Here is a 72,089-nt window from a genome sequence, read left to right as displayed (position 1 = left end):
ACCTTCCCGCTATCACAAATCTAAGTAAACTTCTCCCAGGCCCTGCTCTCTATCAGCACTGTTTCTCAGCCCCCAGACTAAGAAATACTCTAGCGTTCCCAATCTTTTCAGTATGAGGCGGTATGGTTTTCTAGGCTCTCTCCTAGAGTATGCTATTCCAGGATCCTGCCTCTTGTTGAATTTGTCTCATCTTGTATTATTTTCACTTTATCAATTAGAAAGTTAATTCGAAGGCCCATTTTTACTGCTTTCCCAAAGTCCCAAAATTTATTATATCTCTTCTTCCCTTCTTTTTCTTCCCTCCCCTGCCCCCTAATCATTAGGGAACAATTTCCATATCTGCTACGCCATAGCTTTACTTAGGATCAGAGATTTAAAGTTGTATGGGACCTTAGAGCCTATCTTAGCTCCTTCACTTACACAGATAAGGAACCAAGGCCCACAACCAAGATCACATCCATATGGCAGAATTCAAATACAACTCTTCTAACTTCTAATCTAATAAGCTTTTTACTGCCCCATGGGGGTCTTTCCAGATGAAAATCTAGCTAAAAGGGGCGTTAAGGTACTTAGAATGATAGAATCAGGAGCTCAAAACCATCCCAAGTTAGATCCAGTCTGACCTCATTGGCTGGATCATTGAGGGCCAGGTGACCAAGCTACTCACCAAAGGTCACTGGTAGTGGAGAGCTCCAGCTCTCTATACTTCTCCTGGGCTCCTCTCTCCCATGCCCCCAGTGCATCCCATTGCTCACTTGAAAACTTTTTGACTTTCTACACAAAACATATCATTTACAAGGAGACAATCTCACCCCTCTTAAAATATTATGGGGATGTTGATGGCCCAGAAATTCTAGAAAAAAAGTCAAAAATGCGAACTAGAAACTCTTTTAGAAGATAATCTTTTAACTAGAAGTGGCAAATAATAACCTTTACCACAAAAGTCAACTCCAGGCCTGCTCTGGTGTGCCTCCCTTAAAAGATCCCCCACATCAAAACGTCCCCCACTCTAAACAAACTCTACTTACGGCGGTGCAAGTGTGCAACGAAGGGCCGTTTAACGTGGGTGCTGAATGGTTGCTCCTCTGTGTTTTTATTCTAGCACGAGAGTAGGACGCTGAGCTTTGGGACTGATTTAATTTTGTCCAAATGGCATAAACAAGTCATTTCTCTTACCGAATGACAAGGGGGTCGGGGAAAGGAACAAATGGGAAAGTGGCCGAGGTCCCGGTGCCCCATTCTGCAGGCGGGGCCTCCCTGGTGGCCATGGTCCCCCAGCCCACCCTGTCGGTGCCAGGTCGTAGCCAGGCCTCCTCTACCACAGCTGTCCGTTTCCTTCCCCGGCCCCTCCCCCCTCGGCCTCCGGGACTGTCCCGGCCCCCCAGCTGCCAGGTGCCCCGTGCCCCCGGAGCCACGCCCCGCTGCCCAACTTACACCCCCCGGCTCGGCCCCAGCTCCCCGACTCTCTGCTCCCCTGCCCAGCCCCACACCTACCTCCTGGCCTTCCTCAACAGCTTCCCTTACCTGGAAACGGGTTTAAGAGCGGGTCACAGCGACCCCTGGCGTCCCGTTCCCCAACGACTCCTCTCTAACTCCTGAAGGCGCCTCAAACGGGAACGAAGCACTCCGCCACCGCCCAATAGGGAACCCTCCAGCCCCAGATCTAGAGCCCCTGCGCCTGCGCAGCCCGGGGTGAGGAAGGCACGCGCTGGCAAGGAAGTTAGGGGGCAGCACGTGCACACTTGGATACGTAGCGTGTGCGCCCAGTAGCGTGTGCCAAACCGCAAGGAGCTGCTGCGCATGTGCGCCAGAGCTGCTTTTAAAGCGAAGAAAGTAGTTCCTCTAGAAGGCCTCCAGCTTGGTAAGCTTTGGGACTTTGGAACCCGTCTGAGTTGAAAACATTACGAAAAAGAAGTCTAATAGTTTTTTTATGTATAAAATATATACTTTAAAATATTTCATTATGTTTTCCAGCTAGTCATTTTTTAAAAAATTACCTTTTATACACTATTCAGTATTTCTTTTGAATTGCTACTTTGTTTTCAAATGCAGCAAACTTCCATTACGTATCCCATTTGCCTTTGAAGACGGCTAGCCAAAGAGCTTCGGGTTGAATTTTACAGATGAGGAAACTGAGGCTAGGGGAGTGGGACGGATTCTACCAGTCACACAACTGAAAACTGTCTTTAATGGGATCCCAACCCACTGCGTTCCAAACAATGCTATGCCGTATTTCCCAAATTATTCATCTGCTTGCTTTCTAAACCTGAGCACATCCCTTTTTTTCTGTCCCGGTGCCCCTATTGTTGCTTTTACATTTTCTTCTACAAAAAATAACGAAGAAAAAAGAACCAACGTTTTTATTACCCTCAGATAAATGAAGTCAATAAAGCGTATTGCTTTGGAGTTAGTTTTTATATTCAAAGTCTTGGATTGATACTCTTCTAAATTAAGCCTTCACTTATATTCTGATGCAATTTATCACTCAAACACTACCGCCTCCACCACCCCGCCTCCGACCAAAAAGTCATCTTCGATTGCCAAACACTTTTGGCCCAGTTGTTTATTCAAGAGTGTGGAATTCCACTTCCATTCCAATGTCAGCCTGAATGAAAGGCGCTGATAGTTAAATGGACTGCTTGGAGGTATCCAGTAGAAGGGCGTTTGACTCGCCGTTCTTTTTCATTCCTTGATTATGCCCCAGGACTAAGATAAGGAGTTTACCTCCGGGAGGGAAGGCGATAAAATTCGAAGGTGATTTGCTTGGGCTTCCCCAGAGGCTGGCGGAGGGGAGGGAGGGGTAAATTGCCGCAGGTAACCCAAACTCCCCCGACCAATAGCTAGCAAAAACCGGACTAAACTCGCCGCCCCGTAACCAAGGTGACAGGGGCGGGGAGAGAAGCCTCCCGTGAGCCCGGCCCCCTGCAGACAGGTTGCTCCGCGGCTCCAGGTGCGCCTTTCGTCACGTCACCAGCGCCGCCCTGATTGGCTGTTCCAGCGGCCCCGCCCCTCCGTTTCAGGGCACGCTATTGGCCCCCTGCGCCGCATCCGGAGCTTTTTTGAGCTGTCAGCTCAGCTGGGGTTGGGGGGAATCCTGCGGCGGGGCAAGCGTTGTTCCTTGCCTGCGTCACCCCCTTGTCGGCCGCGTCAGGTTGTTCAGGAAGCCCTTCCTCCCAATAAGGGACAAAGAGGGGATGCCGTAGCCTTCCTGTCTCTGGAACCCGAGGGCGGCCGAGAGATTTAATGAGCTGGTGACCGCTCGGTGCATGAGACAGACCGATAAACTGAGGCCGGACAGGCAAGACCGGGGGAAGCCGCCTTCCCCACTTTACTCGACGGTAGAAAGAAAGCTCGCGGTCGCACTCCCGGACTGTGTCGAGGGGAGTGCTTTAGGTCCCGTGAGATGGGCACGATAGTTGTGTGTCAGTGTAGATGGCCCCCCGCATTCCGCACCATGTCCCCCCAATTCATTTCTCACCCCAAGCACACAGGAAGCCACTCATTCCTGCATGGAAGGGGTGCTTTGGTCCCAAGCAGGGAGCTGTTCACTCTGGTCAGTAGGAGAGCGTTTCGTTTGGTGAGATCCTGCTGCCTAGGAGTCAGTCCGCGCTCAGGTGTGCCGCGTGTGGGGCAGAGTACCTGGAGCTGTCTTGTTTAAGATCTTCAGCCGGCTTTTCTTTGGGGGAAATTAAAGTTCGGAAAACTTGGAGACTGAATGGGCAGCAGTCTGCCCTGTCGTGTGAAACGGCTGACCTGCTCTTTGCAGCTTTTCGTGACTTTCCTTCCGCACCTGCGGAAACGTTAGCCGTGGTAGTAAAACATTAGGAATAGCCATTTGCCAGGCTTTATTTTTCTGGGCATCGTCACATGGGTAAAATTCAAGTAAAGCAGATGGGAGACTGCAGGGGAGGGACCACCGAGTTGAATTCCAACTATAAAGGAGATAATTGTGGAATTTAATTCTTTTGATGGCATTGTTTTTAGGATGCCATCTCTAAATGAATGACTGCCGTGGGATCTTGGGAAAACCTGTATTAGTTTTATACAGTCTGCAGGCAGGCCCGGATTCCCATGGGACATTTCTGAATTTTGTTGATGCATCACGAGGAGAATGGCTGTAGCGGTTTAGAAACCTTTTTAACCTGTGGAGAGCGCCTCTGCAGTCTTTGACTTGTCAAACTCTATTGAGGGTTTGCTAACAGTTGAGCACGCGTGTAACAAACTGATTGGGTACCTACTCTTGCAAGAAATAGTGTGAAGGAGCAAGGAGAGGCATATGAAGATGCACAAAGCGTGATCTCCCTCAAGTTTTCATTTTGGTAGGGGAGAATAGTATATGCCAAGAACTGTACAATAAGATGGAATGTAATCACTGTTTAAAAGTGATAAAATGGAATGTAATTAATCAGCTTAAAAATGAATGCATGAAAATAAGCAATGATTTTAGGATAAAATATTAGATAAACAGCCACAGTTACGTATTGTACTATAGCATTTTTAAGTGATTCTGAGGTAGGATAAAGCAACTTTGTGTGAATGTTCGGAAATACCTGTTTTCCCTGGAAGTACAATCTACTAAAGTGCAAATATTTTCTAATTGATCTCAGGTCAGTTTGCTACAGTGAACATCCTTAGCCTGAGGCGGTTTTCCTCTCTTCCCCTGCCTTTTTTCGTTGTTTTTTTCTTTCGGAAGTGGGGGGAGAGGGGTAAACTACAGCCTGATTTCAGAATGCCATATGAACATGTGACTAGGCGTACTACTTTTATTTTATTATTTTACTCTGTCATCCACATTTTGGGAGACAGTGATACATACACATGGATACATAAATATGTATGTATATAGGGAGTCCCTATTATTTATCATGCATTGTGTTAGTTAAATTTGAGTAAGATAGTCCCTGCCCCTGGGGAGTGTAGGGTCTATTATTACAGGAATGAGAAAAATGCATGAATTACTGTAATGGGAGGAGAAATGCCTCATTCACCAATGAGAATGTGATTTATGGGAATACAGAATAAGCTACTCCCCCTAGGTGAGTCAGGAGTCTAGACTGACTTAATAAAAGGGTTTGTTATATGAAGTTTGGATTCAATCCAAGGGCCTCACTTGAGGACTTAGAGGGCCACATGTGGCCCTGGAGGATTTGTGTTCCCCACCCGTAGTCTAGAGAAACCATCTCTCCTTTAAGGCCCCTGAAGACAACAATAGCAGACTTGAGCAGCGGAAAATAAAGTGTACCATCTGTCTGAGGATGCCCTAGAAAGATATATTTTTTATGTGTAGTTTTCCTTGCTTGTTTACAACCTGTTCACTTTCTAGAAACAATACTATCTCAGGAATTATATCTCCAATAGTCTATCACCTCAGATATTATTCTGAGAAAAGACTCACAAGCTTCACCAAACTGCCACTGGGATACATGACAGTAAAAACCCCCTATGCCCCTGTCTTAGAGTTGCTTGGGGGCCTGAGAAGTTAAATGACTTGCTTAGGGTCTTGATAGAAGGACTTGATCCCACATCTTCCTGACTCTGAGATGTGCTCTCTAACTGTAAATTGGCCTTTCCCAACACATTTGATCACTTGCTAACAAATGGCAGCACCTGGGAGAGGTGAGGGTGGGTGGGAGAGAAGCGTCCGAACAATAATTGCCAAACTAAAATATTCTTAAAATTTAGTTGGTTATATTGTGGATTGATTGACCACTAATTGTATTCTCCCCTCTCCTACAAAAAGAAATCTTTCACAAAATGCTTAGCATAATGCCCAGCCCTTGGCTGATATTTAATATCTACCTGTTTAGAATTTTTCCCTATTCACTCATGTTCCAATTTTGAGTTTCTGTGTATATACTTTGAAGATTTCAGCCAAATTTAAAACATCAGCTAAAAAGCTTCAGCATAAGGAAAGCATGCAGATACCTGAGAATTTTTGTTCTTTTTGTTTTGTTTTTCTTTTGTTTTAAGACACCTTCTGAATTGAATCTGGTGATTGTAAATGCCAAAGTTGGGATTCTAGAACACAGAGTTGAAAAATACACGGTAAGAGAGGAAGTCTTATTTGTTCTCTAGTTTTACATAATTGAAGGAAATGCTAAATTTCAGTTAGAAGTGAGTGAAAATAAAGTTGTTTTTTTTTCACCATCCAAATTCACAGTCCCCCTCATATCTACTATCCACAGACCCTCTGTGGGGGTGGGGTGGAATGGATTAAGAACCCCTAGACCAGGTCTAAAGATCTTATGAACACTGAATTATCATAAGTTTTAGTGACTATTTTGAGGAAGGTATGATATCATATAATCAAGAGTTAAGCTTCAGGTGGGAGCTAGGTAACATAGTGGATAAAGTGCCAGGCCCGCAGTCAGGAAGACTCCCCTTCATGAGTTCATCTGGCCTCAGACACTAGCTCTATGATCCTAGCCAAGTCACTTAATCCTTTTTGCCTCTGTTGCTCATCTATAAAATGAGTTAAAGAAAGAAATGGCATACCACTCCAGTACCTATGCCAAGAAAACTCCAAAAGGAATCATGACAAGTCAGACACAACTGAAAAACAACTCAACAAAATGCTTCAGGATGATCAAGCTGCCGGCCAGGTGTGGAGTGGGTTGAAAAGAAGAGAAAGTAGATAGATCAATTCTAACAATCTAGGAAAGAGGTTAATTAGGACCAGAACTGGGGTGGTAGCAGTAAGGATAAAAAATAAATTGTAAAGGCATTGGCCAAATAACTAAATGGTGAAGTGGAGAGTGGGACTCTTCCTGAATTCAAATCTGGCCTCAAACATTTTACTTACTAGCTGTGTGAATCTGGGGAAGTCACTTAACCCTGTTTGTCTCAGTTTCCTCATCTATAAAATAAACTGGAGAAAGAAATGGCAAACCATTGCAGGATCTTTGCCAAGAAAACCCCAAATGAGGATATGAAGAGTTGGACACTCCTGAAACAACTGAAAAACAATAAGAAAATCACCTGAGTTAAGCTGATTGGATTAAGAAGCTTGAGAAGGTTAGGGTAGCACTGAGGGAAATTTAGAGCCCAACTGGAAGATTAATAAAAATAGGGCATTTAGAAAGAGGTTGGGAGCAAAATGAATTGATTTTGAGAAAGGTTAATTTTGACAGGCAGTGTAACATAGTGAATAGAAAGCTGACCTTAGGGGACCTGTGTTCAAATTCTACCTCTGATAAAACCTGACCTTGGGCAAGTCTCTTAACATCAATTGCCCAGATGACTTTCTAAGACTAAGTTTTAGAACAATCACTGATCTGCATTGTTTGTGACAGTTCTTTACTAGGATCTCCCTACAACCTCTGAAATTATGAGTCTGACTGAGGAAAAAGTAAGTACAGGGAACAACCTTGGATCACCAACAGAGCTATAGGAGGACCAAAGAAACCCAATAAAGAAAGAGAGAGACGCTTCCATAGAGTTAAGAAGAGGATGAGGAGAATGATAAATTGCAGAGAAGTCAAGGGAGGAGAGAAGAACAAGAAGGAATACCTTACCAGCAGTAAAATACTAATAGTAGTCAAAGCATGAGAGTAAAAGGGGGGGGGGGGGGGAATGCAAAGCTGTTGTATTTGCTGTTTGAGTTATTTGAATTTGGTGACTTTAACAAAATAGCAGCAAAGTCCTGAGGGCAGAAGCAGATTTCCACAGTATTAGGGGTAAATGAGCCATGCGTTATGTAGGGAAAATGAGTGTAGACTATTTTCAAGGAGTTTGTCTATTAAGGGAAAGGGATATTTGTAATCGGGTAGGAGGTTATATTTTTTTGATTTTAAGTATAGGAGACCTGAGTACATTTTGTAGCCAAAAGAAGGAGCCAGTAGAGAAGAAAGTTTGGAAAATACACAATCAGAAAGTGAGAATAATCTATGATTTGATTGGGGGGAATAGAAATAAGAGGAAGAATGAGGACATTTTTGTATGCCTTATCTCCCTGCTACTAGATTGCAAGCTGTTATAATATCTCACAGTTGTTTATTTGTATTACTAGAGTTCAAGCTTTCCTTCAAAAACATTTTATTTTGAAGGGGAAAGGAAGGAACTTAAGCAAACTCAACGTTTAATGGCTTGTCTTATTAATTAGGTGGTCACTTGTAAAGTAAAGGGGCTTGCTTGAGGAAGAGTAGAAGAGTAGCCCCCCTTTGGGAGTAATACAGAGCCCTAACTAAAGAGGAACAAAAATGATTATCCTCATTGAGCTCCAAGTACTTTTTAGCATCCAGCATCAAATGGTGATAGAGACAATTTGAGACTTGTTTGTTTTTTTCTCCAGCCTGGAATAGAAAAGTGAAATTTATCTAGGAACAAGATTTATGGATACATAGCTATAAAGGGTGAGGAATTCTAGGATATTAGCAAGAGTGTAAGCAGAAGAACGAAACCAGAAACAAGCTAATGGACTGAGAGACTAAGCAGAGACCAAAGAGGACTAGAGGTCACACTGACGTTGATGAGCGAATTCTACAAAAGTGAGATGGTGGGAGAGGTGGAAGAATGGTAAGGATTTGGTCCCATTGGGCAATCTCCAGTATTTGATATCTTGGAGGTGGAGCCACTCTTACTGATATGGTGTGTCTGCTTGTGTTTAGGTAAAATGGAGTAGAGATGAAGTAAATATAAGGTAAAACCATAATAGTAGAAGTTACCAACGTGAATGTTTGTCACCGAGGTTGATGGCAAACAGTGGAGTATGGTAGAAGATGGTGACCAGGTTGAGGAAGGAGATAATATAAGGGAATGCACTAGGTTTTAAAAGGAGAAACATTTAGATATTGGTGAAATAATAGGTGAGGAGCAAGAATTATATCAACTTTTCTGCCTTATCCTTTGAGGAGAGATGGAGGAAGTTGTATCCATTTGGAAAATTAATTGTTTAAGGTTTTCCTTGCGAAAGACAGATTTTATGTTGATTTTGCACAATCATTCATTTATAATGTAGTTTCTGAAAAAGGTGAATCAGACTATGCTTAAGAATAAAATTCTATAACTTTCTAAATATAACTCTACATAGTATTTGGATAACATTTTCGTGTTTATTGGCTAACAGTGCAGGATTAGTTTAAATGACAGAATAATGACACAACATAATACCAGATCTTTTGGGGGTTTACATTGGAAATTTCTGGTTCCTATAATGGGGTATCAATTTCCTGTGATAATGTTCGACATTATCAGTTCCAAGGTTACAATGTGCTTTATTTTTTGTTTGTAATTTCTTACGATCAGAATTCTTATTTAGAATAGTTCAGTTGACAGAGAAAAAAAGCTTATTAAAGAAATACTTTTTCACTTTTTTGACACTTTTATAGAAAACAATTGTTAGAAGTGAGATCTTATTTAGGTTTCAAGTGAATTTACTGGGAGGAACACCAAATCACTAAGAAATAATTACTGTGAGTTTTTTTTAGAGGTATGAAGAGTATTTTAAGATAATTTGAATAAACAGATAAACTTCACTGACCAGTTACCTACAGCTGATGAGCTCAAGTAAGAGTGGAACCACTTCTCACTGCACTGAAAAAATTTTGAGGTGTGAATTGGTCCTGTACTACTCTGTCATAAAACATACTGAAATGGAAAATAATGGAATTACAAGATTACATATGTTCATTGTCTTAAATATTTTACAACAGGGAAGCTATGTGGTGCAGTGGATAGAGCACCAGTGCAGGAGTCAGGAGGAACTGGGTTCAAATCTCACCTCAGACACTTGACATTCACTATCTGTGTGACTTTGGGCAAGTCACTTAACCCCAATTGCCTCATCCTGGGTCATCTCCAGTAAACCTGATGAATATCTGGTCGCTGGATTCAGATGGCTCTGGGGGAGAAGTGAGGCTGGTGACCTGCACAGCTGTCCCTCACTCAAAACACAGTCAAGTGCAAGTCATGTCATTACTTCTCTGATGGCATGGTCTTCTTTGGCAAGGAAGGACAAACACACACATTTTACAACATTTTTCCTACTCGTAAAAATTACCCTATGTTAGGCAAGTTCATTTGTTTTTATCTCATTGTTCAGCGTTGTGTGTGTGTGTCACTACTGTGGGGGTTTATAGACACTCCCCATATTCTGAATAAGTGACCTAAGAATCTGCTGAACCCAAGTTGCAAATTGCAGTCTAACTCCTCTGCTCACTTTGGACAATTGCCAGATCATTCTGCAGCTAAGATAGGGAGCTGTTTGACCTCAACACCTCTTCCCTACCTTCTTTTTTTCCTTTCCTAAGGATTATAGGTACACTATGCTCCTCTCATCTTATCTCTTTAATCCTTGCCCCTCCCCAACTAATTACAGTTAATGTCCATCTCCAGACATTTTAATTCAAACATTTGTTTAATACCTACTGTGTTCAAAACCCTATGCTCTACACTGAGGGAGCTGTAAGATTGGATTCCTCATTTTAAGGAGTTTAGAATCTAGTAGGGAAGATAAGGGATACATTATAATTATGTAATGCAAATAGAATATAGTAATTGCTGGAAAGGTATATAGTACTATAAGAGTTTGAGGAGTGTGATACCATTACCTCAGACTGATGGGGGAGAGAGATTAGGAAAAACTTCATGGAGCAAGTACATAGCATTTGAGTGAGATAGTCAATACTAAAAGCAGGGAAATGAAAAAGTATACGGTATTTGTGGAACGTTGGTGCATTTTGACTCTAGTGTGGTATTATGTGCCAAAGAGTAATATGAAAAAAAAATAGAAAAGGTAGACTGGAGTCAGATTGTGGAGAGCCTTGAATTCCAGGCTAAGGTATTTGAACTTTACTCAGTAATAGAAAGCCATTGAACAGTGGAATGACATAAGATCTATGCATTAGAAAAATTAGGCTGACAGGGGTATATAAGATAAATCAGAATGGAAAGATTTAAAGGACTAGGAAAGGTGGAGGGGAATGATCCTCCTAAGAGACAGTCAGAACTAGGGTGATGATAATGGTAATGGAAATAAAGAGAGGGATGTCACAGAGTTGTGAAAGTAGAATTAATCAAACATTTATTAGCACTTACTGTTTTGTTAGGTGCTAGGATCCAAATCTGAAGTGAGATAGTTCTTACCCTTGAGAAGCTTGCCTTCTGTAGTTGTGAAGGGAGACAGAATGCTAATACATAGATCCGTAGGTATATACACAACACAAAACTTGTACAAGGTAATCTTGGGGTGGAAGGTAGGCCAAGAGAATGATTCTTGAGCAGAATCTTGAAGAACATCATGGATTTCAAGAGGTAGAAGTAACAGGATGGGGAACAACTGCTAAGCTAGTACAGAGGCATAGAGATGGAAAGATAATGTTTTGTGTTAAAGACCCAGTAGGCCAGGATGACTGGGGTGAGGAGAGTGTGAGATGTAAAAGGTTGTGAAAAGCTTTAAGTGCCAAATCTGAGTTTATATTTGATCCTAGAAGAAGCAGGGCACCAGTGAATTTTATTGAGTGGAAGGGGCAGCATGGTCAACTGCATTTTGGGAAAATATGTTGACAACTGGGTGTAGAGGGTGGGTTAAAGAAGGAAGAGGCCTGAGTCAGGAATGCTAATTAGAAGGCTCTTGAAGGAGTCCTTGTGAGGTGACAAAGGCTGGAACTAGGACTGCAGAACCCATTACATGTGGAATGAAAGGAGAGAGTCCTCATGTCGTGGTTTAAATCATATGATAGGGAGTATAAATAAGGAAATTAGAAGGGCAGGTTTTAGAGGAGAGATAACGAGTTTGGTTTGGGATAAGTTACTTTTTAGGTCTACCTTTGACTTCCAAAGGGAGTTTAGGCATTTGGAAATGCAGTTCAGCAACTCTGAAGAGAATTTAGAACTGGATTGGGAGATTGGGACTAGATTGTTGCCTAGAGGTGACTACTGGTTGTCTTTGAAATTTTAGGGAGTAGATTCCAATCCAGAGGTTGGAAGTGACCTGAGGGCAGTGCTTTGAATATGTTCTGTTCATTAGGGTGTAGAAAGAAGAGCCCACAGAAGCAAAGGAGCCAAGAGTGTGTTGCCATAATAACTGAAATTTATCTGTCTTTCAAAGTGCAAGTGCTTTTGCAAAGCACTTTATGTACACTATTTCATTTGAATCATGAAAACCTGGAGGGAAGAGAATGCTTGGGGTTCACCATTGTGAAATGCCTTGAGAAATTCCTTGGTCAAAGAAGAAATAAACTGAAAAAAAGCTATGAGATTTGGTGATTAGAAGGCTAATTGGTGACCTTAGAATAAGAGGCAAATTGAAAAGGAATAGAGAGTTGGGAATGAGGGTGTAGAGGCATCTAGATTCATTCCCATTTGTGTTCATGAACCTCTTGATGCTCCAAGGGATTTAAGTTAAAAATTCTTGAGTGGTTCCTTAAGCAGTAAATAATCTGGAATCAGCATATAAAAAGTACTTTTCCCTCAGGACTAAATGAATCAATTAAAAACTGGATATTTTCAAGAAGTTTGGGATTATTGTTTCAATTTTGAAGTGAAGGCTAAAGAGACTTCTGCAGCAAGTAGCCTATTGATTACTAATGCATAAGAAATGCTGTTGGATAGTAGTAATAGTAATGTCCTGGGAAGTCAGAGGCTCCGAGTTCAAATTCTACCTCTGACAGTATCTACATAAACTTGAGCAAATCACTTAACCTCCCTGGGCCTCAATGTCCTTATCTGTAAAATAGGGGTCTCTGGAGTTCCCTTTCATCCGAATATGTGATACTATGATTTAATGAAACAACAGATATATCATTAAAGGGAGATACATGAATAGAACTCAGGAGAGAAGCTAAGGTTTTGAAGAGATTTGTGAATTATATGCATAAAAGTGATCACTGAAGTGTATAAGATAACTGAAGACTGACCTTTGGGTAGTATTCATATTTGAGTGGGGAAGAAAGAAAAGGTAACATTGAGTTTACATTCCAGATTAACCTCAATTTCTTTTTAAATAGGCTTATTATTACCTAGATGAAGGGAATGGAAGTAATATGCCTAGATTTCTTACAGGGTTTTCACAGACTTTCAGATAGGTAGATTCAGATTTACTTAAGTAACAGACCCAAAGAGCAATGAATGAACTAAACAGATGTCTCCAAAGATCTGTCCTTGTTCAGTCATTTAGTTGTGTCGTGGACCATACTGTCCATTGAGTTTTCTTGGCAAACACACTGGAGTAGTTTGTCATTTCCTTCTCCAGTACTAAGGCAAACAGGTTAAGTGACTTGCCCAGGGTCACACAGCTAATATCTAAGGCCAGATTTGAACTCAGATCTTCCTAACTCCAGGCCTCATGCTGTATCCATTCAGCCATCTAGCTGCCCCTGATTTGAATACTTTCAGTCAATGTTTTTGAATGAAGTAGATGGCACTCTAATCAAGTTTACATGGTTGCATAAAGCTGGGGAGGATAGCTGATATATTAGGAGGCTAAATCAGGATGCAAAAATTTCATCCAGTCTGAAAGTTACAAACTTATAATAGGAGAACTCAGTTGTCGTAAATTCATGAATGGTAAATAACGAGTTGTTTAAGGCAAGTTAGGGAGGTTGAACATCTGTCCCATGTTCCATGATGACATCATGGAAGGCAAATTATGTCAGTGTCTATAAAATGTCCTTGGGGGCTACTGACAATATTCTAGGATATGTGGGTCATTCTTGCTCATTTTTGTTCTTGGATGGATTACAAAAAGATTCAGTGGCTTCTATGAGTTCAGACTCATAGAACGTTAGATCTGTGTCCAGTAGTGTCAGTCATGTCCAACTCTCCATGACCCCATTTGGAGTTTTCATGGCCATTCCTTCTCCAGCTCATTTTACAAATAAGGAATTGAGGCAAACAGGGTTAAGTGACTTACCCAGGATCATACAGCTAGGATGTGTCTGAGGCAGAATTTGAACTCGGGTCCTCCTGACTCTAGGGCAGGTGCTCTATCTACTGCAGCACCCTAGCTGCTCTGTTAGATCTGTAAAGAACTTTGAAATCTAATTTACCTCCTCCTTTTACAGAGGAGGAAATTAAAGCCAGGAAGATAAAGTGCCTGTTCTCAAGGGCATACAGATAATCATGGAGCTCTTCCTAATATATTTCAGGTACAACTATTTCATACTTTTTATACATTCATTTATTACCTTGACTGTAAGGCATGCCTGATACAGCTACACAGACACACAGAAAAATGCTGTACAAAACAGCAGCCTGATATCACATTCAGTTAGATTTCTTCACTGGTGTAGGGTAGTTTCCTACTACAATTGATGGGAATTAAATCTCTCAGTGGCAGCTCAGAGTGTCATGACTAAAACAAACTATATAAACTTCCTTTTCTCCTAATCTCTTCAGTAGTACACTACAAATCATATTTTAAAATTGAAGATTTCTGGAAGTGACTAATTCCATCCATCATATGGCGAATTGAATCTCATCCCTAAGAAAAGAAGTAATAATTATGAAGGATCATCATGGCCTCACCAATATCATGCCAGGCTAACATTACGTATTTTTTTGACAGTCACTAAACTTATAGATCAGAGAAATGTGTTGATATAGCTGACTTTAGCAAAGAATTTAATAAAAACTTCCTTTAGAATTCTTCAGCTCAAATCCCATGTTCTGTAGGAGGCTACCAGTCCCCTCTTCTCTCCTCCCTCCCCCAATGTCTCCCTTCTGAGATTACTTTTCCTTTACACTGTATATATCCTTTATAGACGTAGTTATTTGCATGTTGTCTCCCTCATTAGAATGTGAACTTCTTGAGGGTAGTAACTATGTTTTTGCCTTTCTTTGTCTCCTCAGCTTTCAGCACAGTGCTTGGCACATAGTAAATGCTTGCTAAGTGCTTGCTGACTGACTAAAGTCTCATGCTGTCTTTATGGAAAAGAGAGGTGATACGTGGATTGTCCATAATATGCTTAGGTAGCTAGGGAATTGGTTGACTGACTAGATTCAAAGAGTAGCCTGCCCCCTGGCGAAACACAACTCCACACTAGTTATTTTGTCTACTCTTCTCCCCCTCCCCTTCCATTCTCACTGAAGCCCCTCACCCCCTTGCTTTTTAGCCACATACCTGCTGTCTCGCTCCCTAAGACAACTCTACCTTGCGGCTGACTCCATGTTTGGTGAGTCCCTAACTGGAACCTCCATATCCTGAGAAGCCCCTGCCTGATTGATGGTTATTATTACTGACCTGCCCCACTTGCACACCTGGCCCCCTGGGGATGATGATAATCTACCTGAATTCATTCCTCAACCCCTGTGCCATGATGTCTTTGTCATATCAGTGATTCTGCACCAGGGCTATAATTATACAAATTCCATCCCCCTACATACTTCTGTCCCCATCAACCCAAACTCACCAATATCACACTACCCACTCCTACCCACTCCTTCCATTGTGGTCCCTGGAAAGCATGCTCCTTAAATAACAAACTTATCTTCATACTTAAATCTTTTCCTTTCTCCTTCCATTTTGTGCCCCCTGAGACTTCCTCATGATGATACAGCTTCCTAAGTACCCTTTTCAGCACAGTTTACACACTTTCATTCATAAGTTCCCCACCTCCAAGCTGTTGAAGGAGAATTGGAATATTCTTTGCTCTCTTTTGCTGTTTTCAGACTCTCCTTCTTTCATCATTCAGTGATTTCTCTTTTGAGATTAATTCAATCCATATTTCATCCAAATTTTTTTAGCTATTTATCTGCCCACTTCCAGGATGCTTACTTTCTCAATGAGTTAAATAGTTTATCTCACAGTCATTCTCTCCTCCCCAACTTTTGGCCTCATTCTAGGGTTCTTCAACATACATGTTGATAACTCCCTCAAACATCCTAACCTCCCAGTTCTTAAACCCTGTTCTTTGCCCATGACTTATCTACTCCTCCAGCCTACCTCATCTATACAAAGATGCTGATACCCTTGATGTTACCATCACTCACTAGGATTCCACTGCCATGTTCATGAACTCTGAAATTCCTTTATCTGGTCATAGTTTGTGGTTATTTTGCCTTTCCCTCTGCCTTGCAATCTTAACCCTATTCTTATACTGTGATTCCACTAATCCCTTCCCCCTCAGTTCTTTCTCAGGCCATCATTCCTGCACTCACTCTACTCTCCTACTTTCTTCACCTTGACTCCATGATGAACCAGTTCAATTCCACTCTATCTTCTGCATTCAAGTCCTTTGCCCCCTTGCTCCATATTGATCTTTCCCCAGCCTTGGATTACTCCACCATCTATTATCTTCACTCCAATTCATGTGTTACTGAAAGAGGCTGGAGGAAATCACAAAACTACACATTTGTTACGTAATCTTAACTGAGGCAAGGTAATCTTCTTATACTTCTCTAATGGATTCACTATCCAATGTGTCACAGTAGCCTTTCTAATTGTTTTCATCCTTTCTCAAACATTCCATTGCTTGCCTTCCTGCTCTTCTGAAAAAAATTGAGGTCTTTGTCAAGACTTCCCTTTTGTCCCTTCCTTCTCATCTCACATCACTCAGATTCCTTCCCCACAATCTCCTCCTTCACCTGCCTCCCATGAAGGTGGCCCTTCTCCTTGCCAAGGCTTACCCCTCTTCATATATAAGTGGTTACATTCCATCCCACCACTTTCTCAGTAATCTTCACTCTCTCCCTTTCTACTAGTGGCTTCCTTGCTCCTATACACCTCTGTCTCTCCTGCACCCTCAAAAAACTCTCACTTGGTCAGTCCATCCCTGATAGCTATCTTGCTATCTCTTCTCCCTGTTGTAAAAAGCCACCTATAATCAGTGTCTCCACTTCCTTTCCTCTCACCATTTTTTTAATTCGATAGTCGACCTTCACACCTCATCATTCAACTCAAACTGCGATCTCCAAAGTTAACGATAATGTTTTTATTGAGGAAGATAATAGTCTTTTCTCAGTCCTCATGGTTTTCAACTTCTCTATAACATTTGATTGTCCTTTTCTCCCGGATACTCTTCTTGCTAGGATTTGGTAGCATTGGTGCCTCCCGGTTCTTCTGCCTGACTGCTGGTCTACACCATTTAAAAGTAACTTCTCAGGCTCTATTCTGTTCCCTTTGTCCTCTTCTTTTACACCATATCACTTGGTGATCTCAGTAGATGCATTGCATTCAGGTATTCTCTTGGTTCAGATGGTTCTCAAGTCTATTTGTTCAGCTCTTTTTCCAGTTTCACATTTCCAGTTGCCTATTAGACATTTCGAATTGGATGTCCCTTAGACATCTTAGACTCAGTATATCCAGGACAGAACTCATTATCTTTTTCCCAAAACCCTTTTCTCTTCCCACCTTCCATAGTCCTGTTGAGGATTTCACCATGCTGTCAGTCACCCAGATTTGCAATCTAAGTGTCATCCTCAACTCTTCACTCTCACCCTTTATCCACCGATGTGTTGCCAAGTCTTGTCTGTTCTGCCTCTTCAATTTCTCATAAACATTCCCATCTTCCCCAAACACTGCCACCTCCCTGGTTCAGCTCCCTCATTACCTCACACCTAAACAGTTGCAGTAGCCTTCTGGATGCTGCTTCAAGTCTCTCCTCACTCTTGTCCCTCCTCCACTCAGGGGTCAAAATGGTTTTCCTAAAGTTCAAGGCTAACCATGTCAGAACTTTCCTAGAGTTCAAGTCTGTTCCCCTTTTCAATAAATTCTATTGGCTTCCTGTAATCTTCAGATCAAATATAAAACTTCTCTTTGGCTTTTAAAGCCCTCCTTATCCTAGTCCTTCTTCTTATATTACATTCCCCCCTCCAGGGACTCTATAATACTTTGGTAGTGGCTTCCTTCTGTTCTGATGTGTAATACTCCATCTCCCTATTCTATGAATTTTCAGGGATTGTTTCCCCCTGCCCAGAATGATCTTTCTCCATGTCTCTTTCCCCAACTTCCCCAACTTCCTTCCAGTGTCAGCTAAAATCCTGCCTTCTGCTAGAAGCTTTTCCAATCCTTCTTAATGCAGTGGCTTCCCTCCAAAATTACTTTCACTTCATCTGGTATAATATATCTTCTTTGTCCATAGCTGTTTGCATCTTGTCTCCCCCACTAGATGTGATATTCCTCCCTTTGGTCCTATTACTGGCCACTTATTTAGCATTCTCTTTGACAGGGTTGTGGATTGTCTGGACTACTGGCCACTCCCACCAGGATCCTCCCTGGGTTTCATCTACCTCCCCTATCTATACCATCCCTGAGATCCGTGACTGCTTGGCCACTCCTGGATTCTTCCCTCAGTCTTTTTCTGTATTTAAGTTCCATCTCGCCTCCATGAGGGCACTCAGATTCAATCTAGCTCAGACTCTGTCTAGCTGAGATTCTATCTGGCCACCTTATTTAATACAAGCTTTACAAATGCTGAGGCTCCTTAAGAGTCAATCGAGTATGGCGAATCTTTAATAAACTGTTTTTCTTTGTCTTTAAGAAGCCTTGTGTCCAATTCATTCAAGCAGGACCCAGAGTGCCAGTATTTTGGGGTCCCCCACCACCCCAAACCTCAACATTTTGACCCCCATTAAACCTCTCTATAAGCATGATTCACAGTAGGTTTGAATATAAATTTCAGTATCAAGTTATTACAACAAATTAGCTTAGAAATAGAAATTTGGTAGGCCTTCCAAAAATCATTAAAAAAATCATAAAAATCATAAAAGCATAAAAAATTTTTACAAAACAATTCTTCATAAAAAATATTTCCCCTTTTTAAAAACAGTTTACAATTTATCACAAAGCCCTCTTGAACTTAATTGACAAAAAATACAAGAAAAGATCTAAAACTATTGAAGAGAGAGATGGGAAAGCTAGTTCCAAATGTGAATGAACTCACTTAGACCTTCTCTGTAACCCTTGAGAGCTTTATTCATGCAAAAGCAGGGGGCTTGAGATTGAGCAAGGAGCTAAACAAAGGCAAAGGTATAGAAAAAGGACCAGACTTATATAGGGTGATTTTAAGGTTTCTTATGGGGATTGGAGATCTAGGGTGATTCTTGCAAGATAAACAGGGTGAGGACTAGGAATGACACAAGATAAGGAAATCCCATTTCCCAGGATGGGGGGCGGGGACAGGGAATTTCATATTCCAAAATAAGGGGTGGTATGGGGAGCCTTTTGGGCACCAAGGGCTTCACAAAGTCAATATTATTTTAACTCTTAGGGCACTGTTTCTATCCACATCAAAACCAAGACCTTTGCATAATTAGCAAGTCTCCTTTTATAAATATGCTTGTGTAAATGCTTGATTTAAAGCAAAAACGATTTTAACTAAAACTTCCTTCTCAACAGCAAACTTTTTAACATAGTTAATAGATCCTTAGACGAAACAGTATTTTTTAAAGGATTCTCATTTTCTTGATAGGAATTCTACAACACAGTAACTCTCACACAGAATTCATAATGGCTTCTTAAACAATTCATCTGTTTTTTAAGCAATGCAATTCCTAATGTGTGGGATGACCCCCTTAATAAATTACAGTCTTGACCAAAGGAGTAAGAAGGAAAGATATTTATTCAGCTTTCTCAAACAAGGGCACTCCCGCCTGTGCTCAAGATGGTGATGGCTGAGGAGGGTGAGGGTGTGCCCTGCACAGCAGTTTTTATAGACCCTAGCCACAATACCCCTTTCCTCTTAGCCCATTGGCTGAGCCTTGAGGGTACAGTCTATCCACGGAAAATCTCCCCTAGCAACAAGGAATAAGTGTACAAGAATAATTTTTAGAAAGGGGGAGGTAAGGGAGTAAGCAACTTCATTCAAGCACTGTCACATAATGTCTAGAAAAGGAGGTAAGGGAGTGAGTAAAGGCAGTCTCTGTCAAAGGCTATCTCCTAGCACAAAAAGAATTTTAAGAAAGAAAAAAGAAACAGAATTTCTATTGTTCATTTTCTCAGGGCCAGGTGAGCCAAACGGGGCTGACGCAAGGGGCCCCTGAGAGGTTTTCACTAAATATACTTATTCTACTCCCTGAGGGGTCTTTACTAAATATACCTGTTCTACTCACTAACATAACAACATTTAGATAAGAAAAATTGCTTTTTCAACAATATAGCTTGTTATATATTTAAAACTTGAAACAACCCATTATCAAATTAGGTGAATGTGTTTCATTCATTTCATCACCAACACGTGGAAACTATCACCCAAAACCACTATATACATTTTCATGATAACCAATATTTCAAAATGGAAAATCTACCATTATAGCAAACATCAGTAGCATTATCACTATGTTTATTTATAACCAAATATAACTTTCAAATTATCAAATTTCTACATTCTTTTGAAAGCCCAATCCATATATAATAAAATCCAAATTTAAAAATTGCTTTACCACCATTTCTACCTCAAAGAGAACTTTAGAAATAAAATACAATTTGGAAACACAAGCAATAACTTGTTAATATTTAATATAAATTTTATATTTTAATAAGGGCCAAAGTTTGAATTAAGAAGAGTCTGGACCTAATGGTCTCCTTTGTTTAGAGGATGCCTACACCTTGGGTTATGAATAAACAACTTCAAAGACCTGTTTAGGACAGGATGTCTGTTATCTGGGTGATGGGACCTTTTCCTTATCTTAAATCACAGAGATATACTACAGAATGAAGATGCCCATAGCTTGGGATCATAAAACCCAACTGACGCCACTTTGTTTACAATGTGTTTATCTAAGAGAACTCCTTTCTCATGGCAAAATGTACTTAAGACAGTCAATTTCTGTACTAAGTCAGCCAGTTCTGATCCTGGCTCCATAGCGCTATGTAACTGTTTTCTTTATGGGGAATTGATTAATTAATTAAATCATAAAATGTGTGCATTTAGCCTGTTGCCTTTTCTCTAACCAAGTTTTCTGGTCAACAGTTATTGCGGCCAAACGTGGATTGGAACTGAGGAACAGGACGGGCATTGCCTCATCTCGCCAACGCCAGGACTCCGGCGCCAATAGGAACTATTTTTCCTAGAGTCCTGGGCCTTGACAGGGTCGGGGTAAGTCCTTCCATTCCCAGCTTCCAAAGAACTCTCACTTTAAATTCCCTTTAAAGGAAACTCTGGCGACCAGAGACCAAGTCGAGTTAAATCGCTCTGTATTACTTAGGTCTCCTCTGGCGATCGATCTCAGGAAACTTAGTACAGGAATTGCTAGCACTAGTGTCAATCAACTAAAAAAGCCCTAAATGATGTGGGCCACCACAGGGCTCTTTTGGACCGGTCAAAGTTACTTTATCTTACAACCAAATTAAGTTCAAAGGCCAACAAAACAACTAGCCACTAGCGAGAATGTTTCGTCTTGGGCTTGCTGACTTGGCTGAGTGAGAACAAAAGACAGGTAGCCTCTTCCCTGTAGGGCTGGGAGCTGCTTCAACATCTAACCATGTCCTGCCAAAAATCCTTTCTTCTTCAAGGGCTCCAGTCTATCCTTCCCTTCACTCCCTCCATCCTATTCCTCACCCCTTTCTTCCCTCCCCTTCCCCTTGAAGGCCTCTGATCTGGGGAAACTGCTGGAACCTAGATGCAATCTTTCCCCCTCGCCTTCCCCTTACCTGCCGTAGCCCTGAGGAAGGCAGCCTCTGTTCAAACCTCTGTTGCCTCCCTCCTCCCCATTCCCTCTCCCCACTTTCCTTTAAGGACTCTGGTCTTGAAGAGGACAGGTACAATCCACCTAAGAACTAGAGGCCTTGAGCTTATTCCCATGGGGCCTGTTTCTTTAAGATACTCAGAAACTTTGGGGCATCAAGGCTCCCCACCCCTCCAATGAACACAGGGGTGCTCTGAGCAAAGGCTGTAGGACTCCCCTTTACTATCAGGTCTTGAATTCTTGCAACCTCATTGTCTCAGAATAATAATAGCCAATTCATGATGAGGATTTCTAGCAAGCTTCTAATTGCCTTCTCTCTCTGGGTTGTTTTTTGTGAGCTCAGTTTGTATTTGTCCTGTTGTCAATCTGTCCGTCAGTATATTTCCCTGTCCATATCGTGTGTGCTTTGAATGTCTATTATCTTGTAAGATTTAAATGCAAGCAGCCAGACTTTAAAGGCTGCAGCTAGGGAAATAGACAAAATTTTAACACTTTTCTTTGTTATTCTGGTCTGGCCAACCTGGAATTACAATGGAAAGTTGGATCATCTTAGGTAAAATCATTTTAGCAGATTTGTAATGTTGTAAGATTAGTCATAAATCATTTCAGGAACTGATCATTTGAGATAACTCCTAAGATTGTGGGTAGCCCACTTTTCTAGGTAAAGCTTGGAAATGTCACCTAGGTTTTAGACATTCCACCCATCCTGTCCCAGCACCTGCATATCTCCTTAGGGGCTCAGTAAATTCTGCTGCTGTGGGAGGTTGGGGGAAACGTGGAAGAATCAGGCCTGTAGTGAGCATTCTCTAAACTCTGCCTATGAAAGTCACCACTGGGACATCAGTTTATCTGCTCTGGGTAAGCTTCACTTCTTTGTTCCAGTTGCAAAATGTATTTTTTCTCTGTTTGACCCATTTTCTGATTTGTAAAAATAATTATGCTTGTTGTTATGGGATCAAAATGGTAAAATGATTGTAAAATGCTTAACATAATGACTGGTATATGTTACATACAACATTATTATCTTTCTAATGTAATTGTTATCTTTGAAGTGGTTTTAATTGCTAAAAGTAATAAGATCAATAATTTCTGGAAATGCAAATTATACCATCTGCAGTTATTGTTGTGTTAACACTGTATTTCCAGGATTGTATTTCTGAATTTCTCTTAGATTGTGAAAATTGAGTGACCACTGTAATCTAGAAATAGTGTGAGACAAAGCAACTTTTAATTTGAATTTTGTTGAAACTAAAAGATGTTGGGAAAATTGTGTAACACCAGTTATGTTACTTTATCAGTCCTGCTAACCTTGTCTTTTAATGTTTTGTAATTGTCATTTAGAAAACCAGGTATTTTCACCTTTTGTCTGTTAAAAAAGTTAAAGCTTAACAATTTGGCTGTCTTCTCTGAAGCTGTAGGATTGTTAACTAAGTTATTTGGGATTACTGTTTTAATGCGGAAACCTAAAATTGTTAAGTGATTCCTATGTATGAAAAGGAGGGAATAGAGTGAAAACTTTATTTAGACTCCCTCTGCCCATTCAAAACAATCCCACAATGGAGTGAAAACTTTATTTAAATTCCTTCTATTCATTCAGAACAGTCCTCCCATCCCTGTGGGTAAGATCATCAGTCCTAGTAAATGAATTTGGTTGGTTAATGCAAATTCTAAACAATGAATATTACTTGCACAGAAGTTGTAATAATAATTGGCTTTTACATCAGTAAAGTTTTAAATTTGAGAAGGAAAGATGTTAAATGGAATCCCTTATGTGTGTGTGTGTCCTGGTAAATCTTTATTGTTTATTGTAACTCCAAGAAACTGTTTTTAAGAAAGGGAAATAATTCCATCAAACTATAAATTTAATCATTAACCTCTTTGCTTTGTTTAAGCTGGAATGAGATTCCAGTACAGTTATGCTAGTAAAAAGTAATAACTTAGGAGCTATCTTGTCTTACGGTTAAAATGCAAAAGCAAATGGAATAATCTGGGTAATAGGGTTGAGAGATTTGGAAAGATAAATTAAATTCTAATTGAAACTATGAAAGGTAGATAAGATTTGGGAATAAGTATGTGTCCCGGGTCTGTCCCCGGGACCTTCGAGTGAGAATCTCCCTTCGGTGGGCACCGCTTCGGACGTCTCCAGACCGACCCTGGGGGACACGGCGGCAGGCAATAATCAGGCAATGCGCAGGAGGTTCATAGCTTTATTGCATGGAGGAGTCCCACGAGCAGTTCAGGGCGTTGTCTTATATAGGGAGGTTCTTCCGGGCTGCCATCCTAACCCGCCCCGAGGGCGAGGCCTACCACCCGATTGGATTCAGCCCACCCGACCAATCCCGTGGGCTCACAACTCCTCTATGGGAGCCGTGTCTCCCTCGGATTGGTGGGCTGCCACTCCCGGGGAGGCCCCTATCCGCCCAGGCGCCTAGGACCGACCCCCGTCAACTCCCCCTTTTTGTTTTATTATAAGGACATCCGCCTTTGCCTGCTCTAGGACCCTCTTCCAAAGTTTTATCGTGCAAGAAATAAGGCAGGGAAGCAGCACACACAAGAGTATTACTATCACAACCATTCCAGCAGCAACCCCAATGGTATGCAGAAATGTGGTAAAATCTAATCTGGAAATCCAGTCAGGTAATGTCCCATGTTGTTTCTCCAAGTCCCTCTTATATATCTCAGTTACATTCCTAATCTGTCTTACAATGTCATCTAGGTGCTCTATATAGACCTCTAGATTTCTGTGGTCCTGCAATCGCCGGATCGCATCGTCCAGCTCCTGGCTGGCGTTCAGTCTGAGCGCCGTCATGCACAGGGGCCGTGCCAGCCCGACGTGACATGGGAGTCCCTCCAATATGGCGTTTACTCGGAGGAGTGTCGAGATCGCCTGTACAGCATCAGTCAGCGCACTGAGCTCTAGGGCTACCCGCCTGTTAATTTGCTGTTGCAGTGCCCATGCCCGAACGGACGTTGCCATGAAATCTGACAGGTCGGCAGCCATCATGTGGACCTGCCGCTGCATGGCAGAGATTTCCACCTGCTCTAAAAGGCTAGCCACTAACCCTACCATATCTATGGCGGATATTTCCAAGCCCCTCTTCTCCCTGACCATCACAGCCCTAAGGAAATCAGAGTCGGCAAATGCCTCATCGGACCCAACAGGGAGAAAGGTAACTGGGGGAATGGATAGAAGTATGACAAAGGTGGTATTGGAATGTACTTCATTGGGCGTCAAGGTGTTAGAGAGGGTCCCATTGGAGCAGGATACATTGTATTTGCCCCCTGTCTGAGTAATGTTCCCTTCCCTACAGATTAGAAACATATCAGTCCTTTTCAGGGTCTGGACTGCAAGGGAGAAACGATTGCAGTGTCCAGAGACCTGACCCTCGTGGCAGGTAAATCCTTTCTTCATGATGAGGTCCCACCATTGGGAGCGGATGGTGTCATTGTCCGTCAGCGGCCCACTATTGTCTGTCATGTGGGTGATGTTTCCAAAGGCCGCTGCCATTTTCCAGAGATGGCTTTGGATGACTACGCTCCCATTTCTCGCCAGGACGTGGGGCACTGGAGCTGCATAATACGGTCCTGGCGCTCCATCCATGAAGTAGATCTGCTGGGTGTCGTTCCACTGCTGTCCCATTACTGCATGCCCTGTGGAACAAACTTGCATACCAATGAACATATTGGGTGTAGGCACGCAGGGGGGTAGAGGGGAGTAGGGGATCTTTCCACTGGGTAGAAAGCTAGATTGAAGCTGTCAGCAGCAGTGTCTGCGGTTGTGATGAGGGCTGCTTCCTCTCTGGGCAGCAAGGTTAAAGCTGTCAGCAGCAGGCTCAGGTGGTGTATGATCCTTCTCCGGGGTCTCCGGGCTCTCCGACATCAGTTCCCACTTACGGATCCTTCTAATGGGAATCCACGCATGACCTTTTCCTATGGAGACACAAACATACCCTGGACCCCATATTAGTATCTTATACGGACCTTTCCATTTCCCTGAGGCCATATCCTTTACCATGGCCCATGTGTCTTTATATCCAGCCTGGGTATTACTTTCCTTGCGGGGTTGTCTTGGAAAAGTCACAAAATGTCTCATAGCTGGAGTAGTATGTGCGCATTTTGAGACAGCTGTATCAAGCTCTGATTGTATTAGGCCTCTTGATCTTAGCTCTGATTGTATTAGGCCTCTTGATCTTAGCTCTGATTGTATTAGGCCTCTTGATCTTAGCTCTGATTGTATTAGGCGATCTCTATCTCCCCTTCTTTGTTTAGCAAGGATCGCCTTTAAGGTAAAATTGATAAGAATGCATAGTGGCTGGTTACTTTGGTATAGCAGCTGCCAGGAGCTTACAAATGCTTGATTAACATCTGTAAGGAACCTGAACTTTACTGATTTTTTCTTTATAACAAACACAGGAGCATTCCAGGGTGCTAATTGCTCCTTAACCAATAGTTGTAATGCCTGGAGTTTTTCTGAAGTCAGAGACCATTGCTCCACCCAAATCGGGGTGTCTGACTTCCAATTCAAGGGTGGGGACTCCAGTACAACAGCAATGGCCCTTACTAAAAATTTGATAGCTTCATCCCGAGGCGGCTCATAATGTCCTTTTTTGGAGCTTGTGGACAATTGGAAGGCTTGGAAGGAGGAAGTTAGTGTTGCCACCAGTTTTGGGTCTGCTCCACCGCCCTCATCCAGACACTTATCAACTATTTCATCTACAGAGGGGTCTGCGGGCAGGGTGGAGAGTATTCCCCTCGACTTAGTGAGTCCCTCCTTGAACAGCTGAACTATGAGTTGCGATGAGGGACCTCCCTTCCCAAACCTTTTCCATACCGCTTCCTGCACCCTAGTCATAAATTCCAATGCTGATTCACTCTGTCTCTGCCTTAGGTGACTTATAAGGGTTTGAGTGCACGCTGCAAGGGCATCTAGAGCCTTCATGGCTACTTCCTGGACAGCTCGAATTATAGGTTCAGGGAGGGCTAACTGCTGTTGGAACTCGGCATAGTCTCCAAACCCTGTGATCTGATTAATGGTGTTCTCTACATCATTGGGGTGATTGGCTTCTGCATAAATCTTTGCTTGTCTGTTCCAGTCATGATCCAAGCCTGTGTGAGCCAACCACGGGGAGACTGTTAGAATTTTCTGCACCCACTGTCTACAATCCTTTATGTGTATTTTTATTCCCACCTGCTTACATATCTTGTACACTTGGCAGGCGAGAACTCCTGCATCCTCCGGTTCCATTCCCTTGGAAATCTGAGAGCCCATGTTTCCTCTAGATAGCCCCGACTATCTAGGTTGCCTGACTCTTCTACCCTTAACTGGGTAGGGTTATACTCACCTCACTCGGCGGGGGCTGCAGTCCCTGTTTGGGCGCCAGCTGTCCCAGGTCTGTCCCCGGGACCTTCGAGTGAGAATCGCCCTTCGGTGGGCACCGCTTCGGACGTCTCCAGACCGACCCCGGGGGACACGGCGGCAGGCAATAATCAGGCAATGCGCAGAAGGTTCATAGCTTTATTGCATGGAGGAGTCCCACGAGCAGTTCAGGGCGTTGTCTTATATAGGGAGGTTCTTCCGGGCTGCCATCCTAACCCGCCCCGAGGGCGAGGCCTACCACCCGATTGGATTCAGCCCACCCGACCAATCCCGTGGGCTCACAACTCCTCTATGGGAGCCGTGTCTCCCTCGGATTGGTGGGCTGCCACTCCCGGGGAGGCCCCTATCCGCCCAGGCGCCTAGGACCGACCCCCGTCAAGTATGGATTATCTAAACCCCTCTTTCTCCTAGATAGTTATTCTGGACACTTTTGTGTCAGTTTCAGATGCTTTAAAGAGTGAGAAAGTATTTTCTCTGAAGGATACCAGACAATATTGATTTGCTATATAAGACTGGAACTGCAATTTACTATTGTTTGAAGCTCTGATTACAGGAATACTTGTCTAAGTTATCATAAAGCCAATTGACATGTGCTGCAGGCTAATGGTGGATGCATGGAAAGGTTTTGAAGATGACCTTGGACACAGCCTAGGTAGGATCTTCCTAACTCTATTTCCCAAAAGTGCTACTTCCTTTCTGAAAAAGGAAATTCCCCACCTGATTACTCCGAAGCCCTGCTTTCAGCACCTGGTGACCTCACATGTCAGATAATAGCTTATTCCTGGAATCAACCAGAACTAAGGAGATCTTTTCCTTCTGTTAACATTGTCTCTCTCTTTTTCTTTTATAGCAAATCTTTGTAATTAAGAAGTTCTGTAAGTACAACTAAATCTATCAAATAATAAATGGAAATTGGCGCATGTCTGAGTTACTAAAATGGGATGCAGGAATGAATAGCTTACAATTTTAACCTGCATTCCTGGCCCAATAAAAATAAATATAATGTAGAGATAATATTGAGGAAATGATTAGACAAAGCAATAAGAGCAAATTTTGAGGAAAAGTAACAGGATCAGATTGATTCCTCCAAGAATCATATACAGGAGTATATGATTAGCTTTTAAAATTTATCATGCTTTTGATAATAAGATCTCAAATCTGGATTTTTGCACAAGATTGTATAAGATAGTGGTAAATAATTTCTTGTCTGTTAAAGTACCTGTCCAATAATTTAAAGGGCAAATGAGTTCATTTTATGGTTGAACTCTCACATTTTAAAAGATTCTTATTGCAGGTAGAAGATTTAGGTAAAAACAGAAACAGCAAATAAGATAAACTGAAATTTTCTGAAATTTCAAAAATGGAGAACAAATTTTAAGTAATTATACTAATTTATACTGTCAGAAGTATCTGGGAACTTCTAGATTTGAACTAGAAAGGCAGAATTTTCTTTTTGAACTATTCCAAGAATAAAAACTGTTGTTAAAGAAAAGATATCTAGGTATCAGATGACTACATGAGAAATCTGGGATTCAAAAGGTGATGTTTGAATGAAAATCAAGCATGGATTACTGAGATATCAGGAATTTAATGTTAATTAACGATTGCATGTATTTGTATGGTTCATGTTAAAGTTTTCTTGTTTTATATTGGTGACATGTGAATCTCCCTTTTTCAGGACTAGTCTATTGTGAGCCATATGTACCTGACAATGTAAAAATGCAGTTTTGTGAACTGAAAAAAACAAAAAAAACAAAAAAAACTTCAATGTGTTGTTTGAACCTAGCCCTGCGTGGCTGGGAAACTGAACTATTGCTAAGTGCCTTTAGCCATGTTAACTATGTTGTATTGTTTCATCTCAACTATCAAATCATATGTTTTCTGGAAGACCCTGTCAGGTTTTCTGTATAGACTCTTGGATCCATCTGTCACCTCCATTGCCCCTGCTCCTGAGTGCACCATGCCCTCCAAGTTTGAAAGGGCCTGAAGAATATGACATCAGACAGAGACAGCTTTCCCAAGACCTACATGAAGATTTAGTTTTTCATATCTTTGTTGGTCTACAGGTGAAGCCTTCACCTTGCCTTTGACCAAAAGGAGGGAATGTTAATATTTAATATAAATTTTATATTTTAATAAGGGCCAAAGTTTGAATTAAGAAGAGTCTGGACCTAATGGTCTCCTTTGTTTAGAGGATGCCTACACCTTGGGTTGTGAATAAACAACTTCAAAGACCTGTTTAGGACAGGATGTCTGTTATCTGGGTGATGGGACCTTTTCCTTATCTTAAATCACAGAGATATACTACAGAATGAAGATGCCCATAGCTTGGGATCATAAAACCCAACTGACGCCACTTTGTTTACAATGTGTTTATCTAAGAGAACTCCTTTCTCATGGCAAAATGTACTTAAGACAGTCAATTTCTGTACTAAGTCAGCCAGTTCTGATCCTGGCTCCGTAGCGCTATGTAACCATTTTCTTTATGGGGAATTGATTAACTAATTAAATCATAAAATGTGTGCATTTAGCCTGTTGCCTTTTCTCTAACCAAGTTTTCAGGTCAACACTTCAGATATCAATTCATTTCCAGAAATTATTGATTTTATTACTTTTGGAATTTAAAACCCATTTCAAACTTATTAGGTATGGGATAATTACCTTAGATTGCAGCACATAAATGTCAAATAATAATATGTAAACACTTTAATTACATTTATATAACATATATATTAAGTCTAATTTGAATAACCTATTTCTTTAAAAAGTTTAAAAGTTGGAAATTATGTTAACCTTTGCCTTTGGCCCAGGAAAAAAGAGATCTAAAGAATTGGAACCAAAGCACTTCTGCAGCTTCATAATTAATTGAACCATAATAATTGCAAATCACAATAACCAATATCTTTACCACAGTCAGTACCCACCTTTAAGTTTTGTACACCTTTCTATAACTTTGTCTATTGTTTTTCTAATCAGGCTACAAACTTTCCCACTTTATCTTCTGACCTTGCACTCTTTCCCAAATCTCTTGAAGTAAAATGGACACGAAGGGAGAGGCTAAGAGCCCTTAGTCCTAAGGGCATATGGGCTAATTGCTGTCCCACCCAAATTCTTCCATTTTTTTTCATCCAAATTTTCTCTCTCTTTCCCAACATTTACTCAGACTACCTCTGCCCTCCTTTAAGTTAGTTAAATGCCTATCAATTTACATACCCAGAGAGCCACATTTCTCCTTCAGTCTTGACAATGAGCTTTTTATAATGCATTTTAAACAGACCCCTGAAATCCTAAAGCAATTCCATTATACAAACTTTAGCTTTGAGATCTAATTAAACCTGATAACATTTAATATAAAATTTTGGAATAATCTCTTTGTTCTCTCTGAAGCAAACTCAGAGAATGCCTCTCCTATGCCAACAAAGCCAGCCAAGGCTGACTCTACATTCCTTAAGAGACCTTTAACCTAAGACACTATCTTGAATAACGAGACGTTTTACATATCTTAATATTTATAGACATATACTATGTTATGGCATGTTAATGGTAAAGAAAACACAGACATCTTAGGTCGTAATTTCTATTGAACTTTGTTTACCCTTTCCTATGTCAGTTATCTGTTTAGGGCAGGAAGCCTGCCACTTACTAGTGGTGGGATTTCCTTCTTTATCACCGAGACATATGCTTACCCAGCTGGAATCCCAAGGCCTGACCAACATTACTTTGTTAATTGTCTTGTCTTACTAAATTTATGATTTGTTCAACTAGGAGAGTTCCTTTCTCACGGCAAAATGTATATAAGCCAGAAGATTTCTGCACTGGGTAGCCAGAACATTTCTGGCTCCATAATGCATTATGTTACCGTTGTCTTTAATAGGGAATTGATTAATTAATTAAATCATAAAATGTATGCATTAGCCGTTGCCTTTTCTTAATAAAGTTTTCAGGTTAACAGTAGATACCCACATCGCTGAAATAACAAATGTATACCTAAAATATTGCAATGTAGATGTAACTCAGGAGCCTTAATATTGTTGTGGAAAAATGACTGAATGAAATTAAACAGTAAAAAAATAACAGTTTCTAGACTAGAAAGTATACACTGTATGTTTCCCTTTTCACTTTGAGAAAGTGAATTGGAGTGGGTCAGGACAGTAAGGGGAACAACTTTAAAAATAAATATAAAAGGAACTTCAAGGGAAAAGGGGGATACCAAGTGAGGATCCATAAGGTAGGAACAGGGGAAAGAAAAAGATTATTAAGTTTACCACAGGCTGAGCTGGAATATCCTCCCAACTGGTCTGCTTCCTGTCATTTCTTCCTCTAATGAATCCTGTACATCCTCACAAGATGAACCTGCCAGGGTCTTTGATTTTGTTATATTATTCCCTTATAACTTTTCCTGGGAACTGATAATGTTTAATATAAAGTTTTAGAATAATCTCTTTGTTCTCTCTGAAGTAAACTCAGAGAGTGCCTCTTCCTATGTCAGCAGAAGCCAGCCAAGGCCAACTCTACACTCCTTAAGGAGACCTTTAACCTAAGACACTATATCTTGAATAATAAGACTTTCCTTTGATGAATAATGAGACTTTCCTTTGATGAATCTTATTATCTATAGACACATACTATGTTATGAATAATGGGACTTTCCTTTGATCTATAGACATATACTATGTTATGGCGTATTAATGATAAAGAAAATATAGACATCTTAGATCATAATTTCTATTGAACATTGTTTACCGTTTCCTATGTCAATTATCTGTTTAAGGGAGGAAGCCTACCACTTACTAGTGGTGGGATTTCTTTCCTTATCACCGAGACATATGCTTACCCAGCTGGAATCCCAAGGCCTGACCAACATTACTTTGTTAATTGTCTTGTCTTACTAAATTTATGATTTGTTCAACTAGGAGAGTTCCTTTCTCACGGCAAAATGTATATAAGCCAGAAGATTTCTGCACTGGGTAGCCAGAACATTTCTGGCTCCATAATGCATTATGTTACCGTTGTCTTTAATAGGGAATTGATCAATTAATTAATTAAATCATAAAATGTATGCATTAGCTTGTTGCCTTTTCTTGGTAAGTTTTCAGGTCAACAGAACAATGGTCCATCTTTTTACCACCAACATTCTACTGATGTTTGACTGTAAGACATGGAACGTGAGAATCTCTGAAGAAATGAAAATGAATATCACGCTGAGGGCATTGGAGAGGTCCATGATACATATGAGCGAGCTGTAGTATGTAACTAACTAATGAGAAACAGAAACACGGCAGTGTTTATTTATATGGATTATATTTTTAGGTATATATCATTAGAAATTAAAACTGATAAATTTTTTACAATATTTACAATATATATACAATATTTCTTAATTTAAAAAATAGCTATAACAAACCCCCGAAAGAGTCACAGTGACCCCTAAAGATCCATGGACAGAACTTTGAGAACTGCTGTTCTGTAGGATAAAGTTCTGCCTTTCAAGGCCCACAGTTATTCTGACCCACCACCCTTTTCTAACCTTATTGCCTACAATTTCATAACACATATAATACCATAGCCAAACTAGGACTACTCATCCCTCCTCCTGCAGGACATGGACCTTTGCTTTGTTGATGCTGTTTCATTCATTTGGAATACCCTACTTCCCTTCATTTCTGCTGTGTAAACCCCGATTTTTTTTTTGACTATCAAGATGTCACCTGTTCCATGAAGCTTTCCCTGAAAATTTTGATAAGAAATGATCCTGTCATCTGATTCCCCTAAGGATTTTGGTCATATCCATCATCTGTTGCACTTGAGATTTATAGCAAATCATCTTATACTGTTTTTATTTGTATTTATTATTCATACTTTTCCCATTTTACTACATTTTAAGTTCTTTAAAGGCTAGGTTCTGGCCTCTTTTATATTCCACACAGCACCCAGCATAGGACTGACCATGATTATATAACAGGTGTTCTATAAATGTTTAGACTAATGTTTTTACTTTGTAATAAGGTTTGTTTCATATAAATTACTTAGAAATTGTTTCTTTAGTCTAAAAATAAGAATGAAGTAGATCCCCAGGAATCTAATTTATTTTTTCAATCTGATTAATTTTGTCTATGCAGAGTATTTCTAGATAAATTTCTTCCAAGATAAATTGCTTAGTTGTTTGTACATCAGTTCTAAAAGTGTTTAACTGTACTTACTGTCATTTAGTTCAAAATTCTTAATAATTTTTGCCGTTGTTTAAGTTTTTTAATTAAGAATATTTTTCTGCTATTTGTATCTCTGATTTATTGCTAGTTTTTCATTGATCAAATTAACATTAATTTTCTTAACTCTCAGTGAAAAATCTTTAAGATGTATATAAAATTTAATTGCATTAACTATGAATAAGATTAAGAAATCTCAGTCCCCTAAAAATTGCCTTAAATTTAGCCAGTTATTTTGCATCATTATTTTCTGGTATAAATCAGGTCATTCAGATAAATTTTGTAGCTTCAAGCATTATTCTGCAAAACACCAGAACCACTTGTTGCTTATCTTTCAAATATCCAACGAGATATATATCTATATATCTACATACACATATAAACTTTTACTCTTCACTTATTCTGTGGTTCTCATCATGTCATTGATTTTTGAGATTCGCCTTCTATTATAATTAGGAGCCCTCAACAGAATTAATTTAAGATTCAATTTAACAAATATGACAGATCTATCTTTCCTCTGTAATGCAAGGTTCTGTGCTGGACACTGGGGATACAGACACACAAACAGAAGAATTCTGATCTCAGGGAGCTTGTATTCTATAAAAATGAACTTAAATTGACTTTAGTTTTTCCTGTCTCTAGGGACCACATATGGAAATGTTTGTATTTCATTTTTCACCACTTTCACATTACAGTCATATAACTGTAATGGAATATTATTCAGTAATACATGTTTTTAATTTAAGCTCATACATAGAAAGAAAATGAAGGATGCAATTAATATTCCCAGTAATATTAGGTACTTACTCAAGAGCATATGTTTTCTTTCGTATAGTTATATCATAGTAGTATTATTAACAACTCACAGCTCTCCACCAAAAAAGCCTGCCTGATTTGCTTTTTGTAAAATTCTTTCTGCAAATGTTATATGATGGCCACAGAACATTTCGTTAATGAGGTTTGGGGCAGTTAGTAGGATGATTGAAAGACAGAAATTTTGCTGTAATCCTGACATTGAAATCCACACCCCCTTAAATGTGTACCTTGCAACAGTTTTTATCTTTTTGGTTTATATTTTGTCTACATTCTGTCCTTTTTATGTTTAGGTTTATTAAAGAAAACAAGAAGCTTCAGGAACTTATTTTAGAAATTTGTCCACAAAAAAAGATGACCTAAGAGAACTAAATAAAGAACAGAAACAGAGAGACAACATATAAACCTAATTAAACAGGTAAAAGACAAACAGTTAGCTTTGAAGTCACAGGCTACAGGCATACCTAAGTTTATGCAATATATAGTAAGAAGGATTTTTGTGTGTGTTGACTATGTAGAGGGGAGTTTGTAATGCGAAGTAATCCTTTTGGTGAATCAGTGAGTCTCGTGCTCCCCTGTTTTCCTTTACAATAAAACTGAATTTATTCAGATTTTCCCCTATTTTGCTCAGATGAGGTCCACCTCATACACAGCTTGATGCTGTAGAAATGAAAGGACATAAGAGGTAATTTTTTTTTTTTGTCTTGGAAAAATTTGCTTTTATGATTGAGAAAAAGGAAAATGTTACCATAAATATGTCAGAACAAAGGACATGGAATATGACATGCTTTAATTGTACTATCACTGAATGCATTGGTTCTCCTATAGCTAATACTAGCATTATTTTTGTAATTATGCGTCCTAGGTTTGCTTTAATGCCTATCAAAAGTAAAGGCTGGTATATGTCTGTATCTGATCAAACTTTTAATCAGTTGATGTTGAAAGTAAGACAGAAAAGATGTGCAAGTTGCATTAGTTTAGGCATTGTACGCTTTGTGGCAGCATTGTTCCTCTGTATCAATTGGTTTATCTGTACATACCACTTAATGGATGCTTTAAGGGAAACTATTGTGGTGGGAAACGAAGTTGATGTTCTTGAAACAAGATTGTCCATGAGATGTGATTATAGGTTCATTTCTATTTGTATTACTCCTTTCTATTATATAATAGCTCTCTATTATATAATAGCTCTCTATATAATTGGACTAAGATTAGAAATCATTTGAATGGAATATGGGGAATAGCATATTGAAGATCTTAATCAGATTTCTAATGATATAGATCGGGCCTCCAAGGACAATCTTGATCCCCTTGAAGCTGCAAATGTGATTTGGGATTATTTTGCTAATACAAATCCCTTTGCGTCCTTGTTTCATTGGCTCTTGACTGTATTACCTCTATTCATCATTGTCCTTGTGTTTCTCTGTATCGGGCCACCTATTTATGGGTGCTCATAATAGGTCATTTAAATTCCTGCTAATTGTGGCAGAGCAATGATTCAGAAGCACTGATTTAAACATTTCCATATTGGAATGCATTTTGTAGTAATGTCTAAACATAATGCATTAACTCACTAGTCAGGGCAGATTGTTTTCAGTAATAAATTCTAAAAAAAATGATGAAGCTCTACCTCAGAACTGACTAATTAACTTTCTTCTGCCTTGGTTCAACTCTTTCCCATGCTACCTGTTTTTGTTGCTGCTCAACACTAGGCAAAGTGGTTCTTGCTGTGCTCCTTTCTCGTCCTCTTCTTGGGAGAGGTCAGAAACACATGAAATGTTTAAAGCTCAAGTAAAACCTTTTTTTTTTTTCTATTTTACTTACCCTCCTAACCTGGCTTCTTGAAAGGAAATAGGAATATACTTTTTTAAGTACTAATTCTTTGCTAATCTGGTATAACTAATCTACTTTTGCATAAATGAGCGTTCACTCTAGTTATAAATTTTTGTTTACTTGGATGCTTATTCTGTGTGCTTGAATTTTGCCCCATGAGAACTAGACTTTAATGGACAGGCAGAATTCTTATTTCTGTTAGGATTCTCATACTGTTGGTTAGGAAATTCACACTGGCCAGATGGGAAAGAACCAGGACTCTTCGTTTTAATGAACTTTCTGGTAATTTGACCACTTCCTATAAGAGGAAACTGAAATAACCTTTTTATTTTTAACATTTGGAAAATCATGCTTGTAGCTAGAAAGGTTTTGTTAATTTTTTAGCATGTATACCTTTTTTACCATTTACTGTATAAGGTGACTGATATTTGTATAGTACTTTGAGGTGTACAGAGTGCTTTTACAGACATTCCCATTTGAGTCTCACAACACCATCTGAGGTACAATAGGGATACTTTATCCCCATTTTACAGATGAGAAACTGAGTCCCAGAAAGCACAAACTAATAACATGACATTGCTTTAATTTTCCTTTTTATATCTAGACTATTGAGTGTAGTTTGTCCTTTGTAACATCATTTCATATAATTTGTTTAAATATTTATGGTAGTTTTAAATTACTGTATAAGAATAATTTAGAAATATTTGCAGTTAGAAACAAGAATAGGAGAACTCAATAAAGACATTAACATTTCCAAAGCAAAACTTGTAACACAAGATACTGCAGCTGATGAGGTTGAGGGGTACTAGGGACCTAAATACCGACATGCCAAATCCTGCTCGAATGAATTCAACTTAGGCCTTCTTAAAGCCAAAGAATGCAAAGTTTATTAAAGATTTGCCTTACTGGGTTGATTCTTAAGGAACCCAAGCACTTGTAACACCTGTATTCATAAGCGGGCTAGATAGAATCCCAGTGTTGACCTGAAAACTTTGTTAAGAAAAGGCAACAGGCTAAATGCATACATTTTATGATTTAATTAATTAATTGATCAATTCCCTATTAAAGAAAACGGTAACATAATGCATTATGGAGCCAGAAATGTTCTGGCTACCCAGTGCAGAAATCTTCAGGCTTATATACATTTTGCCGTGAGAAAGGAACTCTCCTAGTTGAACAAATCATAAATTTAGTAAGAGAGGACAATTAACAAAGCAATGTCAGTTGGGCCTTGCAATTCCAGGCTGTGTAAACATATAGTCTCTGTGACATACAATAAGAAAATCCCACCAGGCTTCCTGTCCTAAACAGGTACTCGAAATAGCTGACACAGGAAAGGGTAAACAAAGTTTCAATTCAAATTACGACCTAAGATGTCTATTTTTCTTTACCATTAAAATGCCATAACATAGTATATGTCTATAGATAATAAGATACAAAGGAAAGTCTCATTATTCAAGATATAGTGTCTTAGGTTAAAGGTCTCCTTAAGGAGTGTAGAGTAGGCCTTGGCTGGCTTTTGCTGACATAGGAAGAGGCACTCTCTGAGTTTACTTAAGAGAGAACAAAGAGATTATTCCAAAATTTTATATTAAACATTATCACCAGCTAGACAGAGTCTGAGCTGGATTGAATCTGAGCTCCTTCATGGAGGCAAGATGGAACTTAAAAACAGAAAAGACTGTAGGAGGGATCTGGGGGTGGTCTGGTAGTCTAGAGTGATGGGAGGAGGGGTTTAGGGAGGGCCTTGAGGAGAAGTCCAAGGTAAGCTATCCCATAATTTGTCAGGTGAGGAATATCCAAAAATTTAGTAATATAAGATGCATATTTAGTTTGGGGATGTTTGATTACAGTGCATTTTCAGAAGATTTATTCTTCCATTTACTTTGTATTTAGGGGTCGAAGTAGCTTTGAAATATGCTAGATGCTTTGTGAAGGAGAAATCAATGAGAGATCATGACTGAAAGAATTTTCTATGGGTGCTTGAAAATTATCATTATGCCAGATTATGCCATTATCAATCATTCAGCAAGCATTTATTAAGTGCCTACTATTTGTCAGATGCTGTACTAGATGCTGAGGCTAAAAAGGAGTAGGCCCTTTTCGTAAAGAGCTTAAAATCAGTGTCTTACGCCTTTTAAAAATTGTCTCTGAGAAGTTACCTCGAAATTAAGTTTTTTTGTATATTGTAACATGATGACTCCACTTGTGAAGATAACAGTGATCTAATACTTAATTTTTGAAAATGAGTCATTTCATTTACTCAATTTGATTTGGGGCATACCCTAGATAAGAAACACTTTTTGATGACAGTATAAGCAAATAAAAACCTAAAGAGTAACTATTATGTTTATCTCAACTTCCACATGTCCAAAATAGAACTTGTATCTTCCCACCTACCCATCTATTAAGCTTACTATTTCTGTCAAAGATACCATCATTCTTTCATCTCAGGTTCCTAAATATAGTGTCATCTTCAGCTCCTCACTCTTCCTTCCTAACCACATCTCCAGTGAGTTGCCAGATTTTGCCACGTCTTCTTCATATAGCCACCACTTTTTTCAGATATCCACTTCTCACGCGCCTCATTGCAACAGCCTCTTTGTGTTTATTTTCTCCTGATTCCATTCTATCCTTTACACATCTGCCAAATGTGGGTCCGACCATGTCAACTACCAGTGGTTCTTTGTGGTCTGTTGGATCAAATGCTGAACTCCTCTTTTAAACTCCTTCAGAACCTGGCCCCAAATTATCATTGGACATTACTGCCCATCCTTATCTCATTTTCCTTGTCTTTTTCCTGACCATACTCCAGGCTTACAAGTGCTTCGCCTCCACAGACAAACCTTCAAAGAATCCTCTTTCAGGATACAACTTAAGCAGCCCCTTTTGCATGAATCCTTTCTTGACTCTCCCCACCCAGCCCCATCCTCAAGGGCGATAGTGCCCTGCCTCCTGACTTTGAAAAGAACACCTCCTACTTATTCCTATTTTACATTTACATAGTGTGGATACGTGAATATGTATAGCCTCTCCCATTAGATTGAAAGCTCCTGGAGAATAAGAGTTGTTTCTTTCTTTGAATCCCCCACTGCTCACAGTGCCTTGCCCATACTAGGTGTTTAATAAATGCTGGTGGATTGAGTGAGATAGATATCTGATTCCTTTTCTTCATGTTATAAACATATATTTGGAACATTCACATGTTTCATTTGCTAGTCACACTGAATTTTAAGTCATTACTTCATTGTTTAAAGTAGTATTGTATAAAGCAAAGGATATCAAAACTTTTTAAGATTTTAAGCAAAATTGACTATAAAATAAATGTACAAAATGTAAGTCCTAATTTCCTCAATTGAATTCCACTATAAAAAAAAAAAGATATTCCTATAGAAAAAAAAATTCTCAAATTGATTTTCATTTTTAGTGAAAAATTGAGATAGTAGCCTGATAGCCATTGTTCTGAGGTTAAATTAAATATTTTCAGAATTTTGTCAGATTTTCTTAACTGCATAGTTTCCCATCCATAATTCATTAAACCCATTCTTCATATCATAGGATTTACAACAAGGAGATGGGATCTTAGAGATCTAGCATCCTGCCTCATAAAAGACTAGATTTCGAATCAAAAAACCTGAGTTCAGTTCTTACTAGTTGTGTGACTCTAGATAAGTTACTTAACTGCTTTGATTCTCAGTTCTTCATGTGTGAAATGGAGATAATCCTAGCACTTAGCCTCAAAAAGTTGTTGTGAGGATCAAATTATGTGCATATGGATGTATCCCATATATTTATGTTATATATAATGACTTCTCAGACTTTAAAGTGATATATACAATGTTAACTATAATAATAATAGCAGCTATTATCATGAACTGTTATGGCATTACTATTGTTGTTTATATTACACATGTAATAAGTAGCTCCAAGGTCACACAGGTTATACTACCCATATAACAAAATCAGGATGTCAACCCAGGGTCTTCCGATATCCAATGTAATGTTTTTTTCTGTTACTCCATTCCCCTGATTTTCTGATTGCATGCTTATTATTTCCTGAATTAAATGTCATTTGCCTACCTTTCTCAGAATATAGTAGTGCTGTTGCACTCATATTACCCTAAAAATTTCTTAAGTTTGCTTTAGCCTTTTTAGTAGACAAAATGAGTGCCCCATCTTAACTTCCAAGGTAGTGATAATATTTAATATAAATTTTAGACTTTAATAAGGTTCAAAGTTTGAATTAAGAAGAGCCTGAACCTAATAGTCCCCTTTGTTTAACTTAGAGGATGCCTTTTGATGTTAAGCAAATGGGACTTCCTTACCAGACCCTTCTTCTAGTATCCTAGTGATAAGAGAAAAACACAGATACCTTGGGTTGTAACTTCAGCTTTGTCAACTCTGTTAAGATAAACAACTTCAAAGGCGTGCTAGGGAAAGAAGATGCCCAGAGCTTGGGATCATAAAACCCAACTGATGCTACTTTGTTTTCAGTGTGTTTATCTAAGAGAACTCCTTTCTCACAGCAAAATGTATATAAGCCAGAAGATTTCTGTACTGGGTAGCCAGAACATTTCTGGCTCCATAATGCATTATGTAACTGTTTTCTTTATGGGGAATTGATCAATTAATTAATTAAATCATAAAATGTATGCATTTAGCCATGTTGCCTTTTCTTCAACAAGTTTGCAGGTCAACAGTAGAAATTCTGTAAGAATGAGTTTGTTTTAAAAGAGGGCTGGTTAAGTATAAAAGTTCTAGCCCCATTGTCTAAAACTTGTAAATGTGGAGCTCACCTAAATGAACATAGAATCAGAGTTGGAAGAGATCTTAGAAATGACCTAATTCAATCCCCTCACTTTACAAATGAGGGAACAGAAAAAAACTTAGCTAATATTAATGGACACTTTTCACACATTCAATCAAGTTGCTATGAAAGTATTTGTGTGTTGAGGGCCAGGGTGGAGTGCTATTGACAAGATCAGGAAAGACCTTCGGGGAAAATGTTCTTTGAGACTGTGCTTATTATCATCTGGAATGGCTCTCCATGCCGCATCCCCAGAGACAAACAAGAGAATTACAGAAAACAAGGGATATGTAAAATAGAGGCCCTCTAGGCTAACAGTCTTTAAAGACAATAAGACTGGCCAAATCACTGGGACAGGAGACTAGAGCAGAATGTCATGTGGACTTGCAGTTTCTGTCTATAAATACCTTGACCCTCAGATCAATAAACGGAACTGGTCTATCTTTTCCCGCCTCCCGTGTCTCTTTTCTTCAACCACTTCACCGAGCTGTGTAGGGATGCAGGCCATCTGCTACATCTGTGAGTTCATGAAGAGTGTGTGATTTTGAATTTTATTTTGATTTTAGAGTGGGAAACCCCTAGTGCAGAAACTCCATCTATTTAAGCAGCTCCCAACCCATCTTATTGTCTTTTGTGTTTAAATTCCTTTCATTTCCAAATTAATCCTTTTTTTCCTCCCATGACCCTGATCCATGTCCTTGGGAATGACAGGCAGCAAGTGTTACAGGCTGCATTTTAAGCATACTAGTACTTCTAACAATAGACTGCAGAATTAAAGAAAAATGGGGGAAAAGTACCTGCCCTCTCTTTTGTGGGAGATGGGGGCCAAGGAGTATGGAACATTGCATATACCATCAAAATCAGCTGATGATGTCACTTTTGCCAAACTGCTGTTTTTTTTTCTCTTTTTTATTCTTTGTTACAGGAGATGGTTCTCTGGGTTTGGGAGGAGGGAAGGATTAATTTGGAAATGAAGGGAATGTGAAAACTGTTGACCTGAAAACTTTGTTAAGAAAAGGCAACATGGCTAAATGCATACATTTTATGATTTAATTAATTAATTGATCAATTCCCCATAAAGAAAACAGTTACATAATGCATTATGGAGCTAGAAATGTTCTGGCTACCCAGTGCAGAAATCTTCTGGCTTATATACATTTTGCCATGAGAAAGGAACTCTCCTAGTTGAACAAATCATAAATTTAGTGAGACAAGACAATTAACAAAGTAATGTTGGTCAGGCCTTGGGATTCCAGCTGGGTAAACATATGTCTCGGTGATAAAGAAGGAAATCCCACCACTAGTAAGTGGCAGGCTTCCTGCCCTAAACAGATAACTGACATAGGAAAGGGTAAACAAAGTTCAATAGAAATTACGACCTAGGTTAAAGGTCTCCTAAGGAGTGTAGAGTCAGCCTTGGCTGGCTTTTGCTGACATAGGCAAAGGCATTCTCTGAGTTTTACTTCAGAGAGAACAAAGAGATTATTCCAAAATTTTATATTAAACATTATCATTCCCTCCTTTTGGTCAAAGGCAAGCCGAAGGCTTCGCCTGTAGACCAACAAAGATATGAAAAAACCTCTAAATAACCAGTAATGTGAGAGTTTACCCTTCATGCAAGTCTGGTCCAGGCTCTTGGGAAAGTTGTCTATGTCTGATGGCATCTTCTTCAGGCCTCTTCAAAATTGGAGGGCATGATCCACTCAGGAGTAGGAGCATGGAGGTGACAGTTGGATCCAAGAGTCTATATAGAAAACTTGACAGGGTCTCCCAGAAAACATATGATTTGATAGTTGAGATGAAACAATACAACATAGTTAACATGGCTAAAGACACTTAGCAATAGTTCAGTTTCCCAGCCATGCAGGGCTAGCTTCAAACAACACAGTGAAGTTTTGTTTTTTTTTTTTTTTTACAAATTACAAATTATATTTTTACATTAAGTCAGGTACAGATTAAAACTTAGATGGCTCACAATATACTAGTTTTGGAAGGGAGATTTACATGTCACCAATATAAACAAGAAAATTAAACATGAACCACACAAATCAATACAATTATTTCAAAGTTAATTAACATTAAGTTCCTTGTATCCCAGTAATCCATTCTTAATTTTCATTTAAACAAAACTTTTTGAATCCCAGATTTCTCATGTAGTTATCTGATACCTAGATATCTTTTCTTTGACAATAGGTTTTATTCTTGGGACAGTTCAAAAAAAGAGAGAATTCTGCTTTTCTGGTTCAAATCTAGAAGTTCCCAGATACTTCTGACAATATAAATTAGTACAATTACTTAAAATTTGTTCTCCACTTCTGAAATTTCAGAAAATTTTGGTTCACATTATTTAATGTTTCTATCTTTACCTAAATCTTGTACCTGGAGTAAGAATCTTTTAAAATGTGAGGATTCAACTACATAATGAACTCAGCTGCCTTTTAACTTATTGGACAGATATTTTAACGGAGAAGAAATAATGTCACTTACTTTTACTACTATCCTATACAAATTTTATGCAAAAATCGAAATTTGAGATCTTATTATCAAAAGCATGACAAATTTTAGAAGTCAATCATATATATTTGCATATAATTCTTAGAGGAATCAGGCTAATCCTGTTTTTTTTCCTCAGAATTTGCTACTCTATTTAATTAGACATCTATCACATTACATCTTTGTCTTATTACCTGATCTAATCATTTCCTTGATGTTATCTCTATATTATATTTATTTTTATTTGGCCAGGAATTAAGTTAAAATTGTAAGCTATTCCTTCCTGCATCCCATTTTAGTAACGCAGAGATGCTTCAATTTCCATTTATTATTTGATAGACTTAGTTGTACTTACAGAACTTCTTAATTACAAAGATTTGCTATAAAAGAAAAAGAGGGACAATGTTAACAGAAGGAAAAGATCTCCTTAGTTCTGGTTGATTCCAGGAAAAAGCCATTATCTGACATGTAATCATGAGGTTACAAGGTGCTGAAAGCAGGGCTTAGAGATAATCAGGTGGGTTTCCTTTCTCAGAAAGGAAATAGCACATTTGGAAAATAAAGTTAGGAAGATCCTACCTAGGCCATGTCCAAGGTTGTCTTCAAAACCTTTCCAAGCATCCACCATTAGCCTGCAGCACATGTCAGTTGGCTTTATGATAACTTAGACAAGTATTCCTGTAATCAGAACTTCAAACAATAGTAAATTGCAGTCCCAGTCTTATATAGCAAATAAATATTGGCTGGTATCCCTCAGATAAAATACTTCCTCACTCTTTAAACCATCTGCAACTGACACAAAAGTATCCAGAACAACTATCTAGGACCAAGAGGGGTTTGGATAACCCATATTTATTCCCAAATCTTATCTACCTATCATAGTTTCAATCAGAACTTAATTTATCTTTCCAAATCTCTCAATCCTATTCTTCCACTTGCTTTTACATTTTAACCATAAGACAAGATAGCTCACAAGTTATTACTTTTTACTAGAAAAACTGTACTGGAATCTCATTCCAGCTTAAACAAAACAAAGAGGTTAATGACTAAATTTATGGTTTGATGGAATTATGTCTTTGTTTCACAAGTTGTTATTCTTCCCTAATTATACTCACTCTGGAAGAATGAGATACTTCAGGAATTAAATTTTTTTTTTTACATATAATAAATTCAAGCGCAAACTTTAACTCTAACTTAGGCCATAGAATGACTACATATTCAGATCAAAACAGCTTAATTTACCAGTATATTATTTTGAAGCTTTAGTAGGCCTTCTAAGAATCACACATGATTTTTCAAAACATTTCTTCTAAAAGTATTTCCCTTCTTTAAAAACAGTTCAAAATTTACTCTAATGTTCACTAAACTCTTATGAAGAAAATTAGTTGGAAACTTTTAAAATGCTTGATATTTCTTTTTTTTTCCTTAAGCAAAAATAAACCTTTAAAACTGGAATTCATTAAAGCTGAGTTGTTACAAAAATATTCTTAAGTAATATGGATTTCCAAAGTATTATAACTAAATTCTTAATTATTACAGTATTCTTAGATATGAGACCCACTCACAGAAAAACGCTGTTGCTTTTTAAATCCTTTTTTTTTTAAACAATGGGAACATCTTAAGGTGAGTCTTAAGTAGTTTACATAAATTTCTGCATATGTTCTAATTTCAGATAAAAATAATATTAGATTTCCCAGTAAGATTACACAAAAGGCTCACATGTTTTGCTGGTCACTTGTTATTGACCACAGAAATTTGCTATAGAAGGAAAAAGCAGGGACATGTGACATACCAAATATGACAGGATGAAACATCCTTTACTCTGTTTGAATTCAGATAGGAGTGAAATTCTCCAATCATGCAGTATCTGTTTCATAGCCAGACTCAGGAATAGTCAGGTGAAAAACATTCCTTTCTAAAGGAACACAATAGGGAAACTGAGCCAGGGGGATCCCATCCTAGATTGAGTCTAGAACTGTCCCCTTGGTGTTTCCTTTCCAGATACAAACTTCACCTGTTAACAGTACAGGATCACATTCCCTCTGAGTAGCTTGTGGCATTTGTCTCAGACACTGATTTAATACAGACAACTATACCCAAATTCAAACTCAAAACCAAAAATAGTTATGGTCCCAAATGCCTTTTACCTTAAACAGCAAGTCTCACTAATCACAGCTTAGAGTCAGATAACAGTTATTTCCACTCTCTTGGAGTTACAATAAGCAATAAAGATTTACCAGGACACACACACATAAGGGATTCCATTTAACATCTTTCCTTCTCAAATTTAAAACTTGTCCTGATGTAAAAGCCAATTATTAAAAATTCTCTCTATCTATTACAACTTCTGAGCAAGTAATATTCATTGTTTAGAATTTGCATTAACCAACCAAATTCCTTTACTAAGACTGATGATCTTACCCACAGGAATGGGAGGACTGTTCTGAATGAACAGAAGGAATTTAAATAAAGCTTTCACTCCATTCCCTCCTTTCCATACATAGGAATCATTTAACAATTTTAGGTTTCAGCATTAAAACAATAATCCCAAATAGCTTAGTTAACAATCCTACAACTTCACAGAAGATAGCCAAATTGTTTAGCTTTAACTTTTTTGACAGACAAGTGTGAAAATACCTGATTTTCTAAATGGCAATTACAAAACATTATAAGACAAAGTTAGGAGGACTGATAAAGTAACATAACTGGTGTTACACAATTTTCCCAACATCTTTTAGTTTCAACAAAATTCAAATTAAAAATTTCTTTGTCTAACACTATTTCTAGATTACAGTGGTCACTCAATTTTCACAATCTAAGAGAAATTCAGAAATACAATCCTAGAAATACAGTTTTAACACAACAATAACTGCAGATGGTATAATTTGCATTTCCAGAAATTATTGATCTTATTACTTTTAGCAATTAAAACCACTTCAAAGTTAACAATTACATTAGAAAGATAATAATGTTGTATGTAATATATACCAGTCATTACGTTAAGCATTTTACAATCATTTTATCATTTTGATCCCATAACAACAAGCACAATTATTTTTACAAATCAGAAAAATGGGTCAAACAGAGATAAAATACTCTCTTTTTTTGTAACTGGAACAAAGAAGTGAAGCTTACCAAGAGCAGAGAAACTGATGTCCCAGTGGTGATTTTTGCAGGCAGAGTGTAGAGAATGCTCGCTACAGGCCTGATTCATCCATCTCCCCCAACCCCCCACAGCAGCATTTACTGAGCCCCTAAGGCGATATGCGGTTGCTGGGACAGGGTGGGCGGAATGCTTTACCGAGAAAGTTGGGCTACTCACAATCTTAGGAGTTTTTTTTCAAATGATCAGTTCCTCAAATGTTTATGATTAATTTCACAACATACAAATCTGCTAAAATGATTTTACCTAAGATGATCTACCTTTCCATTGTAATTCCAGGTTGGCCAGACCAGAATGACAAGGAAAAGTGTTAAAATTTTGTCTATTTCCCTAGCTGCAGCCCCTAAAGTCTGGCTGCTTGCATTTAAATCTTACAAGATAACACATTCATTCACAGCACGCATGATACAGACAGGGACATACACCAACAGACAAACTGACAACAGGACAAATACAAACGTAGCTCACAAAAAAAACAACCCGGAGAGAAGGCAATTAGAAGCTTGCTAGAAATCCCTATCATGAATTGGCTATTATCATGCTGAGGAAAGGGGGTTGCAAGAATCCAAGGTCTGATAATAAAGGGGAATCCTGCCGCCTTTGCTCAGAGCACCCCTGTGGTCTTCGGAGGGGTAGGGAGCCTTGGTGCCCCAAAGTTTCTGAGTAGCTTAAAGAAACAGGCCCCATGGGAATAGGTTCAGGCCTCTAGTTCTTAGGTGGATTGTAACTGTCCTCTTCAAGACCAGAGTCCTTAAAGGAAAGTAGGGAGAGGGAATGGGGAGGAGGGAGGCAACGGAGGCTTGAACAGAAGCTGCCTTCCTCATGTCTAAGGTAGGGGAAGGCGAGGGGGAAAGATTGCATCTAGGTGCCGTCGGTTTCCCCAGATCAGAGGCCTTCTAGGGGAAGGGGAGGAAGGAAAGGGGTGAGGAATAGGACGGAGGGAGTGAAGGGAAGGACAGACTGGAGCCCTTGAAGAAGAAAGGATTTTTCGCCAGGATACGGCTAGGTGCTGAAGCAGCTCCCAGCCCTACAGGGAAGAGGCTACCTGTCTTTTGTTCTCGCTCAGCCGAGTCAGCAAGCCCAGGATGAAACATTCTCGCTGCTGGCTAGTTGTTTGGTTGGCCTTTAAACTTAATTTGGTTGTAAGATAAAGTAACTTTGACCGGTCCAGAAGAGCCCTGTGGTGGCCAACATAATTTAGGGCTATCTTTAATTGATTGACACTAGTGCTAGCAATACCTGTACTAAGTTTCCTGAGATCGATCGCCAGAGGAGACCTAAGTAATACAGAGCGATTTAACGCGACTTGGTCTCTGGTCCCCAGAGTTTCCTTCAATAGGGAATTTAATCAATTCCCCACTAAAGAAAACGGTAACATCCCCAGAGTTTTCTTTAAAGGGAATTTAAAGTGAGAGTTCTTTGGAAGCTGGGAATGGAAGGACTTACCCCGACCCCGTCAAGGTGCAGGACTCTAGGAAAAATAATTCCTGTTGGCGCCGGAGTCCTGGTGTTGGCGAGATGAGGAAATGTCCATTTGGTTCCACAGTTCCAATCCACGTTTGGGCGCCATAACTGTTGACCTGAAAACTTTGTTAAGAAAAGGCAACATGGCTAAATGCATACATTTTATGATTTAATTAATTAATTGATCAATTCCCCATAAAGAAAACAGTTACATAATGCATTATGGAGCTAGAAATGTTCTGGCTACCCAGTGCAGAAATCTTCTGGCTTATATACATTTTGCCATGAGAAAGGAACTCTCCTAGTTGAACAAATCATAAATTTAGTGAGACAAGACAATTAACAAAGTAATGTTGGTCAGGCCTTGGGATTCCAGCTGGGTAAACATATGTCTCGGTGATAAAGAAGGAAATCCCACCACTAGTAAGTGGCAGGCTTCCTGCCCTAAACAGATAACTGACATAGGAAAGGGTAAACAAAGTTCAATAGAAATTACGACCTAGGTTAAAGGTCTCCTAAGGAGTGTAGAGTCAGCCTTGGCTGGCTTTTGCTGACATAGGCAAAGGCATTCTCTGAGTTTTACTTCAGAGAGAACAAAGAGATTATTCCAAAATTTTATATTAAACATCATCAAAACAAAAGATATTAAAAATTTAAAGAGTGATTGGAGAGCTCTTCAGGTAAAGGGAAGGGCAGAGGGAGAAAATATATATTATAATATAACTTTTTCTGTTGAAATTGCCTTTTAAATAATTTGTTATAAAAATATCTTCATGTCAGGAATGTTGGTAACAATGGCATACTAAAGAACTGAAAAGTATTTTGGCAATGTAATGGTAAAACAGGTTGCTAGATATGGTATTGAGTTTTTAAGGATTTTTTAATATCAAATTAAAAACTTTGGTATAATTCCAAATATTTAGCCTTGTTTTCTTACCTTATGTTAGTAAATAAAAGCTAAATGAAAATGTCTAATGTAAAACTCCTTTTTAATTCAAAATAATATTAAAATAAAGGCAAACAAGAAATGTGAAGAGGCTCACCAAGAAAAAGAAACAATGGTGATGAAGTATGTCAAACGTGAAAAAGAAACTTTAGATCTTGGAAAGAAAAGGAGGGACTTGAGGGAAAAGTCAGAGATGCAAATAAAGAAATTGAGAAGCATGTTAACAAAGTTAAACAGCTTTCTCAAGAAAAAGGAAGACTACCAGCTCTGTAAAACAAAGGTGTAGAGTGTTTTTGTAGGTGAGATAAGAACTTTGCCATCTTCTTCATTTATGGTAATTAATAGTCATATAATCAAAACTTAACAATTTTAAAAAACTTGAATATATTTTCTATTAGCCTGTCTACCCAAATTTGCCTCTTTACTAAGTTAGCATTCTAATCATGCCCATAGTAATTTTGATGTGCTAGCATGAAATACTGGTTAATTTTATTCAGAAAATAACCATTGCTTCCTTACAGGCATTTTTCACCTATAAATATTAATGTTGTAAATTTTCTTTTGTATTCCAAGGTAAAGCTTCCAATTTGATCATTTATGGGGGACATAAATAACATCATTCACGTGTGACTTACTTTAAGAATTTATTTAATTAGACCACAATCTCATAGAGCATTTTAGCCATGTTCAGCATTTTGTTCATCTTTGAATGTCTTAGAAAAGGATTTCATCAATTATGTACCAAAATATGGCCTCATTTTATAACAATGAAATTTCGTAGTAAAAACTAACGGGAAAATCATTATCATACCGATGTAGTAATTATTATGTTTACTTTAACTAGATAAGTTTTAGGTAAGAAATGCAGCCAGTTGTTCACAGAAATTCTAAAAAAATTCATTTCATATGTCATTTTAACTTTTTATAGTTGGAAAGAAATAGAAGGATGTGATATGCACATACTTTCAACACAAATGGTGTATTAAATTTAAATGTCAGTAGTCATTCTACTTTTTCAATTTGGAAATTTTGCTGCCCTCTTGTGGGTTGATTTAAAATTGTTTTTTATAATTCTCCATTCTCAAAGAAACCTAAGATTGCATCACTACTGCAGGTAGTTTTTATGAATTGCTATGGCCAAAGACATTTGTCTCCCTGTGGTCAGCTACTTCCTGTGAGGAGTCTTTTTAAATTGAGCTAGCCTGCTCATCAGATAATAAAATTTGTTCATATAATGTGTAAGTAGTCCATACTTTTCAGCTTTTTAAGACTAGATAGAAATAGCAGTCCACAGACAGCTTACCAGAACCCCGGGTTAACTTCTTAAAGGGGTGTCAAAGTAGAAGGAGAATTTTATTTTAATACATAAAGAAAATTTAGACTGAAGTTTTTAGGAGATGTTTGAGTCTAGATTAGGCAGCAAAAATTACTAAATCTTATGAAAAGGCTAAAGGTATTTTATTTTATTTTATTTATTTTTTTATTTAACTTTTAACATTTTTTTTCACAAAATTTTGGGTTACAAATTTTCTCCCCTTTTATCCCCTGCCCCCCCCAAACCCAAGCATTCTAATTGCCCCTGTAACCGATCTGCTCTCTCTTCTATCCTCCCTCTCTGCCCTTGTCTCCGTCTTCTCTTTTGTCCTGTAGGGCCAGATAGCTTTCTTTACCCCTTAACTTGTATTTCTTATTTCCTAGTGGTAAGAACATTACAGTTGATCCTAACACTTTGAGTTCCAACTTCTTTAGCTCCCTCCCTCTCCACCCCTTCCCTTTGGAAGACAAGCAATTCAATATAGGCCAAATCTGTGTAGTTTTGCAAATGATTTCCATACTAGTTGTGTTGTATAGGACTAACTATATTTCCCTCCATCCTATCCTGTCCCCCATTACTTCTATTCTCTATGATCCTTTCCCTCCCCATGAGTGTCGACCTCGGATTGCATTCTCCTCCCCATGCCCTCCCCTCTATCCTCCCCCCCACCCTGCTTGTGCCCTTGTCCCCCACTCTCCTATATTGTGAGATAGGTTTTCCTATCAAAATGAGTGTGCATTTTATTCTTTCCTTTAGTGGAATGTGATGAGAGTAGACCTCATGTTTTTCTCTCGCCTCCCCTCTTTATCCCTCCACTAATAAGTCTTTTGCTTGCCTCTTTTATGAGAGATAATTTGCCCCATTCAATTTCTCCCTTTCTCCTCCCAATATTTCTCTCTCACTGCTTGATTTCATTTTTTTTTAAGATATGATCCCATCCTCTTCAATTCACTCTGTGCACTCTGTCTCTATGTATGTGTGCGTGTGTGCATGTGTGTGTGTGTACTCCCACCCAGTACCCAGATACTGAAATGTTTCAAGAGTTACAAATGCTGTCTTTCCATGTAGGAATGTAAACAGTTCAACTTTAGTAAGTCCCTTATGACTTCTCTTTGCTGTTCACCTTTTCATGGTTCTCTTCATTCTTGTGTTTGAAAGTCAAATTTTCTTTTCAGCTCTGGTCTTCTCATCAAGAAAATTTGAAAATCCTCTATTTCATTGAAAGACCATTTTTTCTCCTGAAGTATTATACTCAGTTTTGCTGGGTAGGTGATTCTTGGTTTTAGTCCTAGTTCCTTTGACTTCTGGAATATCCTCTTCCATTCCCTTCGATCCCTTAATGTAGAGGGTGCTAGATCTTGTGTTATCCTGATTGTATTTCCACAATACTTGAATTGTTTCTTTCTAGCTGCTTGCAATATTTTCTCTTTCACCTGGGAATTCTGGAATTTGGCCACAATGCTCCTAGGAGTTTCTCTTTTTGGATCTCTTTCATGCGGTGTTCTGTGGATTCCTTGAATATTTATTTTGCCCTCTGGTTCTAGAATCTCAGGGCAGTTTTCCTTGATAATTTCATGGAAGATGATGTGTAGGCTCTTCTTTTGATCATGGTTTTCAGGTAGTCCCAGAATTTTTACATTGTCTCTCCTGATTCTATTTTCCAGGTCAGTTGTTTTTCCAATAAGATATTTCACATTATCTTCCATTTTTCCAATCTTCTCGCTATGTTCTGTGATATCTGTCTTTCTCACAAAGTCCTTAGTGTCCATCTGTGCCATTCTAGTTTTGAAAGAACTATTTTCTTCAGTGAGCTTTTGAATCTCCTTTTCCATTTGGCTAATTCTGCTTTTTAAAGCATTCTTCTCCTCATTGGCTTTTTGAACCTCTTTTGCCAATTGAGTTAGGCTAGTTTTCAAGGTGTTAATTTCTTCAACATTTTTTTTGGTTCTCCTTTAGCAGGGAGCTGATCTGCTTTTCATGCTTCTCTTTCATCCCTCTCATTTCTCTTCCCAGTTTTTCCTCCACCTCTCTAACTTGATTTTCAAAATTCTTTTTGAGCTCTTCCATGGCCTGAGCCCATTGGGTGGGCTGGGACACAGAATCCTTGATTTCTGTGTCTTTGCCTGATGGTAAGCATTGTTCTTCCTCATCAGAAAGGAAGGGAGGAAATGCCTGTTCACCAAGAAAGTAACCTTCTATAGTCTTATTTCTTTTCCCTTTTCTGGGCATTCTCCCCAGCCAGTGACTTGACCTCTGAATATTCTCCTCACACCCACCTGGCCTCCTGGTCCTCCCAGCTAGCGTTTGGGGTCTGAGATTCAAATGCTGCTTCCCGCCTTAGGGCTTTTGGTGGGGACAGGGCTGCTATTCAGTATGAGAATTAAGTTCAGGTGGTCAGGTCGGGGCAGGGCCGCCTCTCAGGCTCAGTTCCCTCAGGGGGTTTATGTACAGACCTTCCACAATGGATCCAGGCTCCCGCCCGCTTGGGGAGTCCCTGTCTGCAGCCGCCTCTCAGCTTCTATCTCCCAGGGGGGCCCGAGCCATGGTGGCACCCCACTCCCCTCTCGACCCACCAAAGAGACTCTCTCACCGACCCGTCACCTGTGGGTGGAGGGGCTTGTGCCGCTGCTGGAGATCCCATCCCCGTAGCCCGCTGGGATCTTTTCCTCACGGTGTCGCGGCCGCTGCAGGGCTGCCCTCTGCACCCAGTCCTGGCACCCAGTCCGCAGCGCGAAGGACCCCCCGCGAGAGGTTTGCAGGTCTCTCCGGAACAGAAATCTCCCTGGCTCCAATATTCCATGGCCTCTGGGTGCAGAATTCACCGTGAGTTGGTCCCCTCTAGCCGTTCTGTGGGTTGTGGGTTCGGAGCTATGTGTATTATTCGTCTTTCTACTCCACCATCTTGGCTCCGCCCCCGCTAAAGGTATTTTAAAAGAATACAGGAATTTATGGTATAATCTGAGAGTTTCTCAACTAAGAGTTATCATTACTCTACTTGTTTCATTCAGCTTCATTTTAATAACTTTAACTTATAAATAATGGGCATACATAGAATCAGTCTTTATTTTGTGTGTGATTTCATCTTGACTACTAAATTCATTAAAGCTCATTGAAAGATTTCAATTTTACATTGCTATTTACTGACAAGTTAGTGCAAGGATTCTTGATGTGAAATCCATGAATTTTTAAAAAATAATTAGAACTATATCATAATATAGTTGGTCATATGTATTTTATGCATTTAAAGCATATTTCAAGAAGAGTTCCATAGGCTTACTAGATTTCCTAAGGGATCCATGATACCTAAAAGGTTAAGAAAATCTGAGTTAGGGTAACTAACTCAGAGTCATTACTCTAGAAACATTCTTATAGTTGATCTTTATATGTATGTAAAATGTGTAGTAATTAATTCATTGCCTTAAATAGAAAAGCAAAAGCATGAACTAATAGCATTCTATTTTAGGAAAGGGATGCCACTAGAATGAGCAGAGAAATCAAGAAGTTGAAGGAAGATATCAACACTCACATCATCAAAGCAAAATGGGCACAAAACAAATTAAAAACAGAAACAGATTCGCACAAGGTTAGTGCGATAACATGGCGTAATAATAATCTAATATGTTTTGCTCTCAAATACAGTAATGGGTAATGATGCCAAAACCTTAATATCGTGGTATACTGGACATACTATACAGTTATGTGTGTATAAGGAAAGCTAGTTATTTGGAGATTTTTTATATTAAATCATCTAGATATTACATTCCACTCAGTATGATTTCCCATTAATAAAATTAAACTTTAAATGCTTTCTCTATCCTTACGATTAAAAGACAAATTTAAAAAAATAACGACTTCAACAAATCTTCAGATTTATTATAAAGCTATCGATAGCACTAAGCTTCTAATTTATAATCAGATGGCAGAACCTGATAAACATCAGTAATGTTGACCAGTGGCGGGGGGGAGGGGAACTGTGTAAAGCAATTGAATTAATAGGTTCAGTTTCTTAGAATTATTTTATGCAAAATTTCAAATGGACATTTTTACTCCAGATGCATTTGCTACTTAAAATATACATTTTCCGATTAGATCTTTCTGGATCATAAGAGTGACTATTGAACTTTGACCACTTAAGGCTTGGCAATAGTTTTCTGATGATGGCACTTATTAAAAAGTGGTTTTTAGTGTGCATTTTGAAGTAGAAATCCAATGTTTCATTTGTGAACTTTCCTATTTTATTTTAGATTACACTTCGCCATCACATTTCAAAAGGTCAGAATTAAGGAAATAGCTCTTAAATGAATGGTATAATTTTACCAATTAACTTTTGAATGTATAAATACTCATTCCAATTTTCATTGAGATCTTTGTGAAATTAAACGTTAGAATAATGTAACATTGGAACTGAATGGGTTTTAAAGATGATTTAATTCAGCCCCCAGGTGAGGAAATAGATACCCAGACAGGTTAATTGTCTATCCCAGGGTCGCAAAACTAATAGAATATGGCAGAACCTGGCTGGGCTAAAATGTAGACCTCTCAACTTCTGATTCAGTGCTACTTCAGTTAACTTTATTAGCATTATTTTTGTTTGTTTTCTCTTTTCCGTTTCAGGAAACCAAAGATAAACTTAAAGAAACAACAATAAAATTAACTCAGTCCAAAGAAGAGGTAGATCAAATACAGAAAAATTGTCAAGAAATGATAACAGCATATCAAGCACACATTGCTCCTTCACTAACCAAATAAGGAAAATTAACAATATTCTTTTTTTTTTTAAATTTTCTATGCTTATATATTGAATGTGTTTCCGCAGGCATTTTCCAATAAAATAGGCTGTTCTTTACATTAATGTCCCTAGGACGTAAAGTTGCACTTTAGAGTGTTCTTGGGAAAAGAAAACATCTTGTTAGAGGAAAAACATGGAGTGAAGAATATATGAAATTCTTTAAAACAATTTTTTAAATAGATCTAAAAATTTCATACAAATGTTTCAGTGCTCATCTGAAATATTTCCATGTAGTGGCAGCATGGTAGAGTGAAAAGAGCATTCGACTTGGAAGCACAGATCTGGGATTTTCAATCCTATTTCTAACCTCTTAGTAACTGTGTTACTCTTGGCAAGTCACTTAACCTCTTTCAGACATAGTTTACTTATCAATAAAATGAGGATAACAACACCTACTTCAAAGGGATGCTGCAAATATCCAATGAGATATCTATAAAGTATATGTAAATCCTAAATTCTCTAAAAATTGCACTTATTGATATCTTGTAGAATAGGCACTGTGTTAGTTAAGGTTTTACTTATAGCTGTATTAAAGGAAAACATTGGTTAAATGACTTCAACAAATAACAAAATATAATAGCAAAGCTTTTTATACTTTTGAAAGTGTGAAACTTAAAAATTAAATTCTTGTTTTTTCTTTTCATCCTCTTCCACCAGGAGTCAGAAGAAATTAAATCAAATGAATTAGATGCAAAGCTTAAAGTCACCAAAGGAGAGCTAGAAAAACAAATGCGAGAAAAATCTCATCAGCTAGAGGTGAGTACTTATGTTCTGCACATACCTTCTACCATATAACAAATGCAGAAAGTCAGGACAGCTTCCTTTGCAAAAATGGTTTCTGCCTATTACAAAGAGCAGGCAAAGTGTTTGGCACAAGTTAATTGGTTCGTGATGGATAACATTTTATTGTGATCTCCTTTTTAAAATTTGACAAGGTGCATCGTGCAAAAATAAAAGAACTAGAAGATTTGAAGTGGACATTTAAGGAGGGTATGGATGAGCTATGGATACTAAAAACAAAGGTAATTGACTTAGTTATCATTGGGCCAAAGAGAGAATAAAGTAGCATTTAAAATTTTGATCATGAATCTTATTTGTTTGTTTGATTGTTTTGCAGGGATGGGAGTAGGTTGGAGGAGAGGTGGGAATTGCGGAGACATCATTATACAACAGAATAGGCATCCTTGAATAATAAAATACAGTCCTGTTCTGTGCTTGTTTTGCCACTAGTGTGTTTTAGAATATTATACCTGTTTCCAAACGCACTTAAGCCAATATATAATATTAACGATTTGGTTTTAGGCATTTGACTTAGAAACAGTGTTGATAGCCAGTCAACTGATAAGGTATCTGAGCCCTTAATAGTTGTAGGGGAAAAATTTTTCGTTAAGACTACAAAGACCCTTCCCTACAATTCCCCTGAATATGTTAATGCCACTTTAATTTCTAATAGTCTGGCAAATCGAATACATAGTACCTACATACCTCATTTTAAAAAATAATATGACTTTTTCCTCTAATATACATCCTATTTATTGTGAAATACATAGTTAAAGCTGTTATCCTTTTCAAAATTAGTCTACCCTTTCAAAACACTGTCTTGAATCTATATAGCACTTTGTAACTTCAAAGTATTTTCGTATACATTATTTCATCTGAGTCTCACTGTACAATAATTCTTTGACTAGGGCAAGTATTAATGCTCTTTTTTAGAGATGAAGAAACAATTAGGAATTAAGTGATTTACCTAAAAAAGGACACAAATAGTACTTAGTGATAGAAATGGAACTAGAATCCTGATCTCTTTCCTCATTTTCTTTTTTTCCACAACTATACCACACTGCCTGGAGTATTTATAGAATATTAATATATAGTCACTACAATGAATTTTTATAAGAAACAAAAGAATATCATGTAACATGCTTATTTGGCAGGTGAAGTGTCTAGAAGATGAACGGTTAAGAACAGAAGATGAATTATCCAAATATAAAGAGATTATTAATCGCCAAAAAGCTGAAATTCAAAATTCGTTGAAGCTAAAATTGTAGAGCAGGTACAGGACCAGCTTCAAAGGTATTAAATAAGAAACTTTAATTTGTATTTATCATTAGATTTTTTTTCTATTTGTGGGGCATATTTTATGATTAATTACTCAGTAGAAATGAATTAAGTGAAATGGGCATTTTCAGAATCAACATTTGTCAACTCTGCTTAAAATGAGTATCCTGTCCATTTTAATTTGTAACACTCATAGGTTCATCACTGTTTTCCATGTCTATCCCTTTGTTATAGCAACATTTCCTTACTGTGAGGTACCATAAGTCAAAATGATTTCTAAAATTCCTGCCTTCATTTGAACTCTTTTAGGAAAGTGTTTGAGAAATTTCTTGTAATTTTTATGTAACAATAGTAATAGATAGCATTTATATAGCATTTTTAAAGTCTGAAAACTGCTTTATATGTTTTGTCATTTAGTCCTCACAACAACCCTGGAAGAGGCACTATTGTTATCATCCTCATTTTACAGATGAGGGACAGACAGAAGTTAAATAATTTGCCCAGCAATTTAAAATCTGTAAGTGTTTGAAGCCATATTTGAACGAAGGTCTTACTGAGTTGACACCCAGTGTTCTATCCACGAAAGCTAAGATGAAAATTATATTTTTTGGTAATGACTATAGTAGTTATTATTATGGCAGCATGATTTTATATTTTTTTCCATTTCTTGTCTTTTTCATACTAGTATAAGTACATAATCTTTTCCTTAAGAATATCTGAAAAACTGAATGGTTTATTATTTGGCCTTGATAGAGCTCGATGGTAGATAAAAATTTTAAGAACAGTGTCTTTCAGCAATCGTTGTATATTTTTTCATTAATGGCACTTTTTTTTTAGAGGTAAACAAGAAATTGAAAACTTGTCTGAAGAAGTTCATTAAGTATCTGCTATGTGCTAAGTGATTAGGTATGTAAAGGGAAAAAATGAACAGTACTTTTCCTTATGGACCTTATGTTCTATTGCAGGGAGACATCATGTACCCGGATAAGTAAACACCAAATATATGCCCATCTGCTTTGGTTATTTAATAGTAGATTCATAAAGGTACCAATTCAAATAGAGATACCTTGATGTAATGGAAAATTAGCTGATTGTTGTCCTTTGTTCTTGAAGATCAAAATGACCTCAAAAGTACACTGTGTTTGGAGTCAGAGGCCCTATTGCCTGCAATTGGTGTGATGACTGGAAAGTAATTTCCCTTCTCTGGGATTTGGTTTTCTCATTTCTAAAAAAAGAAAAAAGAATTCAGATTGGATGACCTCAAAAAGTCTTTTCAACTCTAAAACTTTCAGATGCACACTTCTAAGTGTTCTTGTCAAGTGCCAGCAGCCCCTGTTGTTATGCTCATCAATATTATTAATGAAAATGATAGCTAGCATTGAAATGGAGATTTAGGACTTGCAAAGCACTTTACTAATATTATTGCATTTGATCCTCAAAACAACCTTGGGAGGAGGGGATTATTATAATCCCCATTTTATAGATAAGGAAACTGGGACAAACAGGGGTTAAGTGACTTACAAAGGGTTACACAGCTGACATGAGTCTGAGGCAGAAATTGAATTCAGATTTTCCAGATTCCAGGCCTAGAACTCTAACCATTGTGCCACCTAGCTACCTTTTTATATTTTTAGATGATGCTCTTATTTGACAAAATCGACATTCCTCTCAAAGGGTCTTTGAATGTCAGAGCTAGGAAAACCTTAGAACTGATCTAATCCAACTCCCTCATTCTGCAAATAGAAAAGCTGAGGCCTAGAGAGGGAAGACGACTTGCCCAAGGTCACCTAGGCCATTTGTTGCAGAGCTAGAACTGGAATCTAGATTTTCTGGAATCTAGGTCGCTATTTTGGAGATCTTTACATTGCACCATGCCTTCTGTCTCCTCTGTATTTTTTTTCTTAAGTTGAAATTGTAACCTGAGATATAACACTAACCAACTGTGACCTCAAACAAATTATTTCCTTTTTCTGAGACTCATTTTGCTAATCTGTAAAATGGAGAGTTTGGATTAGCTGTCCTCTAAGGTCCCTTTCAGTTCTATGACCTTCAGACACAATCAGGAAAGACTCATAGATAGCTAAGATAGTAAAGGACCCTGGTAGTTTGTTTCACTTATTTCATTAAGCAAATGTCAGGCTTGAAAGTTAAAAGACTCTTTAAATAAGTTGCACAAATAGACCCTTTTAAGCACCAGGAAATTCTTCCCAGTGATCTCACATTCACAGGAACCTCTGGAAATTAGATGGACCAGACGCCATTGCTTTGACTTTGCAAAGTGCCCTCCTGGTGAATAATGTCTCAGCTTGCCTGAAAGAAAAAGATTTACATTGGGTCAATTTATGTTTATTTTGAACAAATGTCACTGAGGCTGAAAATAATCTAGAAGTTTGAGTTAGGCATTGACCTTTTCCCTGTAAAAACACCTTAATGGAGAATTTGGTTCCTAGTTCCAATTTCTTTTTAATGTAATGATAGGAAGCAAATGTGGGCATCAGAGTCTTTGTCCATAAAATAGAAGAAATAGGAATATAATAATCCTCTCCTTTGATGCCATGAAGTTGCTTTTGCTACTGAATTACTGGATAACCTTAAGGAAATTTGCTGGGTTTCACTTGCAAAAGAAGAGGGTTGATTGAATGTTTCTGCTGGTCCTAAAAGTCTCTGATTCTTAAATCTACAGATTGTGACTTTGTAATCATGAGATGAGAACTGTAAGGTTCTAGCAATAGTGCTGATTTTGGACAATAGATACCTTGCTGGAAGTTCCAGAGAAAAAAATTCATTGACACTGTGTTATAGAAACAGCACAGCAGGCCTGACTTCTGACCCCACCTCTGCCTCTGAAAAGCTGTGTGATTGTGGGTAAGACACTTTATCTCTCTGGGCCTCAGTTCTCTCCTGTGTATACAATGAGAATAATTATGCCTGTCTACTTTCTCCACCCTTGCTTGTCATGAAGACCAATTGCAGTTATGGATGTTCAAGGGAGGCCTCAGAACACTGTAAAATGATGGACAAATGTAGGGAACTATTATTATTATGACTCCCAGGTGGTACCTTAATGATCCTTGTAGCCCTTAAATACTGTCTATATTATTGGCAGCTTTGGCCAGAGCAGAAAATGTGTTGTGAGCCATGGGGATGTAATTATTGCCTTTGACCCTGAGAACCCAGCGATGAGACAGGCAAGATAGATCTTGCCAATTCTTTCCAAATATACCTACTGTGGTGTCCCAACAAAGGGTACAACTTTTAACCTCACCTAATCCTGGCTGGATGAACTTGACTTCAAAATGACAGTGGATATTTCCCTGTTCGAGCTAGCAGCAGTTTCTGGGGATGAGTAAACTCCTCTTTGTATTTTGGACTATGTGTTCCATGAGGGCAGGGACCATGTCTTATCTAAGAACACTAGGCTCTTATATTAGATTGATGCCATCTTGGGGCTGTGGGCAAGGGAAGTAGAGAAAATTTAAAACTTGTGAAAGTGAATGTTGAAAACTCAAAATACATTAATTAATTAATTTATAATAAAAAAAGAACACTAGGCTCTCCCTTCTACCCTGAGTGTCATGCAGTGTGCTGCATGGAATAGCATCCCATCTGATCTCCCTAGGGGTGGGGAAGGGGGGGAGGAGGAGAACAGGTATTATTATCTGCTTCATTTTTTATTGTATTTTGCCTGGGTCTCTTTTTCCTTTATCTTCTTCTCCTTTGTATCGTTACTTCTTCACTTAGATTGGAAGCTTCTGCAGAGCAGGATCTGTGTCATAATTATCTCTGTACTCCCAGGACCTGGCACAAGACCTTGCCTCCAGTAGGCAGGTAGGATGTGTTGGTTAAATGGAATTGAATCGAACCCCTCACTAGTGCCCAAAATACTCCATTCAACAGGTTTTCTACCAGTCCCCTGAATGTGGCTCACTCCAGCCTCTGTGTCTTTATCCCATATTCTCAAGTAGATTTTACCTGTCCTTCAAGGACCGTCTCCACTCCCACCTCCTCCATCAAGTCTTTCCAGGCCTTCCCAGACTACCATAATTAATCCTTCTAGGTTCCTGGATTGCTCTAATTGTGCCACTTACACAATTCAGTTCAGTTCCATTCAAGTAGGGTCAACAAATATTTACTAAGAATCTATAGAGTAGGCCTGGTGTTCAAGTACAACCCTGGGGATACATAGGTAAAAGCAGCATGGTCATTGGCCTTAGGGAGCTGAAAATAAAATAGGGAGGTTAAAAAATGTATGGAAATAATTGTGATATGAAATAGATTAAGATAAGGACATAGGAGAGACCCAGAAAAAAGTTCTCTAAGAAGATGTTGGGTAGAGATGTTTTTAGAAAAATATGAATAGACTTGCATGAAATTGTTTTTGTCCTTCATTGCTGAAGAAGACCATGCCATCAGAGAAATGATGACATAACTGGCACTTGACTTTGTTTTGAGTGAGGGAGGGCTGTGCAGGTCACCAGCCTCACTTCTCTTCCAGAGCCGTCTGAATCCAGTGACCAGACATTCCTCAGGATGACTGGAGATGACCCAGGATGCACTGGGAGATGCACAAAATAATGAAGAGCAAAATGAGCAGACCCAAGAGAATATTGTGTACAATAATAGCAATATTTATTATTTTAAGAACAACTTTGAGGGACTAAGTCATTTTGACCTAGGAAGGAAGATGCTATCTGCATCCAGAAAAAGAAATGATAAGTAGAACTATATATAGAATGGTTTTACATATATATAACATATATATGTGTATATACACATACATATACATGTATACATATATATATACATATTTGTATGTAATGACAGCCATCTTTAGGCCATGAGAGAGGGAAGGAAAAAAAGGGAAGAAAAGAAATGAAAGTTACACGATAGCTTTATTATATATTTCAAAGGAATAACAAGGTGTATGTAAAAGATTTGCAGTTTCATGAGCAACCATCTTTTTTTGTTCTGCTTTGTTTTCTACTTTTGTTCTACAGTGTCAAAGAAATGTTTGTTTTGTTTCATAAACTAAAATTTAAAAAAAGAAAATGTGGGGTAGAAAAGATTTCTCTTGGCTATAGGGAATGGAATCAAGGAAGATTCATTTGCTCATTATTATTCTTTAGTTACTTAATTTTCCTTACCTCCCCTCCCCTCCCCTCCCCGGCCTACCTGAAACCCATGATCCCAGAAAGAGCCTTAGCATTATTTTGAGAAATTACTCAAGAAAACTTCCCCTATATCTTAGATCCAGACAGTAAAATAGAAATTGGAAAAAAAATTCACCAATCTCTTCCTTTAAAAAAAATCCCCAAATGTGAACTATCAGGAACACTACAGACAAATGCCAGAGCTCCCAGTTGAAGGAGAAAGTATTAGAAGCTGCCACAAAGAATCGATGCAAATATCATGGTTCCACAGTCAGGATCAAACAAGAATTAGAGGCTTCCATAATAAAGGGGTAGAAAGCTAGAAATATGATATTGGGAAAGGTAAAGAACTAGGAAAAATAAACTGTGCAGCAAAACTGAGTATAATCATTCAGAGGTAGAAATGGACATTTTATGAAATTAGAGAAATTTCAAGCTTTCCTTAACACAAGAATCTAGAGAAGCATACAAAAGAGAAATCATGAACGACTCAATATTGTTAAATTGTGTGCATTGCCATATGTGAAAATGGCACATGCATCTCATAAGATGTTTCTCCTTATAAGGGCAGTTAGAAAGTGTCTACATAGACACTTACCATGGCTGTGATTTAATTATGTTAGGGTGATCTCAGAAAAAAAAAATGGAGTAAGAAAGAGGCAAGCACTGGAAGAAGGGCAAAGGGAGAGATTAGAATGGGGGAAATTTTCTCACATGAAAGAGACATGCAAGGAAGAGCTTTTACATTGAAGGGGGAATTGGTGAGAGAGTTAGTGGACTGTGCTTGGACCTCACTCTCATCAGATTTGGTTCAAGGAGGGAAGAATATATGAATATTCAGTTGTAGGTAGAGTTCTATCTTACCCAACAGGGAATAATAGGAGAAAAGGGTGAGAAAAATGGGGTAGAGGCTGAAGAGAGGAGGAAGGGCAGATTATGGCAGGCAGTGGTTAGAAGGCAAGTAGACCCTTGAAAAGGGACGGGATAAAGAGAGAGGGGGAAGGAGTTAAATAAGGGACTGGGGCACAAACTGTTATTCTTCAGCTGAAGAAAAAAGGCTGACAGCCACATTGTGATCTCAGACCAAGCCGTGTTCGTCCTCTGTTTTCGAAGAAGACCATGACATCAGAGAAATGGTGATATGACTTACACTTGACTTTGTTTTGAGTGAGAGAGGGCTGTGCAAGGTGATTTCTCTGATGTCATGGTCTTCTTTGAAAATGAAAATGAAGGATGAACACAGGACTGTGAATAGACCACTGGATAATCCAGCTCATCCACTCCCTTCTGTCTCCCTCTCGCCTTCCTTTGGGTCTTTGGTGTTTACTGGCTCGATGTCCTTCCTTCTTTTCTTCCTTCCTTCCTGTTCCCAAAACCTTAAACCCAGTGCACTCTGAAGCCCATGGGTTGGACAACAATAGGTCCCTGCCCAAGCTCCATTTAATCGCTGCTTAGAGTGATTGGCACTAGTAATGGTTTCTGTTGCTTTAGTTGTTTTTTCTTTTTTTCATTAAAAGGGTCATTCCCTGACTACTTCTTAAAGAGGCCTATTCACACAGACCAAGCAAAAACAGACCTAATGACAAGAGATACTCAGGGAAACTATCATTTTACTAAAAGGTACCATAGATAATGAAGTAATATCAGTAAGTTTCTCTGATAAATACCTCCTATCACAAATATGTCAGCAACTGAGTAAAATTTATGAAAATATGAGCTATTCCCCAGCTGATCAGTAGTCAAGGGAGAGATACTGGGAGTTTTCAGAAGAAATCCAAGCTATGTATAGTTGTATGAAAGAATGCTCTAAATCACTAATTTTTAGCGAAATGCAAATGAAAACAACTCTGAGGTACCAGCTCACAACTGTCAGAAATGACAAATGCTGCAAGGGATGAACGAAAATAAGCACACTAATGAATTGTTGGTGGAGTTACCTTGTGGTCCCACCATTCTGGAGAACAATTTGGAACTACGCGCAAACTGGTATAAACCTGTATAAGGTTTATCCACTACCAGGTTTGTGCCGCGGAGAGATCAAGGGAAAAGGAAAAAGACCCATAGGTACAATAGCAGGTTGATAGCAGCTCTTGCTGTGGTGGCCAAGAGTTGGGCATTGGGCTAGGGAGTGGCTGAATAAGTTGAGGCACATAGTAGTGACGGAGCACTACTGTGCTATAAGAAATGACATGGGCGCGGTGGGTGCTATCGCGGCTTCTATGGGAACAGCGACGTGTAGAGGTTCTGTCCCTAGCAGAGCTCCAGGGCGGCCGATGGTCGCTGTCCTGAGCGGGAAACGCGCTCCTGGTCTCCCCTGTCCTGGCGCCTTTCGGAACCCCTTGCCCCCCACTCCAGGCTGACTGGGGGGAACCCTTACCCAGAGTTCGGCCGCCGCTCCTCCGGGATCTTCACCAGGGCCGGGCCATCCTGGAGCCCGGAGCCTGGAGTGAGTGAGGGGACGGAGCCCCTGTCTTATTTCTTCTGGGGTAAAGTGGTGAGGGGATCCTGACGCGACTCTGAGCAGCTCTGCATGCCCACAGCTCACTGTCCTGGTCAAGCAGTAGAGAATCTGCCATGGAATTTCTCTTGTGGGATTGCCTGTGGTTGGGCCTCTGTGGGATAGGGAGATGTCCCCAAGATGGCTTTAAGAGTAGTAAGAGAAGTCATGCTACAAGATCCTTCAAAATCTGTGGGAACTTCCATTGCGCCATCTTCAGAGATGACTTCTGAGGGGAATTCTCTCCTCAGTGTGGTCGTCACTGGTACATCAGACCGGAGGAAACCTTTAGTTCAGCTGATGTCCTTATTTCAGCAATTCGTGATGGTACTGAAAAAGCTGAGAGACAGCTGGATGTACCGGAACACTGGAAACTCAAAAATTTTGCCAGAAAGCCACATAAGGAATGGCCACTGATCAAAAGTCATTTCACTGATTTATTTATTTTTTCCTTGTATACCACTACTCTTTATCATCACTACAGGCTTGTATTGGGTTAGTTTAAGAAAATATTCCCAATAGCTGTGAATTAGTTTATACAATACAATGTAGTTGCCATTTTATGCTTGAATTGACTTGACATTCAACCCATCATGCAGCAGTACCAAAAAGGTTTATTTCAAAAATCAAGATATTTTTTAATAAGTTGAACTATACAGAAGCTTTGTGAAACACACTACAGTAAAAGCACAGAACACAGCAGAATCTTAAGTTTTGTATGATGGAAATATATCTATATAAGTAAAAACCGACAGGCTTATCTCTAAGGCATTTGCTGCAGATGAGAACAGAGATCATACTAATGACTACAGATTCTCTATAACACTTGTGACTTCCAACTAACGGTACTAGACTTAGATGCCATGGAGAAGTAGAATGTACATTGTATGAAACTTTGGCAGTCTAATGGTCTGAAAGGAAGAAATGGCAGGATGGGTTTTGATATGTGTACTGTAATATTCTTTATTAAAAAGAAGTTTCTTGTTAGGGTCATATTACTGCACTGTTTTCCATTCTATTTTCATTTTTATACCCTCAATTCTAAGGGTTTTTGAATTTTTAAGATTAGTTCAGAACTATAGCTCTCGATTTTCCATGTTTCTGTGTTTTGATTGTAGATGGTATTATTTGTACCCAAAATTATTTGAACCTTCTTTTACTCCTTAAATTCTGATTTCCTTCTGTTATAATATTCTTTCCCATTTATGATCTTTATTCATAGTGTCATGTCTAGTCCTTTCCCTCCACGACCATTAACTCTTAAAAATAATAGATATGCAAAGATTATTGGATTCCACGTCCAAAAAACAAATCTTTAAATATTGCAAAAAGTCAGATTTTTAATGTAAGTCATTAAAAGGGGATGGAGGGGATAGTGAGAATTAATCAGTTATATAGAAAAAGCCAAAGTTCAGCTAATGTTTACCAGAGGGAAAACATCTTAGGGCCAATTAAATTAGAGAATATATTTCTAAAGTTATTAAACTCATTTTCAATGTAAAATACATATATTAAGCATATGGAGACTGCTGTAATTGTATAATTACAATGTTAATGCCAATCTTACTAATACTTATAACTTCAAAAAGGATTTAGAAGGTTTAGATGTTACAATTTTCTTTAAATCTTTCCCTTTAAATCTCACGTACTTTTCTTCTTTTTAAATACCTGAATTTTGACAAGTTCTTTTTTTTAAGCAAATGCTGTTACAAAATTGAATTTTTAGGAAAATGTACTTGGATGGAGCATGCTTTAGGCCCATAAATAATAGATTGCCTCTACTTCATAAAACAAAATAGAAGAGAGAATTTAAAAAAGATCTTAGCCACCCCTAAATCACTTCATTTTAAAAAATTTATTTGTTTTCAGTTTTCAGCAATCACTTCCATAAGTTTTAAATCTTCTTCCCCTCTCTCCCCTTCCCTACCTGAGATGGCATGCAATCTTATATGGTTCAACACATACATTCTTAGTAAACATATTTTCATATTAGTCATGTTGCATAGAAGAATTAAAATGAATGGGAGTAATCATGAGAAAAAACAAAACATAAGAAAAGAGAAAGTAGTCTGATCCATTCTGCATTCTAATTCTATAGTTCTTTGTCTGGATGTGGATGGCATTTTGCATCGAGTCCTTTGGAAATGTTTTAGATCATTACATTGCTGTGCAGGGCTAAGTCTATCAGAAATAGTCCTCCTACACTGTGACTGTCACTGTGTATAATGTTCTCTTGGTTCTGCTCATTTCACTCAACATCAGTCCATGTAAGTCTTTCCAGGTTTTTCTGAAGTCCACCTGTTCATCATTTCTTATAGCAAAATAGTGTTCCATTACATTCACATACCACACCTCGTTCAACCACTCCCCAGTTGATGGGCGTTCCCTCTATTTCCAGTTCTGGGCCACCTCAAAGAGTGCTGCTATAAATATTTTTGTACATGTAGATCCTTTTCCCACTTTTGTCATCTCTTTGGGATACAGTCCTAGAGCAGGTATTTCTGGGTCAAAGGGTATGCACGCTATTATAGCCCTTTGGGCATAGTTCCAAATTGTTCTCCACAATGGTTGGATCAACTCACAGCTCCACCAACAATGAATTAGTGTTCCAACTCTCCCACATCTTCTCCAATAGTTATCATCTTCTTTTTTGTCATGTTAGCCAATCTGATAGGTGTCATGCAGTACCTCAGAGTTGTTTTGATTTGCATCTCTCTAGTCAATAGTAATTGAGAACATGTTTTAATATGATTATAGATAGCTTTTATTTCTTTCTCTGAAAACTGCCTCTTCATGTCCTTTGACCATTTATCAACTGGGGAGTGACTTGTATTCTTGTAAATTTGATGCAGTTCTCTATATATTTTAGAAATGAGGCCTTCATCACAGCCACTAGTTGCAAATATTCTTTCCCACTTCTCTGCTTCCCTCTTATCTTGGTTGCATTGGGTTTCTTTGTGAAAAAACTTTTAATTTAATGTAATAAAAATTATCCATTTTGCATTTCATAATGCTCTCTATCTCTTGTTTGGTCATAAATGTCTCTATTCTCCATAAATCTGACAAATATCTATCCCTACTTCCCCTAATTTTTTATACTATCAGCCTTTACACCTAGATTGTGTACACATTTGGATTTTGTTCTGGTTTACGGCATCAGGTATTGGTCTATGCCCAGTTTCTGCCACACTGTTTTCCAGTTTTCCCAGCAGTTTTTGTCAAATAGTGAGTTCTTATCCAAGAAGCTGGGGTCCTTGTGTTTATCAAACAGTAGAGTTCTATGATCAGTGACTACTGTGTCTTTTGTACCTAACCTGATGTACCCCTTATTGCTTAACCAGTACCAAGTGGTTTTGATGATTGCTTCTTCATAATACAATTTGAGATCTGATGGGGCTAGGCCACCTTCCCTAGCATTTCTTTTCATTATTCCCTTGATATTCTGGATGTTTTGTTCTTCCAGATGAGTTTTGATATTATTTTTTCTAGCTCTAGGAAATGATTTTCTGGTAGTTTGATTGGTGTGGCACTAAATAAATAAATAAGCTATTTTAGGCAGAATTGTCATTTTTATTACATTATCCCAGTCTACCCACGAGCAACTGATGATTTTCCAATTACTTAGATATGACTTTATTTGTGCAAAATGTGTTTTGTAATTATGTTCATAGAGTCCCTGGGTTCATTTTGGCAGGTACACTCCCAAATATTTTATAGAATGAGATTTCTCTTTCTATCTCTTGCTGTTGGAATTTGTTAGGAATATATAGAAACACAGATGATTTATGTGGGTTTATTTTGCATCGTGCAACTCTGTCAAAGTTCTTTATTATTTCAAATGGTATTTTGCTTGATTCTCTAAGATTCTCTAAGTATAACATTTTATATCTACAAACTTAGTTTCTTAACTTAGTTTCTTCTTTGCCTATTCTAATTCCTTCAATTTCTTTTTCTTCTCTTATTTTTAAAGCTAACATTTCTAGTACCATATTGAATAATAGTGGTGATAATGGAAATCTTGTTTCACCCCTGGTCTTACTGGAAATGCATCTAGCTTGTCCCCATTGTGTACAATAATTTCTGATGGTTTTAGGTAGGTACTAGCTATTATTTTAAGGAAGTCTCTCTTTATTCTTCTGTCTCTAGGGTTTTCAATAGAAATGGATGCTGTATTTTGTCAAAAGCTTTTTCTGCATGTATTGAGATAATAACATGATTCCTGTTAGGTTTGTTGTTGATATGATCAATAATGTTGATAGTTTTCTTAATATTGAATCAGCCCTGCATTCCTGGTATAAATATTAGCTAGTCATAATGCATTATTCTCCTCATAAGTTGCTCTATTATTTTTGCTAATATCTCATTTAAAATTTTTGCATCTATATTCATTAGGGAAATTGGTCTATGATTTTCTCTCTGTTTTGGCTCTTCCTGGTTTAGGTAGCAGAACCATATTTGTATCAGAAAAATAACTTGTTAGGACTTCTTCACCAGTTTTCCCAAGTAGTCTACATAGTATCAGAATGAACTGTTCTTTAAATGTTTGATAGAATTCACTTGTAAATCCATCTGTCCCTGGAGATGTTTTCTTAGGGAGTTCAATGGTAGCTTGTTCAATTTCTTTTTCTGAGATGGGGTGATTTAAGTACTTTACTTCCTCTTCTGTTAATATGTTCAATTTATATTTTTTAAAATATTCATCCATTTCATTTAGATTGTCAAATTTATGTGCATACAGTTGGACAAAGTAATTTCTAATAATTTCTTTAATTTCCTCTTTATTGGAGGTGAGTTCATCCTTTTGATTTTTCATGTTGGTAATTAGGTTTTCTTCTTTCTTTTTTTAATCAGATTGATCAAATGTTTATCAATTTTACTGTTTTTTATAAAACCAACACTTAGTTTTATTTATTAGTTCAATAGTTTTCTGAATTTCAATTTTATTAATCTCTCCTTTGATTTTCAGTCCTTCTAATTTCATATTTACTTGGGGAATTTTGAATTTGTTCTTTTTCTAAGCTGCATGCCCACTTTATTGATCTCCTCTTTCTCTATTTTACTCATGTAGGCATTCAAAGATATAAAACTCCCCCCCAAAACTGCTTTTGCAGCATTCCATAAGTTTTGGTAGGTTGTCTTATTATTGTCATTCTCTTGAATCAAGTTATTGTTTCTGATTTGTTGTGTCACCTATCTACTCTTTAGGATTAGATTATTTGATTTCTGATTAAGTTTGGTCTATTTTTCCATGGCCCTTTATTACATATGGTTTCTATTGCACTATGATCTGAAAAGGATGCACTGACTATATCTGATTTCTGCACTGGATTGTGAGGTTTTTATGCCCTAGTACATGGTCAATTTTTGCGTATGTTCCAGGCAGTACTGAGAAAAAGGTATATTCCTTTCTATCCCTATTAAATTTTCTCCAGAGATCTAAAACTAGTTTTCATATAAAGAAGGTTATTATAAACTAGTTTTACTTGTGAGATTATAGTAGCTTAATCATTTATGTTACTACTGTTTTATATTTTGATCTATTTTGTTCATGATGTATGTCTCTTCCTTGAAACCCTGCAGGATCTCTGCCTAGCTCTGCAGCTAAAAGTTTTCACTTTCCTTTTATCTACTGGCACTGTACTTCTCTCATGTGTGAGTCATTATTTTAATTTGCATTACATTTATTAGTATTTATTCTATGATATCATATGTCTCCTGAGGACCAAGACTGCTTTATTGTCTTTGGATCTCCTCCAGCATTTAAAATTGTGCATTGTACATTCTAGGAGCGTAATAAAGGTTTATGAAATGGTGAAATGAATCAAATATGCAAACTTTCCACTGAAATCCTACACTAGTATTTCATCTTCGTATGATGACCTTGGGTTTTTTAAGACTGTGTGTAGCACCAATGAGATATTCACAGCTCCTATGGTGGCTATGAATATGCCAGCACAGTTCTGAATCACAAAATATAACAGACTCTCCACATGGAAGCAAGAACCAAAACATTTAGTCAAATACCAGAAAGCCAGATCTCAACACCAGAAGGCCAAATCCATCACAGCAAGAAAGAAATCCATCATAGTAACCAAGAAGTCTAAACTTATCAGGCCTTCCCACAAACAGGCTCCCGTAAGCAAAATCCCCTTCTAAGCCAACTGCCTGTTTTCTCTGTTCTTCCAGGTTCTGACTAGTCTGACTTACTTCCTGCTTCACCTGTTCAGCAAATTCCTCCAACCACAGGCTCCATATGACTCAGACTTCCATGTGACCCAGGTAGGTCACATGATCCTATTAATGGATGGGAAGGATCTTCCCATTTAAATTACCATTACACTGTGTTACCAGAACATGAGCTCTGAATGGTGATATAGAACCAGCATAGTTAAGTTGAGGAATGTCATGAGAAAGTTGACTATGAGCTGACCTTTTTTTATGAGAGGTATGGTGCATAGAAGTCAATGAAGTGGTCTGTCCACTAAGGGGTGGAGGACTTGTGATCTGCATTGGCTAGAGAATACTTACTGATGAAATGATAAATCTTTTGAAGTGTTGCTGTATAGACCATTTAAATGAATTAGTGACATCAGTCCTAGAAAGGCATGTTAAATATCTCAAAAGGTGGAACTGATTATATCATAACAGATAAGAAAAGACTGGCTGGTCATTTTGTCTTCTTTTCTGTGGTGAGATGATTGTTTGGTTAAAGCACCAGTTAAAACCAGTACCATTTAGGAAGTAAATTTTGATGAGAAAACATTGTATGTGATTACAGCCAACTACCGACTTGACTTTCTCAATTATAGAGTACTTAGTACAAGGCCTAATTAAGGCAGAACATCCCAAGATAATATTTGAATGAACCTGGAAAGATCATCAATAGACATAAGTTAGAATGAATTTATTCTAATATTTTGGGTTTATTGGCTACATTTCTTGCTCAAAGAACAAGCCTTAAGCCCAATTCACTATGGAGCTCATAGACTGGACACCAGGACCCCACCTACTTGGCACAGAGTGAATGTATCTGTTTTTTTTTTACTCAGGAACCCTGGGGGTCTTCCCCTCCCAGTATGATTGTTTTGTTTTGTTTTGTTTTTTCTTTTATGAAAAGCTACTATCCCTTCCGCAAATACTTAAAGAAGCCTATTCCTTGAATGAGTGTATCTCACTCAAGGTGAGAATCTGATACGATCTTATCCTAAAACGGCCAGGGTCTCACATTGCATCCTCGGCCATCTCCAGTCCTCCTGATGAATATCTGGCCCCTGGACCCAGGTGACTCTGGAGGAGAAAGTGAGGCTGGTGACTTTGCACAGTCCTCCCTCACTCAAATCCAAGTCAAGTGCAAGTCATATCATCTTGATGCATGGTCCTCTTCCAAGAACAAAGGACAAAACTCAAGTTACCTATAATACAGAGTATAGAATACTTTAGGTGAAGTCAACTTATCCCAGCTTAAACACTTATTAACTGTGTGGCCCAAGGCAGATCACTTAATTTCTCTCAGGCCCACTTTCCTTATCTATAAAATGCAAATTATAATGGTTTTAATTCACTTGGTTGCTGTGCGGATTGAATGAAATAATGAAATAATATTGTTAAAGAGCTATG

At 38.4% G+C, this 72,089-nt stretch overlaps 1 long non-coding RNA gene across 1 annotated transcript; it reads left to right on the top strand.

Moving 5' to 3' along the window:
- The first annotated feature begins 33,976 nt into the window (after nt 1–33,976).
- Nucleotides 33,977–55,497, top strand: LOC140515431 (uncharacterized). The gene is made up of 3 exons (XR_011971027.1): nt 33,977–34,375; nt 53,442–53,561; nt 55,425–55,497. It is a non-coding gene; the product is annotated as an uncharacterized lncRNA (long non-coding RNA).
- Nucleotides 55,498–72,089: the final 16,592 nt, after the last annotated feature.

This window comes from Notamacropus eugenii, chromosome X (assembly GCF_028372415.1).
Source record: "Notamacropus eugenii isolate mMacEug1 chromosome X, mMacEug1.pri_v2, whole genome shotgun sequence".
Classification (NCBI taxonomy): Eukaryota; Metazoa; Chordata; class Mammalia; order Diprotodontia; family Macropodidae; genus Notamacropus; species Notamacropus eugenii.
Note: the sequence above shows the minus strand (reverse complement) of the source record. Positions and strands in the feature narration are given on the sequence as shown.